Here is a 72,089-nt window from a genome sequence, read left to right on the forward strand (position 1 = left end):
TTTTAGATGAAATGTTCAAATTAAAACTATAAATTATTACACCCATATTATTACCCTACTAACCACACTCAAGCAGGTGTGGCTTCCACCAGACCCTGTATATTGTATATATATATTGCACATACACGTAAATGTGTAGCAAAATTTGGAAATAACAATAATAAAATAGGTTTATCTCATGTGTGTGTGTGTGTTTGTGTATATGTGTAATCATGCAGTACATACTCAGTGATTTGCTTTTGGCATTTAGTAAATCAAATTTTTTTCTTTGCTTTTGACGTCAAACAAAATATATTTCTGTATTAGTACCTATAAATGTCTCTAACTCTTTTAATAACTGCTTATGGAACTTGTCTCTCTTGATAGGACATTTAAGACTACCTTCAAATTTTCAGTGCTTCCAACAATGCCACATTATTCTGCAAATGTCTTTTGCACAGATGTGAGTATTCCTGTGGGACAGATTCCCCATTGCTAATAAAAGCAATGGTTACATGTTGTTTATTTTTTTTTAAGATTCTATTTATTTATTTTTAGAGGGAGGGGAAAAAAGGAGAAATGGAGGGAGAGAAACATAGATGTGAGAGAGAAACATGATTGGTTGCCTCTCGCACGCTCCCAACTGGGGACCAGCCTGCAACCCAGGCGTGTGCCCTGCCTGGGAATCAAACCAGCGACCTTTCAGTTCTCAGGCCAGTGCTCAGTCCACTGAGCCACAGCACCCAGGGCAGACAGAGATTGTTACATTTTATACAGAAAAACACTGTCTACTGTAGGAGGTATTTCAGCATCCTGTGAAAACCCAACTCAGGAAAATTATGGGTATGGGAGAAAATTGTTCTTTTTTTGTCTGGGATGGGGCTGTATTGCCACTTTTTAACAGAAGCAGAAGTCTTTTTTGTCACCTTAACGATGGAGAATAAATGTATGAAACTCAAGAACAGATTGTGAACATCTAAGGGATAGGATAAGAAAGGATGAGGAAAACATTTTTAAAAGCCATATACAAGAAAACAATATTTTCCTTATGTTCTCTCAGTGAAAACCATAAGCCTTCAGACACCTGAGTGAAAAGACAGGTCTTGTTTACTTCAAATAAAGTTTAATTAAAGAGCTGCTTCTAAAAATTTTAGTGATAAGAAAGAGTGTGTCCAAGTGATCAGCTTTTCAATAGGCAAGAATGAAAAATAAATTTAAATTGCCTGTGAACCTCAATCTTGATTTTTCCTTCAAATCAACAGAACTGTTTCAAGTTGAGGACAGTCATGTAAAGAAGCCAAACTCAAGGAGTTATTAGGAAATCAAAATTAATTTTGTTAAATTAATCGAGTGACTTCCTGCCTGCATCCCATGCCCTTCTTTGTAGGCAGGCCTCTTTTAGTCCTAATTTGCCTCCTGGCCTGATTTTATTTTTGCCCTCAGTTTAAGAGGTCCAGAAGCCACTTCATGAATAATAAATAAAAATCTAAAAATTATTTGTTCCCTAATAGTCTGTATGACTTAACATTGCATAAAATGCCACAAGGCCTTTTAAGGATCACAAGATTCTTAGTTGGGAGCTGAACTACCTTTTATTTAGTTTCTCTAGTGTATCTTTATAGCTCCTGGTTTAGCAATTAACATCACACATTTTTTGACAAAATTTCTGTGATTGTGTGGGGATAAGGGGGAGAAAGGGAGGGAGGGAGGGAGACAAGGAGGAAGAGAGAGAGATCACAAAAGGTTTAAGAAGCAGTTTTTAAGGAATAAGAAAAATATTTTTCCACTATGTCCATTAAGTGTAGATTATATTGCCAGTGTATCCATGAACATGTTACTATGGTATTTGTTGGGTAATTAAAGGCTACAAAGAAGCAGGTAATTTTTCTTCAATAGGGATGATCAAGTGAGGATATCAGAATCTAAAATTAGTCCCAAACTTAACTGCCCCACCAGAAACGGAGGGTCCTTATGACTTTCCTTAAATTTAGTTTTAAACCCTAGCTCTAGAAATCAATGAGAGAGAGAGAGAACACACTGAGACGCCCCTCAGAGTCTTAGACTTCCCCCAGATAACCAGCAACCCCCCGAGGCAGCAGAAGACAGTAGCCCGCACCTGACAACCAGGTGGTTCAGACCTCTGGCAGGCTAAAGATAACATCTTGACCTGTTACATTTCAGTTCCTAGGCCCTAAGGTAGACTGACCTCAGAGCTTTCCTCCAGACCTGAAGAAATGACTCATCACCCTTACCTCACCTCTAAACAATCAGCTTCCAGCACAACTCCCAACCCCCTACCCCAAGGTGTCTTGGGATTTTGCCCTAAATACTCTGTAACCTACATGCCATCTGCTTGGGCTTTTGAGCATTAGCTTCCCATTTTCCTGGGTGGCCCGATTCATGATAAAATAGCCAATCTTTATCCACTGCAATTCTCGGGCTTTAGTGTTTGGCTCTGCTAGTTCCAGGTGGGCAAACCCTTTCTGTTCTGTAACATACCCATACCCAGTATATTGTATCCCAGACATTACTGAGCTTGTATCTCAGCCAGGCCTGCCTTGCTCACAGCTGGGTCTTTCTGTACCTTTAAAACACCCCCATGCCCTTATCCCCCGCCCCCACCCCACTCACTAGATGTCACCCCTCAAAGAATAACGTCAAATTGATTTTCTAAGTGGCCTATTTACCTTTTCTAAGGAGAACTTGCTCTTTAACCACCCCTTGCCCCCGCACCCCCCAAATAAGCAGTGCCTTAATTCAAGGGAATGGAGATGAGGGCTTCAGCCAATATTGCCTGTTCTTGGGCAAGGTGGAATGATTCTCTCCAAGGCATGTTACATTTTGGTACTTAACATGGACATTCCTAATTCTCCTGTTTCCTTTGGTTTGACTTCCAATGCCTTTAGGAAAATAGATTGCCATTTTTATCGTATTGATGTTATTCAGGACTGTTTTGAGGAACTTGTGATCTTATTTTTGGCTGCCCTTCATGTATAATATATCAAACAAATTAAAATCCACCCATATTCCACATTAAATATAATTTATAATGCAATTACAAATGAGAGTTGCAGTTGACTAGTTGATGTAATGTTATTTTTTGTAGACATTTAATTATTTATTCATTTCCATTTTACAGCTTTCATTTTGTAGTTTGGAGCCAATACTTTTTTTTTCAGGTTTCTATCATTTTTGTAGACGTTTAAAAGTCTCAGAGCTCATTGGCACTGGGCTCTAATGTTAGACTAATGGATGAAATGTCCTTGATAATGCTAATTTAATAGAGGAGTGTATTTTAAAATTCTTTTTAAAAAATAGAGCCATTTAGAATGCTTGCCTTTTTAAAAAAAATGTGTGCTTTTTACAGCAAACTATGTTTCTGAATTTTCTGTATCCTTCCCAAGTCTCTAATTTTTTAAAAGAAGTGCTTTTCTTTTTTGTAGATGAGTCTCTTTATTTTCACATTTTGATATTTCAGACCTAAAGCGACAGTCCTTCCATTTTAAGGCAGTTTCTATAATTTGCTACTCATTGTCCATTCTCTGAAACATCGATGTCCAGAGCATCTGCTGGTTTGTCCCTTTCAAAAATTAGGCTGTGCCCCTGGTTTCTCCAGAGATACTTCTGATGACACCTACACCCGCCCAACTGCAGTAGCTTCTGGAGACTGCGTGTGCAAGCGTCCCCGTGGTGTTTCTCCAGACAGCAACTCTTAGACCTGATCTCAGTGCGTCATGCGGCCCTGCTTTGCAAAATGAGGTCCGAACGTAGCTGGGCGATGCTCTGAGAAGAAATCCAAAATCACGATGCACGCTGGCCCTTGAAAATGGGCACTCTCAGGTCACAGAGTTCGGAATTTCTCATGTCCTCCAAGATTGGGCAGCATTTTAGGAGAGTCTGCAAACTGTTCGTAGGTGAGCTGAGAAACTTCTTCCCTATGGACTCTTGGAAAACCTCCGTCTCTCACATTGTTTTATTTTTCAGCAGAGAGTGTGAGCCCCACACCAGGCTAGTTGTTCTGCAAGGAGACACATGGTGGAGTTACCAGCATCCACTGGTGGATTGTCAGTGCTTGTGCTTGGAAAACACATATTTACATTATCAAAGCCAACATTTATTTTCTGGTACAATGCCCTGTGGCCTGCCTAAATAATTGTCATTAGTTGTAGGATGGATCAAAATGACATGAAGAGGATATTAAATAAAACATTTTTTCTATTTCTGTTTTAGAGCCCTGAAGACAAACATGAATTGTACTTTTATTCCCATCTGCATTGCTGTTTTCAAAAAAAATTACACCTTCGATGGGCCTTAGTTTTGGGGTCTCCACAGAGTCAGGTTTTTCTTATAGGGAACCCTGAATGTCATATTGCAGGACAGAGCTCTGGTAATGCTGTCCACGCTCAGAGGAAGCCATGGAACTCACAGCGACGAAGAATGTTTTGGAATGCCGGCAAAAAGCAAAAACAGTGTGTCCTCTCCACACATTTAGAAAAATAAAGGTACGGAGGACATGGTGTACTTCTTATTAAAGGCTTTGAAAAACACCACCCTTCAGTAAACATTCCTCAGGAGCTGAGGAAACACTCTGGTCACTGGCTTACCTCAGCTCCCTCAATTCTGGTTTTAGTGAAGTGGACAATAGCACAGACCCAATGCCAGCCTCAGAGCAGCGAGGGCCAAGGACACACAGGCACTCTCTTGGAACAAGCCCAATATCCTGCTCCAGGAACTTTGTGCTGACTTGCCACCCCAAAGGGGTTTGCGATCTGCTGAACCCCCACCGCTAGGTCATCACGTCTTGACGCTTTCTTCTGCCCCTGAAGGAGACACTTAGCAACTTCCTCCTCTTGGCCCAGAGAGCTCCTGAATAGGGTCCCTTTGGAGCACCACATAGACCATCCCAAGTCCAGCTGCCCTGGCACCATGTTAATTTCCCTCTCTTCTCAGTGCCACCCTCTGTGACAGTAACCAGAGAGAACCAAGCATTCAGCTAACCGTCCCGGGATTGGGTATTGATATTCTCTTTTGCTTCCTAAATGTTTCATCTGAAGTAACCAGTGAGAGGAAAGGACCTGCAAAGAAGGTTCCCATGCAATTGCTTGATTTGCTCCACTTCAAGAAAAGCTTTATGCAACGGCTTTGTCAAAATTACTTATGAGTGACACGCAAAGAATAATTAAATAGGGAGGCCTCCACTCTCAGCCTTGGGCTTCAAAAATTGCGTTGTCCTCGGTTGCATCTTCCTCGCTGTAGCTTAGTTCCACCATCTTCCACGTTAAGTGTAAGCATGCAGCCTAGTGGATGTAGGCAGCTGTCACCCTCTGTAGGAGGGCACGATCAAGCAGGCAAAGAGAAGACTTTATCTGTGGTTATATGAAACGCCGTTTGAAGGTTTAGCAGCACTGGGGACTGCTGAAAAGCAATAACATCATGGACTGACTTTCAAAGTTATAATCCATGATGGGGTGCTAATCTGGAGGAAAGCTACCAGAGCCCCTCAAAGGATAACAGCAAAAAAACAAGAAGAAAAACCTCAATTTTTTAAAAAAAGAATTAAAATTAGCCAAACCAGGCTGAAATATGCAGTACTTTAGAATTCTGAGGCCTGTCCAGAAAAAGTCTAGCCATTGTTAATGTAATGGGAAGGCCTTGTGAGACATATACGGGGTCTGGCAGAAGTAAGACCTGCTTGAGTGTGCTTGGTAGGGTAATAGTATGTGTGTAATAAATTATAGTTTTAATTTGAACATTTTATCTAAAATGTCATAGGGTGTGCTTGAGTGTGATACTCTTATGTTACAGAATTACATGCTTATGATTTTGTAATAAAAGATTTTGCAATAAAAAGGGGCGTTATTTGTGCTGGACCCTCTATGTAACCTGGCAGCTAAGGAGAATGGACTGGAATGTGCATACATGAACAATGATGACTTCACTGTACTAGTCAGTGGGGGCAGTAGACACCATCGAGTTAGCATGTGTACTGTGTGGGTCGCATTCAAAATGACTGAGTGAGTAGAGCTATGAAGTTGCATCACATTTTGTGTTAAGCTTAAACATTCCTCCATGGAAACTATTAGGATGACTCAGAAAGCTGCAGCTATGGGCAACTGGTGATTGGCAGCTTCATCACAACAACACGCCTGCTCACATATCACATCTCATGCAGAGTTTTTTGTGAAACATCAAATCACTCACATGACTCAACCCCCCTACAGCCCAGATTTGGCGCCCTGAGACTTCTGGCTTTCCCAAAACTAAAATCGCCTTTGAAAGGGAAGAGATTTCAGACATTGATGAGATTCAGGAAAATTCGATGGGGCAATTGATGGCAATTGATAAAATTGTGTGAGGTCCTAAGGTACCTACTTTGAAGGGAAATGAGGCATCATTGTCCTATGTACAATGTTTCTTGTATCTTCTTCAATAACTATTCAATTTTCATATTACATGGTGGATACATTCTGGACAGACCATAACATAAGCTAACATATATTTAGTGTTTTGAAATAGATTGCAAATAATGAGGAAAAATCCTACATGTGAAAGTTTGAGTTTATTCTCAGCGTATTTCCCAAAGGTGGCTCTTTGAAGCTTAGAAATTTCCTTCAGAAAAAATGCCCTGAGCTGATACTCTGCCACTATGAATGATATTTATTAAAGTCCACTTGAGCCCAGCAATATGCTTTTGAATAGGTTAGATCCACCTTTATTTTCTGCTGGTTTTCTACTTCTTAGTTCTAACTCGTGGTTATATCCTTTATCAACTCACTTACAGGGTATATTCTGTATTTTTGTGTTTTAATATAATCACTGACATACCATATTAAGAACAAACCATAGCAAGAAGTATCGCCAGTACTCTTATACCCAATTTGATTCTCTCATTTACTTTACCTGCTTGACTCTTCTAGAAGCCTTTTAGCCTGTGTGTTGAAGTGATACAATGTACAGACTGGTGCACATATCCCAAGTGCACAGGCAAGTGACTTTCATCACCTGAATATACCTGTGTAACCACCATTCAGGTAAAAAGCAGATTGTTAGCATCCGTAAATTCTCCTCTCTGTATCACCTTCTAGTCATTATCTACCCCAAGGATAATTACTATCCTGATTTCTCACAACATATTTTATATTTTGGAGAATGAAACCACGTGGAATATACTGGAATATACTTTTATTGTAAAGCTTCATTCCTCTAACATTTGTGTTTGTGAAATTGTCCATATGCTTGAATGTAGTTGTGGAATATTCATTATCACGACTGTGTGGTATTCCGTTATGTGAATAAACCATAATTCATTTATCCATTCTACCGTTAGTGAGCATTTGAGCGTTTTTCAGCCTGGGACTGTTACAAAGAATGATACTCTAAACATTTATTTGGGTGAAAATATTATGCTTTTATGTTGAGAAAATGCATACCTAGAATGAAGTTATTAGGGCACAGAGTACACTTCTGTCCGGTGTGGGCGGTTGCTACCAGAGGGTCCTCCAAAGTGACTGCACCAATTTATATTCCTGCATCATCGTTTGAGAGCACCAGCAGCTCTGTGAGCTTGCCTGCACTTGGTGTGGTCCGTCCTTCTCAGTTTGCCTAGTCGCGAATGTCTAGTTCTCTCACTGTGGTTCATTTTCCATTTCCCTGATTACTGATGAAATATTCATATGTTTCTTGGGTGTTCAGATGTCTGTTCACATTACTAAATGTGTCTTTTTTCTGATTTGTAAGAGTTCTTTATATATTTTGAATGAACACTTTTGTGGGATGGAGAGATAATTGATATGGATACAGATTATACATAAGCATTTACACTCTCTGAATAGTCTTTTGATTAACAGAAGTTTCTAGTTTTTAATGTAATCCAATTTATCATTTCCTTTAAGATTAGTCCTTCATGAGTCCTGTTTAAATAAACTTTGCCTGCCCCCAAGTCATAAAAATATTTTTCTATGTTTTCTTCTAGAAGTTTCAATGTTTTACCTTTCATATTTAGGTCTGTAATACGCCTAGAACTGCTCTTTGTTTGTGATGTGAGGTGGGAGTCATTTTTCATATGCATGTCCAGATGATGCAGCATCATTTACTGAGAGATGGTGCGTTGGCAGTTCCGCCTTAATCAAAGCTGGAGAGCTTGTATATTAGTGTTTGTTTCTGGATCTTCTGGTCTATTCCACTGATCTATTTGTTTTTATTACTCTTGCTTTATAATGTCTTATTATCTGGTAAAGTAAGTCCTTCGACTTTATTCTTTTTCAAGAATATTCTGGCCATTGTAGGCCCATTATATCCATATAAACTGCTGTATCAATACTGGGATCCTCTGTGGATCTACTTGTATTGTCTATTTTTTTCCTGGTTTTCTGTCTAACTTATTCAATGGCTTATCATTACTCAGAGGAAAAAGTATAAGTTCTTTATCATAACATGAAAGTTTGCTTGCATTTCTATGACTACTAATGATGCAATCAAATATTCAAAATTATCTTGGTTATTCAGCTATTCAATTTTGTTATATGCTTCTTAAAATGTTTTGGCCACATTTAAAATTAGTCTTTTCTGATTTTCAAGAGAGTTCTTTTTTTCCAACGGTTTTTTTTTTTCAGTAAATAAAGATATTTGTCTTTTCGGAATTCTGTCTTCTACTTACCTACCCACCTTCATTCCTCAAGGTGCAGTCTGGTAATATCAAATTGCTTATGGTGAAACCATATGCATTATTCGGGTTATTCTTCTCCCTCTACCTGGAATACCCATCCCATTCTTTCTTGAAGTGACCAAAATTTAAACTGTGCAAAATCTAGTTTAGGCCAGATTTCCTTTCAGAATTTCTTTCCTGAGCTTCTGTACCACATTATGCTCACTGAACTTGCCTTGCAGTATCAAGGGTATCCTTTTGTGTGTCTACCCTCTTTTATGTGTCTTTGTCATATCTTTGCACCATCACCTTGCACAGCTTCTGACTCCTATTAAGTAGTCACGTCACTCAACACTGATAGCAATCTTTAATCGAGACAGTTCTTGCCCGAGAGCCCTTCCTGAACAACTTGAAGTCTTATTTGGGAATTTGTTGCAGCTGTTTTCATGTTTTACACTAATTTTTGCATCAGAAACAGTTGAGTGGGATGATATCCAATATCAAATGAAACTTGTGGGCTAAAGGCTTCTGATTTCCTAAAGAAGCTTGGGCTATAAATCCAAGTGGAGATGTTGCATCTCAAATCTCTTGACAGCTTCCTATTTCTGGCCTTCAGGGTTTCTGGTCAGACTCACTTCTTAGATCTGCATAGGCTAATCTAACCATTTCAGCTGTCTCTCTAAAGAAGCTTGGTTATGAGTTCAGGTGGAGACGCCTCACCTCGAGAGAATTAGAGCTTTGCTGCCTCAGAATATTATACCTGTTAAAGGGGTTGCCAAGCAAGAGAAATGCTCAGCCAACATCTAATTACTAATGGAAATGAAATGAATAACTTAACCTCCTACTCTTACTGCATTTGAACGACACCCAACATGTTTAAGTGCTGCTCTAAAAGCTCCTTTACACAAATAATTTATATAATCTTTCATCAGCCCCAGTGGACTGGGTTGAAATCTTACCTACGTAAGAACAAACTGTTTCTGATGACTTTGACATCTGTGAGATTCAATGTCATCCTTTCTCTGTGGTTACACTTCTCAGCCTAAGTGATATTTAGCCTGTGTGTATGCATTGCAGGGTGGGGTGGGGGGTATCAAGTAGGAATAGATTGTGCTGCCAACCAGAGCAGTTGTTTCTTGTAGTTGAACTGGATTTTCCCAAAGAAGTGTTCCATTGATATGTTTGCTTCAAAATGACTCTGTTCTGCTGCAGCGAGGAGAGACTTCCAGTTAAAACATTTAATTAGTTCCCAATTTAGATGGCCAGAATGATCAGACAGCCTGTGTTTTGGAACCTGAGTTTGTACATTCCTTGGGATTGGTGAGTCTTGCCCAGCGGATGTGGTCAGCTGTGAATAGTGAGTGTGCAATTCACATCACAGACCAATTTCTCTCCAGCCCTTTGAAAGACAGCTAGAAAGGGATTAGGAAAAAGGGGACGATCTAGAGATAATACTCCTCTGTCTTCTCCTTAGTCTCCTCACAGAAGCCTACAATAAGGGTGTCTCCAGTTTTAGATGTTGCAGAAGGTAGGATGTGTATATGGAACCGAAGCGAGCAGGGATCTGGTTTAAACTGGTTAGATTGTTTTCACTCACTTTCAGGGCAACCAGGACCTGGCTAGTGGCTTCAGACGCGCCTGTGTATTAAGTAAATATTTTTTAGCTAGTGCAAATAAGTTGCTATCTTGGAGTGTGTGTGTGAATATGTGTGTTGTATGCCTGTGAGAAATTCAGTTCTTCAGTCTTGCTAACCTTCCTATTCATTTCCCTGATATGTATCTAACCTCCTTTTTCTGTCTGTATCACATGGAAGATTACCCAGATTCTATACAATAGCTATGTTAGCCTAATGAGTTTATAATTCTTTGCTGAGAGAATGCCTTCAGGCTTTCTGAGTTCCTTTTTGTCAAGGGCTCCTTGAGAAATGGGTGCTATTTGGTAATTTTCAGCTCAGCTCTTTCCCCTTCACAGAACTCCAATGTCATTGGCCACTTCTCTAATCCTAGCATTTAATGTCCTGGAAATAGCAAGTAGCATAGATTCCTGCACTGTTCATGACATTTCACACTCTTCTGCTTTTGACTGTGACCTTTATTCACCCAGAATGCCCTTGCCTCTGTCTGCATCTGTGTATAAATAACAATTTAAATGTTATTTCACCCAGGAAATCACCTAGGAACCATCCAGGTGGGCTAAGGGCCTTTCCTCTGGGCTCCCTTCCCCCATCACGTTCACACAGGGCCAGGCATCGGGCGTCTCAATGTGAGTGAATGCGTAATACTCACATTCTGTGCTGAATTTTCCTCAGTGTGTTTCTGTTTACTAGTCTATGAGCCTCTTGAGATCAGAGACTCTATTTTATTTATATTATTTATATTTGTGTTCCTGGAGTCCTGCCAAAGCCTGGATAGGGTATGGAGGGTGATTAGTAGTTATTTGATAACAGATGGGAAACATTTTAACACCTTGAAAACAACTGGAACTGGGCCGCTTCCCGAGGACAACACAATTTGGGAATTATTTTCCCATGTCAGAATTTCCCAAGACACTGAAGCCAAGAGCTCACAGACAAACATGCTGCCTTGTGTCACGTACTCAAGTCCTCCTGCCTCAGGTTGTTCGGCTGGTGCAAGGAAAAGTGTCTGTGATTTGCAAAGGATTTTTGCAAGTAGATACAGCTTCTCAGAACTTCAGGAGACTAAGTGACGTGATCTGACAAAGCATAAATGTAAAGAAGAGTTTCATAAAGAATAATTTATAGAAGCAACTTTTGCTCATGTCAAAGATTTGTGGGGGAGAATCACAACGGGAATAAAAGGTAAACGAAGGGTACTCATCAGTGAATCATTTGGACAGAATCATGATGGTCCAACAGTTGAAACTCTGTTTTCTTTTTACATTTCATTGATTTTGATGCAGACAACTGAAAGCAGGGATGATAAAAAACACATGCGTAGGCTAAGTGGTTAAATAATACATAATTGCTTTGATACTGATGTTTCATTCATTCAGAGCTTATTTTATAAAATAAGTTTTGTGAGCTTGGTAGTTGGCAATGAGTGCTCAAGTTGGGTATAAAAGATAACATTCTTGGAAAGCTTTCTGAGATATTTTAGTCTCTGTTTCAGAAATTAATATGAATAAAAAATGAGAATGATTTATCTAAGGGAACCTTATACCACTGAAAGTATATATATTTAAATGATCAGGAAATTTGTTTCTTTGTTCTTAATCATTCTATGAAACAGTAAGTATTTTGTTTCTTTTGATTCTAAAATGTAATATTCTGCCTGCTGTGAAGTACCCAAAAGAACCCAGCACCCATAGGAAATCGTCATGGGAAAGGGTGTTCAAACCAAAAGCAAAAAAGTCTCAAACAAAACAAGTACAGGCCCTTTGAAAGAAAGGAAAACTCAGAGGCCAATGAGAGACTGCTAAGGCCACCCTGACACTGACGTGGGTGCCTGATGGGAGAGGACCACGTCACTGAACTCATCAGATTTTTGATATTTTGGTTTTCTGGGTTATTATAATGGGTTACCATTATTCTGAAGAAAGCAATCTTACTATTTTTTTAAAAAGTTTTTGCATGGGAAGCACAATTATTCACAAGCTAGTAATATCTTTGCAGAAGCTTGAAAGTAGATCTGTCAAATACTTGATAGGCTTAGAAAGAAGGATCTGTGAGTTTCAGTCAGTACAGGTTTTGGCAAGCCTGTTAATTCGCACAGTCACAACACAAATCTCAGGTTTTGACTTGTGCCTCAGTAAATTCACACTCGCATCATACCTGTTAATGTGCATCAGCGGAAAAACAAGGCATCCAAATAGAATACAAGTTGGCCTGATCTTCAGTGAACTTGAATTATTTTCTTAGGTTTATTTCAGATTGACTCAAACATTCTGCCCAGTGTTTAAATATATGACACTGAAGTGGTGATAGTAATATTGGCCATCTGGTTTGAGAAATTGTTCTCAAACTTTCTCCAAGAAATACTACTTATATACACAGTATAAGTAGAATGAAAATAAAAGGATCACCTTCACTCATTTTGGTAACTGTTGTAAATGGCACATTTAAAAATTTACTCCAGGCGGTTACAATTTAATGGTATAGAACACTACATAGTATCACTGCATTTGAAGAGTATATTTCACATCTCTGTGCTTTGAAACATTATCCCCTTGGATCATTTTCCCATTACACTCTTGGTACTGCAGCTTTGAAAAGAATACTTTTTGTGTCATTTCACATAGAGCTTCCACTTCCCCACCTTCCCAGTGGCACTGGCTAAATAAAAATTTTTTGCCTGTAAGAGAGATGTAAACAGAGCTGAAAGCTCTGGCACATTCTTTGACTTCAGGTGGAAGGTTGTTTATACATCTGTGGTCTCTGCACCTGGAAATGGTGCCATACTGATACCTTTCTGCACCTGAGGGGGTAGAAGGGGTACTGCCAGAAGGATGAGCAGATGGGGTATTTTCTACTGACTTTGCATAATTGTGAGGACTGTCCTTGATTTCTCAACAGTACCTCCTCAGGCTTCTACCTTTATGTTGCTCAAATTGATTCATTTTGTTCAAATTAAGCCATTCTACTGCATGCTGTCAGCCATGTTAGGTAGTTCATAAGTTTACTGCCTAAAGGCGGTAGTGGTTAAATTTTTGGCCTCAATATCTCTTTATAATCTTAAAAGTTATTGACAACTCCAGAGCGCTTTTGTTTATGTGGGTTATATCTATTGATATTATATCTGTTTAGATTAGACATTAAAACTAAGAAATGAAAAATATGTTTATTGAGTAATTTATTTAAAATAATCATAAATCTATTGCATACAAATAATATATCTCTATGAAAAATAACTATATTTTCCAAATGAAAATATTAGTGAAAAAGGTGTATTGTTTTACATTTTTGCAATCTTTTTACATTTATACGTATGTATTTATTTTTACAAATTGTGTAACTAATAACTTCTTGAATATAAAAAGGACTTTTGTATACTTTTGTTATTCATTTATATGCTTTACCTTTTTGTTTTTGTTGACCAGTATATTGTTATAACTAAAGTCACAGATATAAAATTCACAATTATTTGTTATTTTTATAGTTAATAATTCAGTGCACTAGCATGCTTTATCAGTTTCTGTGTTCATCATTTGATGTTGCCTCGAGCAGCCTCCTGGGTTCTCAGTCTAGTGACATCTGCTTGAATGCTGCTTTGGACACAGATTCAGTCTGACTTCCACATCCATTCTGGGGCCAGCCCTAAAGATAAATGGGTCCCCTGAGCCTAACTCCACTACTTCCCAGTTTATTTACTTCCCCACTGGTCTGCTTAACTAGACGGCCAGCCTGTGTTTTGGAACCTGACTTTGTACATTCCTTGGGATTGGTGAGTCTTGCCCAGCAGAGGTGGTCAACTGTGAATAGTCAGTATGCAATTCACATCACAGAACCGATTTCTCTCCAGCCTTTGAAAGATAGCTAGAAAGGGATTAGGAAAAAGGGAACAATCTAGAGAGAATACTCCTCTGTCTTCTGAACTCCACTAACTCTACGACTTCCCGATTTATTTAGTTGTCCCATTGGTCTGCTTCATTAGGCAATGTGTTAGAGAATCTACAAGTCATGTTTTTATTTCATCTTCATTATCATCATCTCCATCATTACATCTTTGTCAACTTTATAAGCAGTTAATGAGAAGAGCCCTCTGTGTATCTGAGCTGATTTTTCCTGGATCCCAAAATGTCCTGATAGATCTTTAAATATCTAAAAATCCCTCAGTATTGCTTATCAAAAATCTCATTCTATACTCTCCTTTCTGTTATTATATGTCACAGATGTTTGCGTAGAAAGATTGTCCTGACTCAAGTGTAGTCAAAGGGGAAGACTCGAGCCAGTGAGACCAGTTAGGAGGATCTTCAGGGACTCTCGGTTAGAGATCATAATGGCCAAGACTAAGGAAGGCGGTGACGTTGTTCACAGGTGGAAAGACTGAGAAAATACTTGAAGTAAAATCAGTAGGACTTGACTGACTGGATGTGTGGATTATAACATAGGCAACACCTTTCTCTCTGGTTTAGATTATTGATGAATAATTCTGTGGTTCCATTGGAAAATATAAGAAATGGAGACAATCAGGCTTTGGGGGATCAATGATAGGACCTGGACCTAGCTATCTGGGGGATATCCAAGAGCTGTTAGGTAATTGAAGGTTTGTACTTTGTGCTCGAGACAAAGAAACTAGAGTGGAAATACGTAGGTGAAGTCATAAGCGTATAGATCTTAACTGAAGCATGTGGAAGTATAAGATTGTCCAGAGAGATAATATACAGTAATCTCCCCTATAGTTGTGGGGGGTACATTCCAAGAGCTCCAGTGGATGACTGAAGCCACAGATAGTACTAAACCCTATGTTCTGTGTTTTTCCCTGTAATAAGGGTGCAATAAGGAGTGAAATAAGGATGATGTGAACACAAGCACTACCAAGACAGTCGATCCGATAACCGAGAGGACTCCTAAGTAACTACTGGGTGGGGGCGTGTCTACAGCAAGTTAACACTGCGTTAACTCGATTTATCACTTAAATATTAAGACATGCACCTTACAAAGGAATCACCAAATCAATATTCTTATAATGGCAATTTCAGTTTACATTTCTTTTGTATTAGAAAGCTGTTCAGGCTACTAATGAGGGGATTAGTGCCTAGGAGAAAAAAAAATGATTTCTCTTTTGACTTATTGCATAAATTTGTCAAACTCAGTGAAGTACACAAGAATTATTTGTACTATGTTTAAACGACATAGATTTCTATTTACAAAAAAATATTATCAAGAGCTATAATCCTTATGGCTCTGTATTGGATTCCTTTATATACAATTTTTTAAGTTAAAAAAACCCCCAAACAACTGTGTCACATAACCAAAGTAACCAAGAGCACATGTGACTGGGCTGCATTAAATCTATGAGATGATCTCTGTTTCCTTGAGTTCTTCTGTTTTCCTCCATTGAGTTCTCCTGATGTCTTTCCCAGGCCAGGCCTCATGATTCATCTGAGAGCCTAACCCAGCCTCCTTCAGATATCTGAAAGAAAGGACAGAATAAAATTAGCTTGCCCTCTGGACTGGGGGCAGTACACGCTCCTCGAGACTACAGAGTTGATGGATCTCTCTCATAAACAAAGAATCATGTGTGAGACCAGTTTCCTCTTGTTCTCTATGTTATCTTAGGCTCTTTTGTTGGCTGTTTTTCACTATTCGCCTGAATAATATTGATGCTCTCAAATCTTCTTATTCTCCCAAGCAATATCCTCCATATCCATGTCTTCAAGGACCATACACTAATGACCCCCAAATCCCTATGACATTTCACATCTTCAGGCCACAGGCTGCCTGGTGAACATTCCACTGGCGGATCTTTAAGTAACTCAAACTCAGCATGTGCCCAAGTGAACTCATCACTGTCTCTTCATATTTTCATACTTGTCCTTTCCTCCCTCATTTCAGCTAAGGACTATCAAAGTAACCTACTCATGAGGACTGTATCTGTTACAATGCCTTTGGTTGCAAGTAATGGGAAACCCTAACTCAATTGGCTCTAACCATAAATGTATCATCTCACAAAATAAGTCTAAAGTTATGGAATTTCATGGCTAATCAATCCACCATCTCGACATCATCATGAAGACTCCAGGCACGTTCATCTTTCCGTGTGGCCATCCCTGTTTTATGTACCTCTTCTGCAGACCAGTCGTGAGTTGAGTTCAGCAGTTCCAGACTTCACCTCCTCAAGACAATACCCAGGGACAGAAAAAGAGTGTTCCTCTTTGTTGTGGCTATTAAGACGAAGGCAGATGTTTGTTTTCTCCTGGGGCTGAGCACCTACTCCCTGCTTCCAGCATGGAAAGTGAAGTCTAGAAAAAGAGGAAATGCACTTGTTTGTATCTCAGCTTTAATCTTATTAAGCTGTAACTTATGCTTGAGTACCTGGTAGCAGTCTTAACTTCCTTCCCTAAACACGTATAAAACTGAATAAAACAGGTGACATTGGCAACAGGAACTGAGCAACAGGCAACCAGAACTATGATGTCTGAGACAAGAGAAACAAATGAAGTGAGCCCAGGGAACGTCCTTATTTCCTGCCCGAAGGTGCTTCCCTGACTATGATCCATGCGGCGGGCACCCAAACAGGCCACTTCAGTCTTACTGCATTGAGCAGGTAGAGGCTGGAGTTCAGGGAGGCAGAGACAGCCAGAGTCATCAGGGCAGCCTGCCAGTGAGAAGAATGCTGTGCAGAGGAAGACCTCTGCGTTTCTGATTAGGGTCCCTAGAGTCCATTGCTAAATATTAAACTGGGCATGCATAAGACAAAACTCCATAAAATTGGACAGTATGAAGGGAGATCTGTTAGCTGAACAGCCCCTAGAGGTTGCATACAATTTAGGAATGGGGTAAAATATCACCCTATCTTGACTTCTCTGAAGCAGGCAAAGCAAGTTGGTCTAATCAGGCCATCGAGTCACATGCTGCATAACCACAGGGCATCAGTTCTAAGGGCTGAATACTGTCTGGTAAGCTTTTGAAAATGACAAACGCTCGCTGTATTTGTGTTTCTCTGGCCACCAGACCCGATCCTTCCTCTCCCATTTGAGCATAAATGGAGAAAAGCAAAGATGACAAGCTGAGTTGAGTTTCATGGTTAACTCTGAACTGCCTTAAAGGATTTGAGCAAAGTGCAAGTTGACGCAGCTCTGTTCGTACCTAAATCTACACGACCACCTTTTCAAGGTTCCCTACTTCTCTCCCATGCCGAGAGCCACATGCAAGACCATCCAGCTGGTGAGAATAAACAACCATTCAGGGCTTTTGGCTTTCTGTGTGTGTGAGTCACGGAGGGATGCCTGTTGGAGTGTTATGAAAGATAAACACAGGGCAGCTCTCTAAAGCCTGTGTCGGGAAAACTAACAGGAGGGAACAGATAGCCATTGTTTGGAGTCTGCAGTGTTATGCGACTGGAGCAGGAAATGCAGGCTTGGGGAAGACCAAACTTTTGATGGATCAGAAATTGAAAATGCTTGTAATTAAACTGAAATTAAGTTAGTGGTGACAGGGGGATTTTGGGGTGCAAAGATAGAGGGGCATGAGACCAAGAAAACAGGGGTTACACTTAAGGTATTGCTGAGTTCAGTTGGAGCAGGCATTCTCATAAGAAAACAAAACTCTGGAGAAAACTGGATTTCTCTTGGAATAGACCTGATCATGTCCATGAAAAAGAAAAAAAATTTTTCTTTTGAAGCCCTTTTGCTAGAAGCAAATCTACAACTAACTGTCTTCCTATATGCCAATGGCCGGCCGCTTTGGTAATACCATGTAATACATAGGATTACAAAACCCTAGTCTTCCAAGGAACCCCCAAATAACATCTTTCTGTGGAAAGCTTGTTCATGCCTTAAGCATTTTTAGATCTTGCACATCTGTGAAAGCACTTGAGAAGTAACCTAAATCTAGTATTGCCTTTACATGAAATTAAAGGGCCCTTGCCCGAGGCTCGCAGTGCAAGCCCTGCACGTCACGAACACACGATAATGAAATTTAGTAAAGAAACAAGGGTGCCCTTACCATGGATCCAGTACTCAGCACTGACACGGCACAGCCCAGAACCCTGAACATCCTTGTCGTGGTTAACATCGTTCAGGCTCCACTTCTCTTGTGCCCTGCTTCCTAGAAAAGGTGCTGCGTCTGAGTGGCTGCTGCTGTTGGAGAGAAGAACTGCTTTGGAGTGGAGGCAGGATTGGAACAGCGGAAGCTCTCAGGTGAGAGAAAATGTATTAAGTAATTTATCAAACTCCTCCTCTCAGATAAGGTGAGTGCATATTCATTCTTTCATAAGAGAGTGTTTCCCAGTAGTGCTTAGCAACCATTTTTCTTGCTCTTCTTCATGTTCTAATTTGTGGTTTCAGAGACACATACAAACTGGTGTGGTTTTCCAAAGAGTTGCATATAGTAACTGTTGAACATTTTGCAACATTAAAAAATTCATATTACTCTTAAAGTTCTATACCTGTTTTATTAGTCATCCAAATATCATTGGAGCATCAGCAGAACACTCAGACATGCTCAATAAAAATTAATTACTTCTGCCCTGGTCGGTATGGCTCAGTCGGTTGGAGTGTCATCCCAAAACCAAAATGTTGTGGGTTGGATTCCTGGTCAGGGTAAATATCTAGGTTGCAGGTTCAATCCCTACTCTGGCACCTGTGATCCCCAGTCTGGGCACATATGGGAGGCAACCAATCAATGTTTCTCTCTCACATCAGTGTTTCTCTCTCTCTCTTCCTTTCTCTCTAGAAACAATGAAAGAATGTCCTCAGGTGAGGATTTAAAAAAAACCCAAAAACCTGCCTTTGATAATTTGCTGACTTTCAGCCATATGAAAACCCTAGATCTATAGATATTTCCAATTTTGCCATTATGACAATTATATATGTCAATGTAAGAGAACAAAACTTATTTTTACACTGGGTTATAACTTAAATATTAAGATGTACGGTATATTGGCCTCTTAGCTTGAGCCTTGAAATCCTCACTCCCATGTCTCTCTGAAGACACTGGACCCAGCACTATCCAAGTGACCAGAGCTAAATGGCCTGGGCTCCTGGCACTGACATTTCAACAAAGAAAAGGGATAATGTCCTTTTAATCTGAAAATATCTTACTATTCATTCATAAAATATCGTTACATGTCTTGGGCTCTGGTGATATAGTTTTCCTTCTAAAGATTTTCTTTTCTTGGAAAAATCAGTTATTCTAATTTTCTGCCTCTTACAAAGCTTTGTTACTGAAATCTCCAGGCTGTGAGCTACAATACAGACCATGTGTAGAACAAGTTCTCATCCTGGGTAAAGAAAGATCTAGGGAAATCGCACTTTTTAAAAGTCACTCCTCACCATCCACACCACTTTGTAATTAACTCCACTCTTCATTTAACTGGACTCTAGAAGTATTGTGTTATAAATTGTGTGTAACAATAACAGAATAGGATGTGGAGTTAGTGTTTGATATGTGTGCATACCCCTTCACAAATATATGTGTGTGTGTATAATCTATATGTGTATAATGAATTTACCTCTGTAAATAAACTAAGATCATGAGAGAGGAGGGAAGTAACAAAAAATGTTAAATCTAGATTAGGAAATTTTTTTTCTATAATAGTGAGTAAAAGCCATCTCTTAGGGCAACTTCCAGAATAGAGAGAATATAGTGGTTTGACCTCAAGGACAAATGACAAAGATAGGAACCCACCCTAAGGGACAGTCCAAAAGCTAAAATGGATAGTCCATACCTCCTGCTCCTCTTTTTCATTTTACAAATGAGAGGATCAAATCTTTGAAGAAGCCATCCAACGAGATACATCTCCAGTAGCAAGAGACTTACCTGAGATTCCAGGTTCCTGGATAAATGCCTCTAATCTTCCTTTCTCTTCCTACAAGTCCAGAACTATATGGACCTCTCCTGATGCTTGATTTTGTACTCAGTTACTTCTTAATTAGTCTTTAAATACAGATTTAATGACTTTTCCTCCAAAAAAAGTTAAGGAATCTTGAATAGCACTTTGAAACCAAGCTCAACAAATCTTGCCCTTAAAACCAGAACCCTGGAATTATCACTGCTAAAGAGTCTGTGTTTATTCCCAACAGGTTTTGGAAATTAGGATAAGCCACTCATATATCTAAACTTTAAGAGAAAATACAACATTTGCCTTTAAAAATATGTCTAGTTTTTCCTAAAAGTGTCGTGTGCAACACAGTATGTCAATGAAGTAACGGAGCCTGGTTTCTGATGGACTTAGTAGCATTAAATTGACTTATAACGCCCAAAATTTTCTAAAAGTGGTTTAAAATTAATTGAATTTTGAGAAAAAATATTGGCAGAAGTTTACATCATGGGTAAATAATTACAGCCACCCTCCCTTTAAGTGACTAGAAACCAGATGACTAATTTTCATGATGCCATCCATCATCTGTGCGATAGACAATGTCATCAGCTCTGCTTCACTGATGTTTTTTTTTTTTAATTTCTTTTATTTGTCTTTTTTATAAAGCCCTTTGGATTCAAAACTCCATTGTAGAATTTTCGAAGTGAAAATGCTCTTTAAACAAGATACTTATTGCTGGGGTTGTTTTCTGACTAAAGTTAGGATCATACATAATAATAAAAATCAGTATGTATTCACATTATCTCCCCCTCTTCAGGTTTTCAATACTAAGCCTCCTATTTTCCTTGTGTCTTGTCTCCTTTTGTTTTAAGCCATTTTATACATTTATTGCTTTTGACTCTGAAGTATATGTCTTTCTTGAGCATTAATTTTTCTGTCCCACGCTATTTCATAGGCATTTAAATTTATTTTTATTCAACTTGGCTTAGGTCTTACCTCTAATGTTTTCCTATAAGAATTCTCTCCTTTCTAATATCTATTGGTTAATGAAAATCTATGCGGCTTTTATGTATTTGATTACTGGGTCCTTCTGCCAATTCTTTCCCCTCCATTCATTGCCTCTTCACTCCTGTCAAAGTATTTTTACTCAGGACTTGACTGTGGCCTTCAAAGCTTAATAAATCTGGTGAAGCATTTGATTACTCGTAGTCTCTAGCTTGTTTTTTCCCTGTTATCTACCCCAAACCAGGCCAGAGTTGGCAACTGGGGGCTCCCAACCAAGGGCAAATGTGCTTCTATATTTCCCCAGCTAAAACTCTTTAGAAAGAAAATACTTTAGATTTTTAAATAACTGCATGTCTAGATTGACCTCACCAGTCTTTAGATTTTGTCTTCTCTTGTCTCCCCCCTGCCACAATATTTGCCTTCTCCAGGTCATTCCCTCCAGGAACTCCTTTTGGCTTTTGAAAATGCATCGTGTGGACGTCTCGTTCCTCTTTAATCCACTCACACATTGTTCCAGCCAACAAATTCACGCTAAATTTTAATTAAGGTTGTCCTCCTTCACCTTGGAAATGAAATTAGGAGGAAAGAAGCTGTCCTGTGCCACCTTTTTACTTGGAAAATTTATTTCTTTTCTTAAAGTGTGACCTTATCTCTTTAGTAAAAGGCAAAAGATTTGAACAATCTAAAGAGAAATCAGCGTATATGACCTTATCTCAATTCAGTGGTATTCCCCCACCCCTTTCCCCTTTTAGATCACGTGTCAAGGTCTCAGCCAGACCAAGACCACCCCTTGGCTAAGGTTTTCAAAACTCCAACTACCACCAGTGAAGAGTTTCAAGTGCCACAAATACTGTAACTTCTCTCCTGTTAGATCTCAGGACAGCTCTGTAGATGTGGGTATATACTTGTCTTCTCTCTCCAGTTAAGTTGTAAATCTCTTTAAGGGCAAGAACTGTGTCTGTGCCTTTGATTTGTTACCAAACACGGCACCCAGTCAATGATAAAGTTAATTTAGACAGCTGTGACTGGCACTAAAAATAAATAAAATATAAGTGAAGTGAAAATATCCCAGGGAATTACTTATAGAAGAAGCAGGAATTGTTTTGGGAAATGTTTTCACATGTACACGCTGAGTCGCAACCAAATTTTGAGAACCCCTTCACTGCAATGTAAGGACACAATAGATACTTGGTATTTGGTCATTTAAGTTGTTAAAAGAAGAGTTGAAGGGAGATTCGGAAGAACCCTGTCTATGAAATTATAAGGGGCTTCTGGTGCCTCTTGCTCTTCGGACCTTCAGTTTAAGCAGTCTCCAAGGTTGTCTCAGGAGCCTGGTGGAGCACCTCCCTCCCTATTCAAAATGTTTGCATGAGCCATGAACTCCCCGAGGGAATTTGCATGCTCACGGAAGCCTCCGGTGAACACAATCCATGAACCCTACTCTGGGTTTTCCGTCCCCCAAATGGGATGTTAATTATTATTGATGTAAACTGTTAAATTTCACAACCGTGCAATTATTTTAGAGAATGTTCTTGGAGCGCTTCCTCCTCTGTGCCACGATCGTGTGGACTGAAGATACGCTGTTGAGTCTGACACAGGTTATACCTTAGAAGAGCCTATGATTTAGTGAGGAGTTGATAAAGTACAGTGTACAGCCCACAGCCCAGATCTGGCTCAGTCTGTTTGGATAAATAAAGCTTTATTGGAACTCAGCCAGGCTCGTTCATCTGTATTGTCTGCAGCTGCTTTTGTGAAGCCACAGAGTTGAGTTGTGGCAGTGGAGACCATGTGGTCCGCAAAGGCTAAATATTTACTGACAGTTATCCGTGAAAAAGCATGCCAAGCTCTGATTCAGAAAAACATCAAAATTTGTTTAAAATAACACATATTTTTCATATCCAAAAGTGACAGGCACATAAAGAGCAATGTAATATTTTCCTTATTTTTATTATAAAACCTAGATGGGGCAGCTTTAAAAGGATTCAAGAACTGGCCCCTTTTAAAAAGTTGGTAAGAAAAATATTATGATCTTAATGAAATGACATATCATATTTTTCTGTCTTACACATACATCATCACCCTGCCCAGGGCTTTGACGTCTGACCGCAAAATGCTGATATTGTCACAAGCAATTACAGAGCTAAATCAGCTGAATATTAGATCAGAGATCCTCAAGGGCCTGCCCATTAGCTGGCTGTAGCCCATCATCATCATGTACTTGGTTTCAAAACTTTGGAGCAACATTAATTTGATAAATTAGATTAATTTCACACTAAAATATAGCTCTCCTGATTCTCTTGGACAATCACCTTTGGCAGTGCTGGGCCTCCATTCCTGCATGGTGACAGCCCCCTGGAGCTGGGAAGCCGCTTCCGTCTTTGAACAAGAGGTCTGTCCGGAAAAAGCCCAGCCATCCTTAATATAACGAGAATGGTTTGCGTGACATTGCAGTAACCTGGCAGCCAAGGAGACTGGACTGGAATGTCCATGTGTGAACAGTGACTACTTCACTGTACTAGTCAGTGGGGTGGTAGACCGAGGAGTGAGCAAGTGTACTGTGTGGCCATCACATTCAAAATGACTGAGTGAGTAGAGCAATGAATCTGCATCAAATTTTGCGTTAAGCTTGAACCTCCCCTCCCCTCCATGGAAAGTATTCAGATGATTCAGAAGGTTTTGGGGATGATGCAATAAGTGCAGCACAGATAAAAGTGTGGCACAAATGCTTCAAAGATGGTTGACAATCTCTTGAAAGTGCTCCACATTCTGGAAGTTCCTGCGACAAGCAGAACACCTGAGAATATTGAACATGTACAGGCTGCAATCCACAAAGATCAGCGACTGACAGTGCGAGAGCTAGAAGCTGATCTGGGGATTCCAAAAACTACTGTGTCCAAGATTTTGATGCAGGATCTCGGCATGAAACATGTGGCAAAATTCGTTCAGTGGCTGCTGCTACCAGAGCAGAAGGAACATCGTGCTGCAGTTGCTAATGACTTGATTCAGACTGCTACCAATGAACCAGATTTGGTGCCCTGTGATTTCTGGCTTTTCCCAAAACTAAAATCACCTTTGAAAAGGAAGAGTTCCGTGAGATTCAGGAAAATACTCATGTGACAGACAGCTGACAATGATTCCAACACAAGATTTTGCACAGTGTTTTAACAATGGAAGAGATGTTGGGAGAACTGTGTGAGGTCTCAAGCTGCCTACTTGGAAGGGGACTGAGGCATCATTGTTCTTTATACAATATTTCTTACATCTTCTTCAATAAATGTCTCTATTTTTCATAGTGCGCAGCTGGATACTTTCTGGACACATCTGCTCCAGATTACCCCAATCTCCACCACTCGCTGACCTGATTATCAGTTGCCATTTACAATGAGTTTAAGAAGTTACACTGCTGTTTTCCCCTATGAAGAAATTTCTCTGTAACTATTCTCTTTTAAAACATTGACCAAGATGATACGTTTTTGTTTTTGTTTTCTTTATTTTTATGGTTGACACTATTACAGTTATCCCCATTTTCCTCCCCTTTGCCTGCCTCCCCCCAGCCCCCGCCCTCTCATCTCTCTGGCCATCACCACACTGCTGTCTGTGTCTACGGGCTATACATACATGTTCTTTGGCTCATCCTGCCGCCTTCTTCCTCATCCAGGCCCTCCTACCCCTCCCCTCTGACAGCTGTCAGTCTGTCCCATGTATGCACGCCTCTGTTTCTATTTTATTCATCAGCTTATTTCATACATACATGTCTCATATGCAAACAAAGGATATGCAGTCTACAGCCACGTCACTGACTTACGGGTTTTTAGCCCCCGTAGAAATGGTTGTTTGACACTAACGTCTTATAAACGTGAAGAAAAGCAGAGCTGAAATGCGCCTTCGAGCAGGGGCCTTCAAAGGGGTGTGAGCCCCAGGGAGTGTTCTATGTAAACGGTCGAGGTTTGGAGAGAAAATATTAGAATTTACAGTTTTACATTCCTCTTTAATTTGTGTTTTATGTACTTTTAAATTCATAATAAGATGTAAAGCAGACATACCTGTATGTGTACATCCATGAACATCCACATACATATCTAGACATATTCAAATTTATTTTAGTGACGGAAGCATGTGATCAAAAAACTTAGAGACTCGAGTCTTGGGAACCCAGAAAGGATCTGGGAGCTCATCACATCCACACCTTCATTTTTTTTGTTTATTGATTTGAGAGAGAGACACACATACAATTTGTTTTGCCACTTGTTTTTGCATTCATTATTTTCTTGTATGTGCCCTGACCAGGGATCAAACCCACACCCTTGGTGAATTGAGAGGACACTCTAAGCAACTGAACTACCTGGCCAGGGCCAAACCTTCATTTGACAAAGTGTAAAGAATCTGAAGCTCCAGGAGGTTCCATGACCTGGTCAAAGGCACAGGCATATTAGTGACAGAGGCCAGCTAGCTCCTAATTCCTGTCCCAGTCCTCTTTCCGCTATGCCACACTGCCTGCTTTCTTAAGGCTTCCCTGAGAAAATGAGACCGATTCCCCTAAAACAGCTGGGCAACTTGTAGCAAACTGCCAGACTTCTTCCTCAGCGTAGCACAAATTTTAACAGGTGGTTCAGAGAATAGTTTCTTTTTGTGTGTGAAAAATGGCATCCAATCAATCTCCCCACTGCCAGTAGGGGCCGCCTGCTGTTGCTGCCTCCCATTGGCCAGTGTCTGCCTTCTTTTCCTGTGGAAATCAAATATAAGGGCAGGAGAAAGGACATATTTGGTAATGTTACGCTCTTCAGCTTCCTGGTCAGGGCTGTCTCAGCTGCAAAATGTCAAGGGAAAAAATATCCCTCCAACTTGGAATGAATTCCAGACAGACCCTGATGCCTGCAAATTTGTCAGAGGGAGCCAAGTCCAGGAAAGCAGAACATGAAGAAGGTTCATTATTCGACTTCAAGAGACGCTCAAATAATCAGACACTCTGGTATTTATGATTTTCCCCATTTCAGATGGTCTGTAGTTCACAACATTCCCCTCCCTTTACCGCTGATTCTGAGCTTCCTTTTAAATTAAACCTCAACAGTTATAAAAAGACTTTCACATTACTTGGAACCACAACCACTACTGGGAGACACTGTTCATACAGGGCTGTTTGGGGCTGGAGAAGGGCCGTTCTTTTGGATTATTAGTCTGGGGAGGGCAGGCCAGGAAGTCAGACTCACTTCACCTTGACCGCTCCGCAGTCCTCATCTAGTTAGGACATCTGTGCCAGGGCCTCCTGACACTCGCAGTGTTTGATACGATGATCTTTACTAAAACAGTGGCCTTTTTGTTCCATTGGCTTTCTTTTTATTTTTTTATTTTTTAATTTTTTTATTTTAGCTTTGATTTTCTTGGGGAGGGGAACGTGGAATAACCAGAAAGTTTATCCTTACACACCCGGCGTGTGAATATACCAGAACTGTTTGTAAGGCTGAGTTTTGGGGGATCTTAGTATTTTCCTGGCATATAGCACGTATTCTTTCTCTTGTAAAACCATTGCCACATGCTGGCAAAAAGGTAAGGAAACAGAACTTGTAATCCAAACCTCATTAAATTGCTACATAGACATTTTCCCTGCTACATTTTGCTCTTCATTTCTAAATGCCACGCTATTTGTTTGTACTTGGTCTCCCTGAATCCTTATTTGGGTTCTCTAATAGGCACGAAGTCATCCCAATCTCAGTTTTAGCAGCCAGTGGAAGTGTGCACAGGAGGAATGGGATGTTCGGTCTTAACCTGTGGTCTCGATGAATAAGGGTCTCCTTTTTTCTTCTCTTTTTTTTTAACTGTCCAGAATCTCTACTCCGGTTTTGCTCCTCAACAGTTGGAGGTCTGTGCAGCTTCCATGGTGATCAACTGTTAGGTCATAAACATTAGATTGTGGCATCACTGAATGAGTCAGTTGGGAGGAAGCTGTGCTGCAAATACAGCTGAAGGCCTCTGTTGACAGATGGTTGCTGTCTTAATCATGGCCTCGGGGGTACCCCACCCCACCCCCACCGCTTGTCTGGGCATTGATTCACAAACCTGGACTGCTCTGGAGGAGGCTGGGGAAGCCCATCCTGAGGGAATACCACTCCTTCCTCCTCCAGGCCTCTCCCAGGACACCCACACAACTAAGAGGGAAAGGAAAGTGAGCAAGAGAGCTCCTTCTGGTGACTTGGTGAGTGCCAGCAAAGTAAACCAGCTCTCATTTTCTTTTCAAAATCCTACACGGTTCCTTCTTAAACAGTGTAAATTGTTAGCATTGTCTGTTTCTCAGTACATTCATTATAGAAAAGGATACTGTTCCATTTTATCTTCCTTGTCTATAAAATGGGCATCGTAAGAGCCCACCCTTGAGAAAGAAGGAGGTGGGTCTAGACAACATCCTTACGCTCCCTTCCGTCAACTTTTTGTGTCTCTGTTAAGCACTGGTACTTCTGGAAAGATTTCCCTTCTACCATATTTTTGAGCACAATTCCCTGAGCCCATATTTCACTTTGGACAAATTTGTTGAAGATTTCAAAATTTGCAGTTTCACAGAGCACTATGTCAAGAGCTGCTGTACGCTAGGCTGCTAGGAGACTGGTCATCGAAAGAAACAATGCCCTTCCCTGTGTCCACTATCAAGAGCTGCTCAGTATTTCTGCCAGCCTGTTAGCCTTTATCTTCCAGTCATTTTAGACCTGAAAGAGCACATTCCATCAGGAGGTCAGCCTCTATCATTTCACTGGAATGCACTGTAAGGCCACAGTAACTCCAGGACAAACAAATTTACTGTGGCTCAGATTCTTAAGAGATAGCACTTGAATGGTCTGTGCCTGTTGTATTCTCTCTCTGCTCAGGATAGAATACATGAAAATCAGCTGAAAATCCAACTGGGAGACTCAGGCCAGACGTAAGGAAGATCTTCTGGCATTAAGGCTACAGAAGAAGTTGCGAAGTTGGCCCCTTGGGGAGAATCTTTAAGATTAGCCTGGAAGAGCATATTTGAATGATTAAGATGTGGTTCCGACTGGAGAGGAGGGACAAGGTTATATGGTTTCCAAGGCTTTCATCAAGACATAAGATTCTCCCAGTTGTTGAAAAGTGACTCCATGCATTACTCATGGCTGTTAAGATTGTTATTTATGATCAGGCTACTTTTACATAACAAAGTCAGATACTCCTGGTTGGAAGATAACTGAGGAGTTTTTCATTCCTTTGCTCTTATTTCACTGCCGAGAAAACCTCGGCACAGAGAGGGTCCTTGAGAGCCAGTGGAAGAGCTGGGCCTACGACACAGACCTCCCCAGCTCCCTGTACTGTGGACTTGACTACACCCTATTTTTACTAATCATAGAAATATAGTTAAGACGTAGCTCAATTTTATAAGAATTTTGTTTATTTCATGAGCAGTGCTGAGGCAGAAACATGAGAGTCCCTGGGAAATGGTGTGGCTACATAGTACAGTTTAGGAGGATAGTTCAGGCAAAGCACAAAGGAGGAAATGCTGTTTAGATGAGCTCATTTCTACTTACAAAAAAAATTTAAAAATTAAATTCAAGATCCAACAACTTTTTCCTTCACTTAGCCCAACACCAGAGGCTTACACAGAAACTCTCCAAACAAATCTGTTTCGTATATTTCTTCTCCTCAAACTCAGGAATTTCTTTGATATCTAATCTTGAGTTTCTTAACTTCCCTTAGAAAAAGTTCTCCTTCACCTCTACAAATGCAAAATTGTACCTAATTTTACTTCTCTCTCTTTTTATAATGCTGCCTGATCTTAGAAGACATTCAACAACTTTTAATTTCTAAATTATAATTAATTTCTTTCTCTTTCTTTCTCTTCTTTTCTTTCATTTCTTTATTTTCTCTTCTCTTCTCCTCCCTTTTTTCCTACCTTCTTTCCTTTCTTCCTTCCTTTCTTCCTTCCCTCCTTTCTTTCTTCTCTTCTTTCCTTTCATTTCCTCTCCCCTCTTTCCCTGAATCCCTCCCTCCCTTCCTTTTTTGTCTTGGAGAGTAATCTGTCCATTTCACATAGAAATCCAGTTGTCCTTCCTGTTTTCTTCATGGAAGTTGCATTAGAAGGGCTTCCTCAATCCTGCTCTAGATCATTAGTGGTCACGCCTCACAGATTCATTTCCTTATGAATGAGCTGAAGAGCCTGCACTTTTAATACATGGGAAGTAAAATAATTGTATTAAGTAACAAAATTCTTACCTAAAGCTGATATTAATATTACATCTCTTCTCTTACCTATTTTACTGTTTTTCAGATTTTTTTCTTGGGCATCTAACATTATCATACTTCTAGTGGACTCCCAGGCAGTCTGAGTAGGCAGTTTCTTCATTGGTTTGCTTTAAGGGGCCATTTGAACCCCAAAAGCCATTTGAACCCCAAATATTCTTTTTACTGATCAGTCAACAACTGGAACTCCAAGTAATGGAATCCATTGTTCAGGTTAAGGCATCGTTCCCAGAAAACTGGGCCTCTGGCAATGTCAAAAGTATTAACCCATGAGTATATTTGCTTTACAGCCTTGATCTCAGCTTGAGAAAAAGAAGAACTACATTTTGATAGTAAATATAAATGGTCTAGATTGATTATGCTGAGGAAAAAAGTGCAGCTGGGACAATAGCTATGGAAGATTAAGATGAGAACAAGTGAGGGAGCCAAAGACACCATTAGTGAACTTGGCTTTCTCTCAGCCTGTTTTCGGGGACTTTATTTATAGCACTTGTACCTCAACATCCTTAATACATTTATTTACTTATTTCTCAAAAGTCTTCACTACCACTAATTGATTTGATTGTTCATACTGAGTCAGAGTATGAGTTAAATGGTATGAAATGAAAGTTTTCTGGATCCAGAAGGTTCTTCTAGGAAGAACCTTTTATTGTAAATAAAATTTTTACAGGGCAAAATAAGAGAGTTCCTAGTAAAACTTTGTAGTGGCTATGTGTCAAAGGAGACAAGCAAGGGGTAGAATGTAAAAGGAGAGGAAACTTAGGTCATTTTTTAGGTTAAAAAATAGTTGGGGCAATGAGAGGACTGCAAATACCAGTACACAACTAAACACACATTTTAATTCCAGAGATGGCTTCTTAGTAAACAAGACTCACTTCAGGCCGGTTTAGAAACCACTGTGGCCTTACTTTCATTGCTGTTCTTTTCAGATAAAGCAAGGAAATGCATTTCCATATATAAGCACTTTTAACTTCGTGTGTGTGTGTGTGTGTGTGTGTGTGTGTGTTGAAGTTGACTTTGGAAGACACAAATAAACCCTGAGCTACACGTTATATTTCAAATGTTCTTTTGGATCATTGTCAGCTATGATTGGCTATTTATATCAAGCATATCAAAGAAATTCTAGTGATATACAACCACTGTTTCCCAGAAAATGGAGGTTTGGGGAGGGAAAGGCTTCTTTCTGGGAACAAAACCCAGGTTGGATTTTAGAGGGTGATTAAACCTGCGCAATTTCACTGTGGAATGGTGTTGGAAACATAGTGGTGGGTTGGTGGACTTTTAAGTAAAACTGTCATTACTCTCCTATCCCAATATAGAAAGCTAGATGTCACCAGCACAGGTCATCAAGAAAATAGAGGCAAGAGTCTGAACAGTTAAATTTTACTTCCAAATTGTGGAGTTTGTGCCAAAGAGCTTTAATGATTATTTTGACGTCAAAGTTTGAACGCCTGCAAAACACAGTCATTGCAGAAACACTTATATTGCTCACGAATTAGTGGTTCATTCACTCAGCAAATGCTGCTTGTAACTACTTTGTATCTACTAAATTGTAGTAGTCGGTGTTCTCAGAGAAACAGAACCAACAGGGTGTGTGTGTGTGTGTGAGGGAGGGAGAGAGAGAAAGAGAGATTCTAAGAAACTGATTCACATCATATGATTATAGAAGCACGGCAAGTCCGAAATCTACAGGCTAGGGTGGCAGGCTGGACACCCATGGGAGAAATGCAGTTTGAGCTGCAAGGTGGTCTGCTGGCAGCATTCCTGTCTTTTAAGTAAAGATCAGTCTTTTTCTACTAAGTCTTTCAGTTGGTTGGATGAGGCCTACCTATATCATGGATGGTAATTTGCTTTATTCAAAGCCTGCTGATTTAAATGTTAATCTCATTTTTAAAATGCCTTGACACAAACATCTAGAATAATGTTTGACCAAATATCTGGGTACCATGGCCTAGCCGAATTGACAGATAAAACTAACCATCACGTAAGTTCTAAGCACTATGAGAACAACCATCATCTCAGAACTTGCAGGCTAGTGGCATTGAGAAGCTTGAGACACGTTGCCACTGACTTTTCAAAAAAATACCTAAAGTTAAATCAATTGGTGGCATTCTTGCTTTTATCCAATAATGATGAGGAGGAGGAGAAGGAGGAATAAGAAGCATCTTCTGGGATTACCAAGGCTGAGAAACCTAATGCAAACTAGTAATTATAAAGAGAGATGACTGAGTGATGGCAATTCTGGAGTCATAAGAATCTTTCTGAAGAATGAAGCATCCTTTTCTTTATCCCGCGAAGACTGAGGAGTAGAGACTATGAGGAGAAGACACTTTTCCTGACATTTAGAAAATTACGCAGCACACCTCTTAGAACCAGACGGTCGGGTTCATGATAAAACAGCAGATTGGCTGCAATACCGGAGACATACAAGAGAGTTTCATGGCTTGCTGTTCGTTTACCTGCAAGGGAAATACCTGAAAGCCTGAAGTATAGGTCACACATACTTGGGCTGCACTTAGAGGAAAATCTCGGATTGCCCTGAAGCTTCTAACTTTTACCAAAGGACATTTTGTGCACTTCCCATGTCCATCTGTGAAGCGCAGAAAGTTTCTATTATTGTCACTATAAGTGCTAAGTGAAGTCACTCCTCCTTGGGGGGAAATGACAGACAAGAAATGGCAGTCATGGAATTTCCTCTGGACGTGAGAGCAGAAATACCTCTCAAAATAAACTGTGGCCACACACAGGTAGCTTCTTCAGAGGTGCCTTGGTGACTTCACAAGATAGGCCCTACTCCACCCACTTGGGATGAGCACGATGGGCTGCCATCTTCTTCTGGGGCCTCGAGTTATAGTGCAGAGATGAAGGTGCATCTATGAAAGCAAACTCTGTCCAGTGGTCTCAAATACACACTCTGACTTTTTCAAGTTGCCTCCACTGGGAGAGTAAATAATAGAAAAAATCATACACTGTCTCTAGAGAAATACGTAGAAGACCTGGTAACATTGTTTCTTCTGGGGTGGGGAGCTGGAACTCTGGACAAATCAGGGCAGAAGCTTATTTCTCAACGTACCCTCCTTTGCACTATTGAAAATTAGCAAACTTACCATGTGCATATATTGTCTCCTTAAAATTAGCCACCCACCCAGCTGCTTAACTAAGTAAATTAATAAGATACAGTTTTTTAAAAGCCAAATAACTGGAAACACTTGTATCCTCTCTTCCCATTTAGCCAACTTTGATTGAACTCTTAAATCGGATATTCTTTTTTTTTTTCTCCCCCAGAGAAATTCTGTGCCGAACAACCTCCTGCTCTTCCTAGAATATTCCAGGCCCATTCCTGACTCAGGTTCTTGGCAAAAGCAATGTCCAACACCTAGAAAAATCTCATCTTCATTATCTGTATGGCTCATTCCTTTCCCTCTTTAAATCTTTACTCAAATATTACATTCTAAAGAGGACTTACCTTGACAATCCTGTTTAAAATTGCAAGCTTATACCCTAAAATTCCCTTTTTCAGAGCTCCATGAAAGTTGGGATTTGTCTGTTTCATTCACTGCCTTTCTTCAGCATCTACATACTGCCTGGCAATCGTCAGTTGTCAAGAAATAACTGCTAAGTAAAGTCAGAGACAGAATAAAGGAGCTTTAGTTTCCAGATGGGTTATGCTTGATTGATATTAATAAGTGATTTGAGACTGGCACATCTAGTGTTTAATTCTATGAATGGTTTTGAAGTTTTTTGGAAACATTCTTTGATGTACATTTTGAAGATAAACTCAAGAATAACCTTTCATTATTGCAAGGTAAAGTGTACTTTTCCTTTGTTACTTCACAAATCTTTTGCCTAGCTAACATCCTCAACTTTGTTAACAGTATTTTACAACCTTGATTATTAAGATATTTATTTTTTGTTTATAGACTTTTAAGTTCTGAGAATACTTTGGACAAATCATTCTCTTTGAACAAATATACTATATACATTTAGATGTATTTATGTTTACAAGCTTTTAACACTCATCACCTGAAACAGTCAGGTTTCATCAACTACAGCAGTCAACTTAGTACTTCAACCAGGCGAAGGTTTAGAATAGGGAAGTAAGTGCTGAAAAAAATCCACTGGAGAAGTGAGGGCCAGGGCAAACTTCTGTGACCTTTGGGGAACTCAGGACGTTGCCAGAGTCACAAGAAACCATCCCATTGCTCCCTGCCCCAGCCTCAGCTTCAGCCTCAGTCTCGGCCTCAGCCGGCGGCACTGACTCTAGCTATTTGCAGACAGTTTCCCAGAAGCTGTTGTGAAATCTGCTGTCTGCTGTCTGTTCCAGTTGCCACGTCACCCACCTGTTCTAGAAAGACAATAATGACTTCTACGTCTCCTCTTTCTGTGGAATTAATTTTTCCCAATGAGCTCAGAGATTCAAATAGACAAAGGATTACCGTTATCAACACCCCTCCCATGAGGTCCATTGATAGGTAGATTTCTATAAGCCTCAAACCTAAATTAAATAGAAGAGGAAAAGATCAGTGAATTTCTCATCAGAATTTCATCCAGATATTACCTAATCCCATTTTAATTTTTTTTTTTTTTGCTTTTGAGCCAAGAGTGTTTGCTAGTTTATTATGGAGGTCATTCCTTCTAAGTTCTACTCATATGCACATTCTATAGGTAAACCCCAGTGATGAGCACACTACATTCTTCTCCCTGGTCCTTAAGCCATGACGTAATGGTTGAGATTGTCTGTAACCACTCCCAAGACAGGATATAAATCCCCCAGGATTTCCAGGGGGGAAATCCCAAAGCTACCTTACACAGTCCACCTAGTATTCCTATAGAATAGTTTCAGTAGTTTAAGAAAATTAGCAACTACTGTTATTTTAAATGAATAACTTCCTATTATTTGTTTATTATTCCTTTCCCCTAACAATGTTATCTAGTCTGTAAGATGAGAATATAGTAGCACTCATTTGACAGCATTGTTGTGAGGATTTAATGAGATTATGTACACACATATGTGTGTGTGTGTGTGTGTGTACAGAGAGAGAGAGAGAAAGTTTGGAATAATGTAATTTCTGGGCTACTGTAAACTTATAATAAAAGATAGCTGCTATTATTATCAGTATCATATCATCATTATCATTGCTCTTTTCCAGAAAAACTTACAGGTTCATGTGGTAGATTGGTTTGTTGGACCTCATTCTTTATCTGTCCCTACATCTATACCTTTGCCATGGTCTCTTCATGGACAGAGGGTGGTTCCTCCCTCCTTCCATTTGGTCTTGGCCACATGACTTGTTTGAGTCAAGAGCATATGAGCAGAAGTAACAACTTGCCCGTTCTGTTGCAAGTCTTGGCATGAAAAGCCCTGCATTTCCACTTGCACCCTTGTGCTTCTGCCATCACTTCCTTCCAGGTTGCTCCTGCCCCTTCTGCCTGGGCCTCAGAATGAATGAACACACATAGGCCAGGGTTTCCTTGGTCAACCCGCAAAACTGCAGTGAGAAACAGAGCCATCCAGCCAAGCCCAGCCTAGATCATCTGAACCCAACCCTGCCCACGTAAGTGTAAGCAATAATAAATGATTGCTGTTTAAATACCCTGAGTGTGGGGTGGTTTGTTATGCAGCACTGGTGAACTAATATGCTTCATTTTTGGTGTACCTGCTCAGAAGACCTACCAGTGACAGAGTCGAGTAATGACACCTGGTCTCTGGCTGAATTATATTACATTGTCTGCAAATGCCAGCCGTGGCAGTCTGTGAACCCTGCCTGGGGTAGTGCTGCCGGCACTGAGTGAGTGTGGGCAGAGGGAAGGATTGGTGCCAGTTTCTTCCTTGTTTTCTGCTCTTTCCAAAGCTGCCAGCTGGTGCAGCTGCACCTTTTGGACAAAGATATGATGTCCTGGGTATTAGCCTAAGTGGTACCACACGTGCAAAGAGCCACAGCTGCTATTTGTTGTGCTCCTTGCTGTTCTTGGCTCTGTTGCAATGCCTAGGGGTGGCACAGATTTCTACCCATGCAGTGTGGCTTTCCAAGATTCATAGATAGAAGTTTGATCAATGCAGCCACTAATGATGATGACTGTGTGTTTGGAAAATAGGTCATATTCATTTTGAATAGTTTGGGGTTTTAAGAATTGTACTAATAAATTAATCCTATAAGATTTTAACATAACATCATATAGTTCGCCCTTCCAGGAAAGCATTAAAACCTCACCCATATTTTAAATATACTTTACAATTTCTAAAAGGAGGGAACATTTATTCTTTGCTTTATACTAATATTTATATTGGCATGTATGTAGATAAATCCCATGAATTAATCACTCACATCAAATTTATAATTAGTTTCCATTTCTAAGTAAGAGGGTGGTTTGTTCTGCATGTGTTGTCTGGAATAATTAAAAATCATTACTAATTAGCACATGCAGTTAGTGAGTGTGATCCCTTTCTAATATTTCTGAGCTTGGCTTGAAACTTAAAAATAAGAAAATATGAATAAGTATAAGTCCAATGTATAGTCCATAGGATAAAGGTCATATTTCTGGTCTATTTAAAACTTAATCAAAAATGTTCTTTTAAATTGATGACATTTGCCAGTGCTATGAGGAGGGGAGAAGAAATAAAGAGAGGAAAAAAATTAATATATATGGTCCAGCCAGAGTTCATAATTTAATAGAATGGAACGTGGCCATCCTTCAGAACAATCTCAATGAAAATATAGACAAATAAATATACAGCATGTTGTTTTCAGCCCTAGTTGCAAATTAAACACTTGGGGAGTTTTTCAAAAGTATCAATGCCAAGCCCCACCCAAAGCTTTCTAATTCAGTTGGGCCTCAGGGAGAATCAAGGCCTGCATACTCTATTAGAGGTAGACCCACTAGTATATGGTATTTTGAAATTTTAATTTGAAAAGGATGATAAAACGGGTACAGTGACTCATTTCAGACCTCTTTAGAGCAGGTTCATTGAGGATTTGAGCTTAACATAAGGTTTTAAAGGAAAGAAGTGTGGATTGACATAGAATAGTGTGTTTCTTTTAAAATCAGTTCTTTGATTTGGGTTTTCTCAAGTTTTACCATTTCATTCAGAAAAAGTTAGATTAATTAATTTGTGAGATGATGATATGTGCTACTAATTTCTTCTCTCGGTATTTCCAGTGGATGTCAATCTAGATTGCATTTTCATATATGTCTTTTTTTTGTAAAACTGTGACTTCAGTCAGCAGTGTCCTGGAGCAGCTCCCAGTGACTCGTAAGAGTTGATTGTGCATGTCCCTTCCCAACTCTGTATTCAGGGAGGTCAAGCTGGTAGATTGGAATTAGCTAGGATAACAGTGTTTACGTGTTTACACCACGGAAATTGGCCAGTGTTAAGAATCAGATACTCTCTCACCTGAGAGATGATAATTAAAAACATTTAATGGTACACAACTGACTTCAGTGTCAGAGAATTATGTCCCATTAAGTTGATATTTTAGTTCTTCATCTCAGATATCTTAAAACTATATCTCAATTTTTAAGTACCTATTAATCTGGTGAAAATTACATCTACATTTTACAAGAGTGCCTCTTCTGTATTTTTTTTATTTCCTCTTGAATTCCTTTCCTGATTTTACCCTTTCTACCCCAAACCAGAAACTCCCACGTAGTCTATGCTGACAGGAGGTTTACTTATGTTAGTTTACAAATGGCTGTTTTCCCACGCCGGCCTTCATACCACCCTGTATCACAGTTTGCAGTTTTTTAAGATCCACAGCAGCCTTTTTTTAGTTTGATGAGGAAAGATAACCAAGAAAATAAATTAGGAGTCTTATGATTGACCCTATTTTTTGTTATTCAAGGAAACCCAAAATGAAGCAAAATAACCAATGTTTGCCAAGGAAAACATTTTCAACCATTTCAATTACTGTTTTAATTGGCGGGGTCCGGCTGCCAGATTATCCTCTAATCTCTACAAGAATGCTGTTTGGGAAGAGCTGAAATATGCCCTGCGTGGATGCCACATTCATCCCTTCATCACATTCTAGTTGGAAAAACTTTCTCAGCATACTGGAATCTTATTAGAGTGAAATTGGCAGTTCCTGGAAGAACATAATCCATAGATCATATAAAAACCTAATTCACTTTCAGCATATTATTGAAAAAATCTGAAAAGTATTGTGTGCCTGAACTCAAAATAAAGAAAAATGCTGATGATGAGACACTTGTGCAACGAATACCTGCAGACAATTTGCAAGGAATGTGTATGTGTGCATGGCTGTGCGTGTGTAAGTAACACAACAACAGAAGGAAGAAAGTGCAGTTATTTGGATGATTTCATGAAAGCGTGCTGGGACATGGGTTGCATTTTATGAAGATGACTACTGAGAAATAGCCCCAGCTGCTTAGCTGCTTATCAGACTCATGGGTTTAGAGACCGGAGAAGGCCCTTCTTTATTGCTTATTTTAAATGAGTCTTGAAAAGATTGATATGAATACTAGCTTATTCTACCTTCAGATTGCTCTTTTCAATGCACTCTCATTCAAGTGGAATGAGAACTACTGTGTACAATTAAAAAAAAAAAGGTTTTTGTAATCAGATTACACAAACAGACTCCAGAAAATGCACAAAAAAATGTGTGGCTGCAACAATTAGTTGGGTTTTTACCCTAGACTAGTCTCTGCAATACATTTGGGTTGTTGGCACTATGTTTAATTATAAAATTTAACATAAAAGGTTCTTTAACCTCTGTCTCATATGCTGGGACAAGGTCACCACGAAGGAGCGTGCCATTAAAAATCCACGAAAATGTGTTCCAGGGATGACCTCTGCAGTGCATACCACCCATCCTCTGGAGCCTGCTACTCAAAGTATGGGCCCTTGAGCAGCAGCAGCAGCAGCACCTGAGAACTTGCCAGAAATGCAGGCTCTTAGGCCCATTCAGACAAACTGGATCAAAGTCTGCATTTTAACAAGATTGCCTGATGAGTCATTTGAGCATTAAGTTTGATAAACATGGCTTTAGGTTATCTTACTTGTCTAAGAGTGAAAGCAAGTGGGTGAATTTATTCAGTGTCTATATCAAGAATGCTATGGATACTACAATATTTGCTGAGTACTGACCAGTAGGTCTAAGGGCTCTAAGTGTAAGGTAAAACCAGGACTCCATTTGTGGTGCTTCAGCAAATACTAAAAATATCGTCCATTGCCAAGATTATTAAACCCACGGTATATGTACTTCAAGATGCCAGTGATTGTGCGGTTGTAGCCAGCGGTTTTGTTGTGGCTGCCCAGAGTGAATACTTCTCTGAGGACCTACTCTGTGTTGTCGCCAAGGATGTGCAAAAGTTTCTGCGTACTTAACATGACTGAGTGATGGGAACTCTGCATTTATATATTTGGATCATGTATACTGATCCAGTGCATTTATATTTTTGGATCAGCTTCTCCACAAGAGTCTGCAGCAGAGAGAGAAGTAGCTCGAAAGGTCTGGTCTCCATCATTTAATTCCACAATGGTACTAATACATCAAAAATCACAAGTGCAATGAATCTTTAGATCTGAAGTCATTGAGAGAGAGAAATGGGGAGATGGGGAGAGAGAGAAAAGGGTATAGAGTTCTCATACTCTGAGAATAAAACAGGGAGAGGGAGGGAGGGGGACAGAGAGAGAGAAGGAAGTAAAATCCTCCACCTGAAAATTGTCTTCAGGGTTGCTCCTACTTGGACTTCATCAGTTGTGCTGTTCCTACAAGCCAAGCCAATTGCAGTCTGAGTACGAATGAACACATCTATGTTTACCAAAGCCGTTCTAAGTACCTGAAAAATGAGAATGATCAATTAAAGCAAGAATTCTCAAAGTATGAGAGCTCTGTAGCCTCCTGTTCCCACATTACAACACTTTGGTTCCCAAGAGCCATGGCACATGTAGAGTCAAATATAGGTCTTATTTTCTACACAGTCCTCTCCTGAATCTCTGTCTCCTTATCTTAGTGATGTTTCAGGAACCTCTGGAAGGAAATGAGAAGAACCACCAACCACCGTCTTTTCTCCCCCTCCCCAAATAAAGCAGCTTGGAGGCAGTTCCCAGATTTCCTGCCTCTGGATCTCTCTCCTGAGCTCTCCAGAGCCTAGGGGTCCTGCTTACACAAAAGCTCCCCCTCACTCACTGACACCCTCTCCACCTTCAGAGAAGATCCTCCCAAAGGCCCAGGAACCCGAGCTCCATAGATCTAGCCATTAGGAACGCAGAACCCCAGCAGCAGACAATCCCATGTTTGTGTTCCAGCTTAGGAGCATGGCAGCTCCGGGCAAGATAGTTCTGAGTTTCCAAATCTCTAAGAAAACACCTACGTCAGAAGATGTCATGAATATTCAACACAAGAGCACAATTCACGTGCTTGGGAAATGGTTACAAGAATAGTAACTCTTTTTCTCCCACCCTACCTCCAAGTTCCTTTTCTCTCTTCTCTCTCTCTCTTTCAGTCTGCTCCTCTGTCTCTCTCTTTCCCCGCACTCCTTTCCCTCTTCCTCCCACCTTTGCCATTCTGCATGCTCAAGCCATAAAAACTCACAAGCAGATATCACAAGCCAAAATTATATCCAAGCCAAAAGAATCTCAGAAGCCCCAAAGCCATTATGTCCACAGGAACTGTCAACCTGAGACCTGAGTGGAATTTTATTGTATCTCCTGCACTTCCTGACTTCTTCTCCATTCCACACAGAGGTTTTTCCTGTAGATAGAAGGCATGGATTCATGAAACTTTCACAACAGTTCCCAGACCTCTTAGCAGCCAGAATTCCAGCTGCAAGCCCTATACAGTCCCTAGAGTTCTCATGCCGCCCAAGAACAGGTCGGTGTCCTCTTGGACGGGAGCACTTTACAGCTTCCTGTCCTGGCACTGACTTATTTGAATCAACTGCCACTACAGAGTTTGGTTCAAAAAGCCTTAGAATACTGAGCTGGTGAATGAGTTAATTTTTATAATGTCAATTAGAGTGCTTTAAAATTTCTCTTCATGGTCATTTCTCCCACTGGCTTGCACCTGATGGGCTTTGTAGAAGAGAACAGAGTTTCGGCAAGCTGCTCAGAAATTGTACAGCACCAGCAGCCTCTGACAACTGGATGGGAGTCACGGCTGCTGATGGACCATTGGCAACTGTGAAGATTCTAAATCATCGAAGCACCTGACAAAAGAGACTTTGTAGATGACCTGAAAATTCACATAGGCCCATGAGAGGATGTTGGGCACATCCATGCTGTTCATGTGTCAGTGAGAAGTTTATGAGCTACTCTTTTGGAGTAAGGAATAGTACAGAAGTGGGTTATGAAGCCTCTGCCCTCGAAAATGTAGACAGCTCCACGTTTTACTCTGACCTAGGTGTGTAATGGAAGATGCACCAAATTCCTTCATTGAAAATAAATTCTAACGAATCTTTAGGCAGAATGTGAAAGTATCAATAGACATTTTACCATAGTTAATGTAAATTTCTTGACAAGATAAGTATTTGTCTTGAGCCATCGAGACTGCTGAAGCAGAAACCTCTGCCATACACGCTGCATGCCATTTGATTGTTGAGTAAGGAGGAAGAGGGGAGGTCTTCAGGAAGGATGGGGAGACTTCGAGGTGAGCACCAAGTGCTTATTGTTGCTTGGAGTGGAACCTTTGTTGCCTTCCCTTATGTGCTCAGTGAAGTAGGATGTGGTTAGTCATATGGTTTTAGCCAAATTAAATTGTCCATGGGAATCAGCTTCTTTGGCTTATAACTGAGACCTTAAATACCATTTTATAAACACTGAAAAATAAGTCTCTCTCTAGATAAATGTTAGGAATTTGAGGATTCTAATTAATGCCTTACATTGATATAGATCTTACAGACCTCATGCTTTGAAAAAATACTATTTCATAACCTGACAACGGCAGCCAATACGGGAAAGTCAAAGAAAGATTCACATGCAGTGAGTAGTGTTCCCACAGCAGGAAATAATTATGGTCAGCAATGTGGGAGTAGAATCATCCCAAAGTTAGCTGACTACAGTGGATTAAGTTCACATCTGGCTAATAGACACTGTCCAAAAATGATTCTGGGAGCGCAGGGAGACGTTTGACAGCGCTGTGATTTTAGTCTGCCTTTGTGAGCGTCGGCTGACAGTGCTGCACTGATGCCTTCGTTGTGACATCATTTTATGGACAAACAATTTGTGGACCAAGAGATCTGAGAATCCCTGGGGTGAAGGGAAGTGCCACAGACATTCATGGTCTTGGATGCTCAGTGAGTAAACTCTGGTTTTTAAGGGCCTGAGAAATAGTTGGTCATGACCCAGGCCTCCAGCCTCCAGCCTGAGCTTTCTCTGGGCAGAGTTGGAGAAGTCTGCTAATCCCATCTGGCCCCACAGGTCCCTAATATGGCAGCAGATGCTCTTGAACTGCACTCTTCAGTGAAGAATGTGTGAGGAGCCTGGAGGCAGAGGTACTGATGCCCCATTTCAATGGTTCCAATTAATGTCCTGACATGGCATTGGCATGCATGAGGCATATGCATAACCTTGCTCTGGACAAGAGAAATAAAGTCAGAAAATTCTTATGCCTACATGTATAACCCTTCATGATTATATTTTAAGCATTGTATGGAAAGATACACTTTCAGCTCAGTAGATGCAGATATAGTTATAGATTTAGATATACATTAAATATACGCATATACCTATAATACACACACATAATGCTCATAAATAAATATATATAAAATTGTCCATCATGGACATCCAACCTACGTTCTCTGTATTAATTCTCATAACTCTCTCAGGATTCTGGATGTTATCTAAACTGGGTTTATTACCTCCTATTATGCCTTTATTTTGAATTTCCACTAACGCTCAGCCCAGTGTCACTACCTCTCTGTACTTCTTTAACACTATTGAAAAAATATGGCTAAGTTTCTCTGAAAGATCTGCCTTGACAATGACTCCCTCCTCTGCTAGTTTTCAGGACTTTTTTTTCTACCTCTCTTGTTTTGCATTCCATCCCATAAATTTAATTTACATTTCAGTGTGTATGGGGTGTGCGCTTAAATGTAAGTTAAATTTTGAAAGTGATCTTTGAGCTTTTATTACAGGCAACTTTGCCTGTGAAAGACAAAATGGATCTGTATTTTTCACTCAGTTAAGCTGGCCTTTCTTTTTGAGACTCAGTACAACAAAGCGAAATAGTTTATGCATATATGTAGAGTCAGGTAATAAATACGAGGGCTATGTACAGAAATGGCTGTATTTGCAAATTGATCTCCAGTGCCACAAGGCCTCCCTTTGGCAGTAATACCTCTTGAGCTCAAAATAAAAAAGATTGGTATCTTCTGTATAGAGGGCTCATAAGGCTGATGCTGTTTTGGCCTGCCAAAATTATTCTAACTAAATTCATTTCACTTTGGAGCTACCTGATGTCCAGCTATGCTGGACATAAAGAAATGAATGGTAGTCCATTGATGTATGACACACCCTTAGTTCTAAGTAGACCTGTGGGGGAGAGACTGTGCCCTGACGTGACAGTTAGACTGAAGGCAGAACAGCAATTTATTCCCCTAGATTCCCCTCCGACAGTCATTGTCCCAACTCTCCCCAGTGCCCCACAGCATGCTGTCTGGTTTGTGCTGGTTCCTGGAACACACACTCGTCCTGCCCCTGGCAAGCATAATCGTCAGGCAAACATGATAGGCATTTCCCCTTATCTGGGTTGGGTCACACCCCAGTACCTCTATCCATCTTGCCCTGTCCTGTATAATAACCCCTGTCAGCTGCCCCGTTGCACGGAGGATACCCATGCCATCCTGCTGCTGCCTGGGGCACACTTCATGTGTAAATTCTCTTAATAAACACTTAATGTAATGATAAGAGTTGTTAGCCTTTCCTCTCATCTCCCGGCCCTGGGAAATTCTATGTAGCAGAACCATTTCAACATCAAACACATTTAACTTGAACATAAGCAACATATGGTTTCTTTTGGCAGCTGCTAATTTGTACATCTGCCCATTCACAACATGTATATTACTCCCTTAGGACTCAGTCCCACATGAATAATGTGAACATTACTGAAACCTAATAAAAAGTATTAAAGTATTAAATAAAAATGAGGGAAAAAGCAGTTAATACTTACATTGCTAGTCAAAGCAATTCTATGCTGTTATAAAATACCAGACTTAATATATATTTACTCAAAATTGGAAACATATTCCAGTACCAGGCAATGTACCATCTTATAATAAGCATGAACTTTGGCATCAGACAGATCCAGATTCAAACTATGGTTTTGCCACTTAATAGCTGTGTACCACTGGCTGACATATTTAAAACACACCTCAGGTTCTTTCTAGCAAGAGAAACCATCAAAAAAATGAAAAGGGAACCCACTGTATGGGAGAACATATTTGCCAATGATACATCTGATACAGGGTTAATTCCAAAATATATAAAAAACATATACAACTCAACATCAGGAAGACAATCCAATTTTAAAAAATGGGCAAAGGACTTAGACACTTCTCCAAAGAGGACATACAAAGGGCCAAAAGACATATGAAAAAATGCTCAACATCATTAATCATCAGCTGCAAATTAAAACCACAATAAGATATCACTTCACATCCACCAGAAGAGTTATCATTACAAAACACAAGTGCTGGCGAAGATGTGCTGAAAAGAAAACCCTTGTGCACTGCTGGTGAGAATGCAGACTGGTGCAGCCACTGTGGAAAACAGTATGGACTTTCCTCAAAAAATTAGAAGTGCATCTGCCTTTTGACCCAGTGATTCCATTTCCAGGAATATATCCTGAGAATCCCGAAAAACCAATTCAAAAGAATATATGCACCTCTATGTTCATAGCAGCATTACTGGCAGTAGCCAACATCCAGAAACAACTCAAGTGCTCATCAGTAGATGAGTGGATAAAAAAGCTGTGGCACATTTACACCATGGAATACCACATGATGTCAAAAAGAGGGAAATTTTACCTTTTGCACCAGCGGGGATGGACCTGGAGATTATTATGCTGAATGAAATAAGCCAGTCAGGGAAAGACAAATACCATATGATCTCACTTATATGTGGAATCTAATAAGCAAAATAAACTGATGCACAAAGTAGAAACAGAGGTATGAACACACATGGAACAGACAGACAGCTGTCAGAAGGAAGGGGGAGGGGCAACTGGATGAAAGAAGGAGAAGGGATTAGCCAAATAACAGGTAGGCATGACCCACAGACATAGATTACAGTGTGATGATGGCCAGAGGGAAGGGAGGGCAGGGGCGGGATGGAGGAGGGCAAAACATCTGTAATAGTGTCAACCATTAAAAATAAAGAAAAAAGGAATAATGATAGTTTTATTAAAAGCTGTAGTGACATGTTTGCTACAGCACTATTTGTAATGGCAAAATGAAAACAATTTCAAGGCCCAATTCCAGTTGTATTTATCAGCTGTTGTCACAAGAATACATGTAAAAAAAAAAATCTCCAAACACAGTGATTTGCAACAGCAAACATTTATTCTGGTGTGCCTGTGTCTGCATATCAATCGAGACTGGCTAATTTAGAGTACACTCCACTGGTATTTGATGGGATTAGGCTCCATGGTCCAGTATAGGTTCAAATTTGTCCCAAGTGTGCTTATTTTGGGGCCCAAGCTGAAAGGAGAGCAGCTAGTTATGGTGAGTCATCAAAGCATTAGAGCCAAAATAATTTGGGCAAGCGAAATCAACATCTGTTTGCATAAAATTCATTAATGTCTATTGACCAGAATATGGTCCATGGTCAAGCTCAACATCGTTAGAGTTAAAAAGTTATCTGCAGTAGAAGGAGGGAGGTACATATTTGCTGTATAACCACAGCAGCTGAATAGTACGCGATTTAATGATTAAACCACATTCACATGATGAAAAGCTATCTATACTTTTAAAAAGTTGTAACAGGAAAAAATGATTCTTCTCAAATGATAGTTTTACTAAGAATAAAATTCTAGGTTGACATTTATTTTCTTTCAGAGCTTTGAAAATAATTATTTTGACTTCCAGTGTTGTTATTGAGAAGTCTGCTTCAGTTTAATTTTTATTTGTTTGAAGTTATTTTATCTCGTCTCTCTTGCACGATCTTTTTGTCTTTGATGTTAGGCTGTTTCATTGCAATGTGTCTAGGTGTTTTTTTTTCTTTTTCTTTTTACCTTGCTTGATATCTATGGTACTTACTGAAGATAAAATTTGTATTTATCAATAATAATATTAGAAAATCCTAAATTATTACTCTTGAATATTTCCTTGTTCTCATTCCTCTCTCCTCTCTCTCTCTCTGCTTCTGAAACTTCAGTTACCTTCCCTATGTTCTGTTTTGCTTAGCTATTTTTCATATGTTTGATTTCTTTGTCCCTCTACTATATTCTGAGTCATGCATTTATTTCCAGATTCATCATTTCTTTTTCAAAAATGCCTGGTGATTTTTAAAAAATCTCCTGTCCATCTTCATAATCTTGTTATCCTTTTGCTTTTCTTGAAAAATGTGGCTTTTTTTTATTAGTCTGTATGTGTCTTTTCAAAATCTGCAATCTTTTGAATTTTATATTTTCATGACTCTCATCCCATAGTTGCTTGTATGGCTTAAATCTCCTTGGGAGAATGTTCTTTCCTAGTTCATCTACTGAGATGCCATCTTTTGGAAGCTTTTGGTTTAGAGTAGTCTCTTTGCTCTCATATCACTTATCTCCCCCTTTGCTCTCATATCTCATATCTCCCCCTTTAAACAGATTCCAGGCTTTTTCTCTGCTCTGCCCACGTAGCTGTGGCCCACAGGTAATGGCCCTCAGGGAAAACAATGACTTTGAAACTTGACTACTTTTCTGTATTCACACTCTTTCACCATCTCTCCATTAAGATTTTTTGACTTTCTTATCAGTTCAACAAGTAATACAAAAATATATTATTTATTTAGTGTTTGTAGGTATTATTTTTATGGAAGAATTTTTCTGGACAATTATCCCAGCATAGTTTTGAAAATAAAGTGCTTAATCCTCTTCTAAATTATCTGTTTACCTCAAGACCAATGAAAGCTCTTCAGAGATACGTGCTATATTATGCCTGCAGAAGTCCCTAAAACCTAAGGCAATGCTTGACACCTACAAGGCAATGAACGAATAAAGAAGAAATGAATGGAGCTGACCACATAATCTTATAGCATAAGGCCTTTGAAAACTATAGACCATTCAAGAGATTTAGGACATCACTAGTTCCCCAAGAGGTTTAGAATTCATACTAAGTTTCTCATTTTACTATAAAGCTATCTAAAAGAGATTGCATAGATCAGTGAAAATGTTAATTATGTGAGAAAATTAAAAAGTGAAAATATTACTAAAATCTATAATTCTGTGTAACTAGATATCTTTAACATTTTATGCCAACCAACAGAAAGAATACAATTTAACATTGGACCACTATGCTTTAATGGCCCAGCTTTGAGTTAATTTTTGCATCCAAGAGAAGGACAACTCAATAGGTGTCTTTATCCTTTTATTTGGGATATTTTCTGTCCTCTACACAAATAAGCCAGTTTGGTAGAGGGAGGAAAACACAATTCATGCTAGAAACTCCTGTATTTTAGAGAAATATTTTGGGACTGGATCCTAGAAGAAGATTTGAAGCAGAGTAATTTATTCTCAACTCTAATTGGCTATGTATGCCCTATCATTAAAAACTTACTTCCATGGGTTTTATTTTTTTATGTTTTTAAGGGATTTTTTTGTTTTATTTAGAATATTCACAATATTTGTAAAGCCAAACATTTAAACATAAAAAGAGACATAAAATTTTTATATACTTTTACTAGGATGTTAATGAGCTTTTTAAAAAATCTACTTTAATGAAAATTCATAGGAAATGGGCAGATCTGTGTCACTTTTTGTGTGTGTGTGTCTGCACACACTTGTGTGTGTTGTGTCTACGTGTTATTTACACTCGTTCGTGGTTCACATATTTTGTGGTTGAGTAATCCAAAATTTGTTCTCTCCATTCCAATGAAGACTTGCATTCCGACTTCACTGCCATGTGCAGTTCTTCTGAGCGGTTTGCTTTTTCTTGCATCTGAAAATAATTTGGGAGAAACAGAAACATAAAATTTGATTTGGCCTGGAAAATCTTTCTTCCATTTCTTTTTAAAATGTGACCAGTGCAGCCATTTCTGTATCAGGATAAAGTGTCAAAGACAGGCCAACCCAGGAGAAAATGTGAACCTTAAGACTTCCTCAGATTTGATATTTGGACAAACCAATCTCAAAATATCCAAGACTTATTCCTTGGCTCTGATAATTGCAACGTGATAGGAATAGTTCTTTCCCATTATTGGCCGTTTTTTGCTTGTTCACACTTTGCTATTGAGGTTTTCTTCTCAAGATTCTTGAGAAAACCCGAGTTTAACAAGAATGAGCACTGCCTCCTAAAGCCACAAGAGATACAAGTCAAAGTGATTTTATTTTCAGGCGTCAGTGCAAAATACTTAAGCTTGGAGGACTTCACTGCAAAATTAGACAAAAATAGAAACCACTTTCTCAACTATGGAACATCCAAATCAGTGAAACCCCACCCAGATGTATTTACAGAAGTTTGAAAGTGCTATGTGTTTATTACAAAATTAAATAGAAAAGTAGTATCCAAAATTATATGATGCTAGTAATGTATAACATTAGTACAAGAATGATTTCTTTTAAAGCTAAAATAGAAAATAATTCAAGTAAAATACACCATCGAATTGTTGAAAGTCATTATATTTTCTGTTTAGAGACTACAGGATTAAAAAAGACTTTGCCACTTTTCTAAACATAATGAATATGGGTATTTTCTGATTTTATTTATCTATTACTAATTTATAGATTTAGATTCGAAGGGACATAATATTAAAGCAGAACAAGTTTCCAGGGACCTGAGTTATAACATGTTCTTTACCATTTATTAATGAAGGCTTTGTACTAGAATCTTTATGATCCAAAAAAATACTATTATCTGGGGATTATATTTCATTTCATGCCTTATTCTAGTGATTCATAAAAAATGTATTGTTTTCTCTTTCCTTTATAGAGGGATCTGGATAGCTATTTAGAAATGTATTTGTATTTATAGATGTCACAAGTCACATATTTCACTTTGAAGTGACATTTCAGATGAAAATGTTTGCCTTGATGACTCTGCTTGACATGGAGAATAAACACCAATGTGTGGTACTGGCAGAACAATGGAAGCAAAGGTGAGTCAGGAACCATTGGTTTTCTGGGTTTGTGTGTGTTAAGTTCTCTCACGCAAAGCACAGTATCTATTGGGGATTGCTTTAAATCCTCAGGTTGTGGTGGGCATTGTTTTATAACAGCAAATACCTTATGTGAAATCATTTACAAAAAAACTGAGCATATTTTCTCTCAGCTCAACTTTTTTACCACAATGTTCCATCAACTTACTTCAAAACAAAACCATGAAAATTTCCAGAATTTTTAACTCTAAGGTGTACTCTGGTTCTAATTTTCAACTGCTGTAATCCAATTTTCAATATGAACTGTGTCATTAAAAATTGTGTATTTTTCTATTTCTTACTCTCCTTCAGCAGAAATATTTTTTCCCTCTAATCAAAGGCTGATGCATTCTGGTACCTTCAAGTAGTACCTTCTGTGGATATGATTTCTTAGAAGTTTTTTGAAAAAATGTTATAAAGTAGTCTACAGGAGACCGCAAACCTTCCCTTACAACATAGTGCAAATCACATACAAGTCTCATGAACAGCCTACCTGTTTAAATTATCCAGTGAGAGTTCTGACAGTGGTGTGTCTATGGAGCTCCAGCCTGTGCCATTGGCGGAAGACCAGTTGCCTTAGCTGTTTTAAGCAGACATTTGTCTTGACCCCTCTGAAGTTTTTCAAGGATAAAGTAATTTTAAGCAATATCCTCAAGGATATCGGAAGCTATATGGAATGGAAATAATAGTTGCCATATGGAAACCTGGACATCTTCAAGTGGATGCTAATGGAGAGACTGAAAGGCCATGGGCATCCCACCATAGGTCCATAAGTGTTTATTCAAGATGATTATAGAGTTTATATTTTAGTTTCATGAGGCTAATGAATACAATTTTAGGTGGAAAAATATTGTTGCATTATTGTATCTTACTAAAGTTTTAAATATCTCTATCACATATAGGTAGCGGATGGACCCAGCTTAGATAATGGGCTCAGTGCTTGATCCATTAGGAAATATACATCTTCAAAGTAAAACTGGGGTGCTGTTCCAGATGAGTGGGGATGAGGGCTGAGAATAAAAGAAACAATTGTCCAGTCTTTTCATTTTGCTGTTCTTAAGTCAGAGTCAATGAGATACATGTGTGAAAAAATAGTGGCCTTTCCCTGAAACTGCTGATTATCTGAAATATTTGACCCCTTCCCTTTCCTTCCCTTCCCTCTGCCTTTCTACCATTTTCCCTTTTCCCCCTCCTTTCTCACTCCCTACTTCTCCTCTTCTCTCTCTTCTGTGAGGGCCACACTGTCATGCCAAAAGACGATATTGAACTCACAAGCCCAGTTCCAGTTAACAATTAAGACTCAAAATCATATCAATCAAACATTTATTTATCATAGTTTTGTTTATTTTTATAGCTTGCTATGAAGTTATTTAGACATCTTGATCAAGCTATTCTTACCATAAAATAGTAATTTCTCTTTCAAATTTTAAAATCAAATAGAATTTTTTCAATATCAAATATTCCTCCAGATATATTTTTTCAAACTCTTTACTCTGTTATAATAAAGCAACTATAGAATTGAGAAATGGTTTGTTTGTTGTTGTGCTCAGGGTCGCTTTTTGATATTGCATGAGGATATATTCCTGCTATTACAATTGGTCCAAATTTATATAATGACACTAAATATGTGTATTTAAAATGTCTCAAAAACCCCCCAGACATTTGTGTTCTCCAGGTGACAAGCTGGTGAACTTCTGTGAAGTGGTGCAAAGCTTTTTCCAAAGACTGCTGTTAAGATTGGTGTCAAGAGATGGGGTTTTCCTCACCCACCATTCACTTCCTTAAAAATTTCACAAATGAAATGTTGTTTTTCTTTTATTTTATCCTAAAAATCATTGCCTAAAAGGTTAGATGATAATATCATCTTGTATATTGGCTGAATTGACCATATTATTATGCTATATATGCAAGGCAGTGGGGTCTTGTGTAGGAGTAAGCATCACTGATCTACTAGAGTCCTTCCGAAGACAACAGATAATCTTGATTGCGGTTAACACAACTTACATCACTTACATCAAAGCACACATATTTGTGTATGTGTGTGTGTGTGTACCCACACATAATATATATGGATTATAATATATATATGGATCATAATATATATATATGAATCCATAATATATATGGATTATATTATACCCATAATGTGAAGTCATTGGTGCTGATTTCAAAGTATCTCTTTAAAATAAAAACGACTATAGAAAGAGGTAAAAGCTCAATCAAAATGATCAATAAGAGGAGAACTTCCACTTCAGCGAAGAACAAGTAGACATACTTTTCCTTATTCTTCCTGTTCTGGACAACTAAAATCTTGCTATTACATACAAAACAAGAGAAGACTCTGGAACATGAGAGAAGAAGGTAGACTGATTAGGGACCTCAGGACCCAAGAAATAACACAGTGGTGAGTTCCTGTAGTTTCTTTTTGTCTCATACGTCTCAGATTTGGAGCTAAAGAAACTGTCAATCCAGAAACACAAATGGGTACAGACCAAAACAGCCCCAACAAAATCCTGTTTTTCTTAGCTAAAGGACCAAGAACAGGGTAGTTTAGCACGGCAGAAAATTTTTAGACAGCAACTGCTCCACTTTAGCCAAATACCACAGGAAAATTGTGGCCCCACTCTCAGCTATACCAGCAAAGCCTGAAAGGAGAGTCCAGACTTCCACCCTCTCCAGGCCACGAGGAGTGTCCTCTAACACTGGGGTGTTGTCAGAGGAAGTCCAGTGGGGTGTGGGGACTTTGAATACCCAGCAGCAGTAATGAGTCAGTCCCTCACCCTGTGATGCTCTGTAGGGGAACAGTATGATGCACTCCTATCTCCCCCAGTTGCAGTGGTGTCACAGAATGACTACTGGGACTCTGAGTTTTTACCCATACCAAGCAGTAATGAGGAGCCCCATCTCTCTTCACAAGGCCACAGAGGCTGGGAGGGTAACCAGAAACCCTCATCTAGCAGCAATGGGGTGGTGCCCACATTTCACCTGCCAGAGTGATATCAGAGGGAGCTAAAACTGAAGCAAATAAAATTACCAGGGACATTACATACTGTTAAATGGCCAACCCACCAAGAAGACATGGCGATCCTACATGTATACGCACCAAAACCTAGAGCAGCAAAATACGTGAAGCAAAAATGGGTAGAACTGAAAAGAGAAGTAAATAAGTCTACAGTTATAGTTGAAGATTTCAACACCCCTCTCTCACTAATTGGTCGAACCACTAGACAGGAAATCAGCAAGGATATAGAGAACTCAACAATACCATCAACTCACAGGCTTGAAGACATTTATAGAACACATTCCACTAGCACTAGCAGAATACCCATTTTTCTCAAGAACCTGTAGAATGCATATCAAAATAGACTATATTCTGGGCAATAACACAAACTACAAGTTTAAAATAATTGAAATTACACAAAATGTGGTCGTTGACCACAGGAATAAAATTAGATACCAATAACAAAAAGATAACAGGAAAACCTGCAACCACTTGGAAACTAAATAACACATTTGAAATCATGTTTGAGGAATCTAAAGGGAAATAAAACATGCATTGACTTGGATGGAAATTAAAATACAATATATCAAAATTATTAGCATATAGTTAATGCATTTCTGGGGAGGGGATTTATAACACTAGATGCATGTATTAGAAAGGAGGAAATGACCCAAATTCATAATTTACACACTTAAGTTTGATAACAGAATTAATAGCCCATATCTTTAAAAAGCATAGGCTACCATAGCTCAGCCAGAATGAAATAGATAATTAGAATAATTGGAGTATCACTAAAACTATTTTAAAATGGAATTTATAATTTTAAAAGTAATTATACAGATATTTAAAGAACAATGAACACCAATTACAGTATTTTCCAAAAAATAGAATAGGAAAAAACATTTCACAGTCTAATGAAGCTAATATTACCCTGATACTAAAACAAGACAAAAATAATACCAAAATAAAAAGTACAGACTAATAACCCTCATGAACACAGAAGTAAAAATTCTTAACCAAATCTAAGTAAATAGAATTCAGCAACATATAAAATGAATTATACATCACGACAAAGCAGGTTCATTTCAGGGATGTAAAGCTAATTCACTATTTAAAAATCACTAATGTAACACACCATATTAACAGGCTAAAGAATAAAAATCACATGATTGTACTGACGGATGCAGAAAACGCACTTGACAAAAATTCAATCTCCATTTGTGATAAAAACTCAGAAATTTAAGAATAGAGGAGAGGCTCTTCAACTTGTTAAAGAACATTTCACAAAAACAAAAAAAAAATATCTAAGCAAAGATGGGCTAATGATAAAAAACTGAATGCTTCTATCTCAGATCAAGGATAAGCGAAGGATTTCTGCCATCACTGTCTTACCCAAATATTGTCAGATAGTGCTGCAAGTGAACCCACCAAGGAATACGTCAAAAAGAAAAGAGAGGAAAGAAAGAAAGAAAGAAAGAAAGAAAGAAAGAAAGAAAGAAAGAAAGAAAGAAAGAAAGAAAGAAAGAAAGAAAGAAAGAAGAAAGGAAGGAAGGAAGGAAGGAAGGAAGGAAGGAAGGAAGGAAGGAAGGAAGGAAGGAAGAAAGAAAGAAAAAGAAAGAAAGAAAGAAAGAAAAGAAAACCCATACAGATCATAACACCCCCAAAAGTGAAATAGGTATGAACCTAACAAATTATGTGTAAGAGCCACATGAAGAAAACTACAAAACTCTGATGAATGAAATAAAGAACTAAATAAATGGAGAGATAGGCCATGTGCACAGATAGGAAGACTCAATATTGTCAAGATATCAATTCTTCCTAATTTGATCTATAGATTCAATGAAATCCTAATTAAAATCTCAGCAAATTATTTGGTGGATATCAACAAAGTGATTCTAAGGTTCATGTGGAGAGGCAAAAGATCCAGAAAAAGCAGCACTGTGTTGAAGGAGAACATGTCAGGGACTAACACTGTTGACTTCATTTACTATAAAGATACGGTGAAGGAGACAGTGTGGTACTGGCACAAGAAGAGACAAATCGATCCATAGAAAGAATAGAGTGCTCAGAAAAAGACCAACATAAACAAGTCAGCTGGTCTTTGACAAAGGAACAAAGGTGATACAATGGAACAAAGATGGTCTTTTCAACAAATGTGTTGAAAAAATGTAAATTACATTTAAAAAATGAATCTAACACAGACCTTCCCACCCTTCACAAAAATTGACTCAAAGTAGATCATAAACTTAAATGTAAAACACAAAGCTATAAAGCCCCTAACAAAGGAGGGGGCCCCAGGTGTCCTTTAATGGATGAATGGTGAAACACACTGTGGTGTATTTACAGGGTAGACTACAGCTCTGCATCGTGAGGAATGGACTACTGATAAACCCAACAACTTGGGTGAATCTCCAAAGAATTAGGCTGCATTTAAGAAATGTCAATCCAAAGGGTTATATACTATATAGTTCTATTTTTATAATAGTTTCAAACTGGCAAAATTAGAAGTGGAGAACAGGTTACTAGTTGCTAGGAGTGAAGAATGCATGGGAAAGAAGGGAGGAAGGCCAGGTAGCTGTAAAAGGGCAACATGCCAGAGCTCTGCCGTGATGGAAATGTGCTGTATCTTTAAAGTGTCTGTATCTGCGGTGCATTTACACAATGGAACACTACGGAGCAGAAAGAAAGAGGGAGCGCCTACCCTTTGCCAAAGCATGGATGGAACTGGGGAGCATTATGCTAAGTGAAATAAGCCAGGCAGTGAAAGACAAATACCATATGATCTCACCTGTAAGTGGAACCTAATCAACAAAACAAACAATCAAGCGAAATATAACCAGAGACATTGAAATTAAGAACAAACGGACAGTAACCAGAGGGGAGGTGGGAGGGGATAATGTGGGTGGGGTAGTGAGGAGAAGGGTTTACGGGAACAATTATAAAGAACACATGGACAAAACCAAGAGGGGGATGGAATCAGGGAAGGGAGGTGGGGATGGCTGGGGTGGGGGGAAAAGGCAGACAACTGTACTTGACCAACAATAAAATTTTAAAAAATAAAGTGAATATAAAGTTAAAAGAATAAATAACTAAATAAAAATGAAGTGTCTGTATCAGCATCCTGGTTCTGGCACTGTAGTATAGTTTTGCAAGGTGTTACCATTGGGGGTGGGAAACTGGGCAAAGGGTACATGGTACCTCTATGTTATTTCTTACAACTACATGTGAATGCATTATCCCAAATTAAAGGCTAATTTTCTTTAAAAATTACTTATTTTTAAATTTTGGAGTGAAAACCATGCTACCTGGAGGTATTTGGGGTTAAGATAATTTCCACTTAATGTCATGTAATCTCTTGCTGCTGGTTACTTCTGCCATCTTGTATTAGAGAGAATCTTTCATGGCCATTTGTAAAAGTCCTTAACAGTCTGAGACGATGCAGTGATAGATTCTGGATTTGTATTCAGTCATTATGTAATCATAGTGATTTATGATTATATTAATCATTATATAAATGATTTCAATGATAATTATGTATATGATTGTCATATTTTTTCATAAAACACACTTATTACTATTGTATTGATAATAACTATATTTTAATATATTTGAAAATATTTGCAGTGTTGCTATATTTCTATAAAATGAAGCTCTATTAAGTAATGTAAAAAGAATCATAACAAGTAATATCTAGTAGTTTCTTAAAGAAGCTATCTGTAATGTGCTGAGCTTTTTAGAAAAAAAAGAAATTATTAAAATAAACCTACTATTATCTTGGCATTGGGAGATTTTAAATTCACTACTTGACTCTTATGGAATAAGCCAGAAAATTTAATTCTGCAGTCATATTACAAAAAAGCAATTTTAAGGACAGACATATAGATCCTGCTTACTAGGAAGTATGAGTTTTTGCAGGTGTTGACTGATAAAATGGGATGAATACATACTGATCCTACACAGAAATAAAGTATCATGGATGATAAAAGAGCATGAAAGAATGATTACAATTAAATTCTTAAAAATTTGGGCTTGTGAAAATAATTACTGTTGCATTGTGGAGTCTTATAACATTAAAATTTTTCCAATTGGAAGTGATGTTTTATATTATATTATAACTATGTTAAAAGATGTATAATTTCCAGCAGAGTAAGGAAAGGAGCATTCATACATAGTTGGTAGGAGTATTACTACAGACTATTTGGCAAGAAATTTGATAATAAATAAGAAAATGTAAAATTTTCATATCCTTTGACTCAGCTGTGGCCCTTGTTGAAATCCAATCTGAAGCAACAGTTATGTAAATGCACAAGGGTAAATGTGTTCAGTGTAGCATCATTTATGATAATGAATACTTAGAAATAGTCAGTAGTGGAATACTTAGATTATGTTATAATCGCACTATGACATGCGATACAGTCATTTTAAGGAATAAATTATGTCTGAATGTATAGACATGGATGAATGTTCACGATGTCTTATTGACAAGGAAAAGCAGGTTACAATGTAGTGTGTATATGCGGTTCCAGGACTGTACAAGAAAACAGTGTGTAGCTATACGGTGCATACAGAGCATAAAAGGCAGTATGAAAGGAGAGGCAGATCAATATGAATTCCTGATTTTAAGGGCAAGAGCGTTGCTGTTTTCTCTTTTTGCTTCATATGCTCCTCTGTTATTTGAATATAGTTTCAAAAACCACATACAACTTCTCTAATTATTTAATGTAAATTAAAAGGCATATCTGTGAGTATATCATGTTCACTGAAACAGAACTAGCACTGTAAAAATTGTGGGAAGAACCACCTATTTTTGTGGAAAATAAACATAACAAAATAAATTTTACAATAATTTTCCAGTTACTAATATTTGCTAGCAGCACAATTATGAGGGCAATTATGTACGGGTAAAACTTAGATACCACTCAGCTTAAGGCTTCAAAGTTTTAGGTAGATCTAAAAGTGTAAGTACATTTTGTTGCTTGTGGCTTTTTTCTTTAATTAATCAATTATTAAAGACAAGTAAAAAATGGCCTAAATTTTGATCATTTTCTAAATGTCTGACAAAAAGTACTGTTACCAGAAAAAGGTGAACACGACTAATTAATTAGTTGGCACTGGAATGAAACTTTGAACAGTTTATATATTTAATGCACACCTTATATTAGCAATGGTATTGTAAGTTCCCAACATATTAATTTATAATAACTAAATTAAATAAGGACAACATGATTTATTTTTATCTTGTTTATTTGAATAAACCTTTAGAGAAAAAAATCAATATTACAAAGATTAACATTAAAATCTCCACCATATCACAGATTTCTCAGGACCTTGGTTTTCTACCTTAAAAAAAGTGAGGGAATATACTGAATCAGTGGTGAGAAAACTCTATTGCACAAGGTCAAATACAAAAAAAAAGTACCCATAGGCCACATTTTTAGCAATAGAAATATCTTCTAAAAATGGGGAAATGCAGTAACTGTCACTGTGTTTAAACAGTCCTTCATTAATTTGTTGTCACTTGAGGGTTTCAATATGTTAGCCAACCTTCCAAAAATTGCCTAAATGATACATACTGCAGTATCCAGCTATAACATTGTGACTTGCACAAAATGTGATTTTGAAAACACTTCCGAAGCTAATTTACTTTATAATCTGTGTTATAGTTATTTTTATGTGTCAATTTGGCTGGGCCATCGTGCCTATTTTATGTGATCAAACATTTTTCTGGATGTTTTCCAAAAGGAGATATTTAGATGAGATTAACATAAATCAATGAACTTCGAATAAAGCAGATTGCCCTCCATAACGTGGGTGGACCTCATCCAATCAGCTGAAGGCTTGAAGAGAACCAAAGACTGAATTCCTCTGAGCAAGAGGGCTTTCTGCAGCAGATGGTCCTTGGATGGCCCTTGGACTTCAACTGCAACACTGGCTCTGGGTCTACAGCCTGCAGGCCCACCCTACGGATTTTGGACTTCACAGCCTCCATAATCACATGAGCCAATTCCTTACAGTAAATCTCTTTATACATACCCACACAATTGGCTCTGTTTCTTCAGAGATCCCTGAGTAATACAATCTGCTTGATTACAATATTAGTGCATTTAATTAACTTTAAAATCGTTTTCCCATTGCAAATAAGTTAGCAACAATCCGCATGTCTCACAGTCTCCCATCTCAAAATATCTGTGACTTAGTCAATTGGCTCTCACTGAGCGTTTAGTGAATCCATTCTCGAGTGTTCTCCTTTCTTGCAAGCCTGACTAAAGTGCACCAAATTATTCAAGACTACAAGGGTCCCAAGAAGGGCGCACGTACCTGAGTTTCCCACTGACAAATTAGGCTAGGTGTGGCTAGTGAGCTCAGGTAGTTCATTTCTGAGGTTTCTCTAACGGAAATCTTGTATTCTATAATTCCAAATTTAACATTTACTATAAATTCAGTGTATAGATGATTGTGCAAGCTGGTACAAGAAACGGAGTGGTGAACACTTGAAACAATGTTGCCCTTGTGGGCACAAGGGATTTTTATTGGCTCTGGAATCATTGCTTTCTCACAGTTATGATGGTTTAATTGGTCAGGATGGTCATAAAAAGGGCATTTGTGGTTTTCATAGGTAAGACCATGTAATGGACCCATGGTCATAAAACAAAGGTATTACAGCTGCCAACATCTATTATCATTCAAAATGCAAAATTATGCTTCCTCTCATAAAATTCTAGAATTAGAAGGGAAGAGGTTATTTCATTCAACCTCTCACTGTAGAGATGAATAAAAATAGAGTCCAAGAGGTCAAATTATATACTTTATCAGACCCACAAAGTCTTAAGTCGAAAGTGGTACATCCAGGATTAGGCACAAGTGGCCCCAGGAGCCCAAGTAAGCCGCCCAGTCCGGAGGCCCAAACTTCCGTCTCACCTGCCACAGTTACACCAAGCAAGGCCCCTCATCAGCATTTACATATGGTGCATAAGGGATGCCTTATAGCAGCTGTTAGGGGAGGGCAAGAGCAGAGCTGATTTATAAACTGTCAGCTCAGTGTGTGTGCGTGAGCTAAAAAACGACTGGGATTTCACTACCGCTGCTCCCCATGGTGGCCTGGAACACAGTGGTGGCGAAAATCTTCCCAATAGGCTGAGCTCCAGGTGGCACAACTGACCATCTCTTTTGGTGGAAAGAGAATGGCCAAGATTTCAATCTATGCAAATTCATGGGTGGTAAACAGCCAGGAAGAAAGAAGACAGGGAGGTCAGGGACAAGAAGGTCTGTTGTCATAGTACGTGGATGGACTAATGGGATTAAGCACAAAATGTGAAGATCTCTGTATTGCATATGAACAAACATTCACCAGATATCTTCCACCCTGGACCAGGCATTAAACAACCAAGTAATCACAGACAACATATCAGCCAGTGTGCCAGCTATCTCTCTGTCATCACATACCCCAGGGCTTGAACACTGGGCACAATGAACAGAGTAATCATGGTTTCAGGGATGGAGGCTATGCATGTGCCCAACCACATGAGCTCCCACTTACTGAGGCTAGTACAGTTTGTGCTGAATGACCAACAGCCAGCAAGAGAGACCAACCCTAACCCTCAGATACAGCACTATCCCTCCAAGAGGCCAACCAGCCACCTGGTGGCAGGTTGAACACATTGGACTCCTTCCATCCTGGAAGAATCAGCGATTCATTTTGAATGAACAGTTTTTGAAACTATACCTATTGTAGGCAGGAATTTGTCTTTCCTGCCCGAAGAAGTAAGACAGCACCATTATCCATGGGATTACAGAAAGTTTAATCCACCCTCACAGAATCCCATATAACATTGCATCAGAGTAATGGAGACTTTCTTAACCATGGGTAGTTTCTCGTCTCCCTCCACGCTGTCCAGGGGACTTTTGCAAGTCGGTAGACAAATTCAGTTGTCACAAATGGGAGGATGCTACTGACATCTAGTGGCTAGAAGCCAGGGCCGCTGTGAAGCGTCCTGCAGTATCCTAGACAGCTCCCCATACCAAAGAATCGTCTTGCCTCAATGTCAACACACCACTGTTCAGAAACCCTGGACTAAGAGACTCACTGTACAGCAAAAGAAATATAGCATAGACCCACAGTCAGGAGGCCCACTAGTCCCATCACATACCACAGCATCCAAGAAGCAGCTGACATTGGAAAGCAATAGAATAGCTTATGGATGGGGCACAGATAAGGCACAGCTTGAAAATGACAGCATTGAAGCATAAGGACTCATGTTCCAGGAAGCAGTCTATACTCAGATCAATGGCCAATGTATGGCACAGCGTATCCCTTAGATAGGATACCTGGTGCCAGAAACCAAGGGATGAAAGTAAAATGACCCGCAGGGGTTTCTGCTTTCTTTTTCTGAAATGTCGAGTCTGTGTGTTAAGTGGCCTTAGTTCCTAATGTAGGAAACATTCACCAGGAAAATATAAGCTGTCACTTATGCCTTTGTACTTTACACTTTTCAGGCCAAGAGCCAGCAGGCAAGGCAAGGAATACAGTACTGATAGAGGCAATTGACTTGACCCTCAAGAGGAAGGTGGTTATGTCTCATCGGGGACAGAGAGGAACGTGTTTGGTACTTGGTTATCTCTTAGCACTTCTCTGCCCAATTTTGATGGTACAGGGACAAATACAAGAGCCACAGTCTGAGAAGAGCTTGATGACCAGGGATTTAGACAATCAGAGATAGGACTTTGGATCACCCACCAGCTAAGCCACCAAGACCAGCACAGAAGCTAACTGTGGGAGAAGAGAATCGGGGATAGACTGTGGCGGAAGGAATCGATGACATGACAGGTCTTGCCTCATGCCCGCCTGCATCAATGGAAGTTATAGTGTTCCCCATGAACTTTTCTCTAGGAGACAGGTCCACCAGAGCCCAGGAAGAGTGACTTTTAGAGCTTAGATGGAGCAAGAGAACCAAGTCACACGAGAGTGGGCAGTCATGGATGCTGTGCTACACTGCCCAGGCTTCCCTTCCAGGACAGACTTGTTCCTCAATTGCTGAGCTGGGTTGGTGGCTGAGAGCTCTCAGCCATTGGTCATCTCTGACATTTGCTGTCCCCCTGAAGAGAGCCACAGTGCGCAAGATCACTCCTCCTCCAAAAGACAAGATGCATCCCAAGACTGGTTATATTTAAAGGGCCATTCCAGCCTCGGGGCTCCCCTTGGGCTTGCCTTAGTTCTTTTTACTGCACTGCAGCTCAACTTCTCCTTCGCCTAATTCTGCTTCCCTCCCATTCCACACAGGTGTTGATCCTGACAACAATTCCCCAGATCTTTCTGTATACTAAGTTCCAACTCGGAGTCAACTTTCTGGGGAACCTGACTTGCAACGTTAATACATACTCGTACACGGCAGTCCACACGCTTAAAGATTTAGTCCAAGTACGCTGCAAATGCCTACCAGAACTTCCTTCTTCTTTGAATATCCAAATATCGATTCACAGATACATGCTATTCATTCTCTTCCTCACTGTTGCCTATTCTCCTTCATATTTGGGAAAGTTTTCTGCTAAAAGCCGGAATAGCAATTGTTGGAACTAGAAAGAAAAGTGTGTTAAAAGTTCTTTCTTCTTTTCTTTTCTTTTTTTTTTTTTTTTTTACCTGCAACAAGGATCCTGTGATCAAAAGTTTGAAAGGAATTACAATTAGTTTTTGTTCACCAAATATTTGGCTTGAAGCATTTGTTTACGAAACGCAAAACTCACCTTGATCTAGGATCAAATTTACCAATGCCCCTTTTCTTTCTTCTATAAAACACCAACCTTATTTATAGCGATGTTGATATTATCATCTTTACGAAGACTGTAACTTTGATTTCTTTGCCCAATAGCAGTGCCAGGTTTTTATGTTTTTCATTTCTATTGTACATCAATCAGCCTATAGTGGAGGAGAAACTGGCTGAAGTGAAGGATTGATTTAAATGTTAACAACAAATGAATAAAGTCAATAGTTCTATAGCCCAATTGAAATTATAGTCAAATTCTTTATTGGCCAGACCTAAGATCTCAGTATCTCCATTCAACAAATAAACTCAGAATATTCCCTTAAATACACATTTCTATTGAAAACAAATCAAAAGAGAGTAAGTATGATTGGTACAATTCTTCTTTAAATTCTTGATAAAAGTCACAAATGAAACAATCTGAGCACAACATTTCCTTGAGGGAAGGTATTTTTTAAATTAAGATATAATTGACATATAATATTATATTAATTTTGGGTATACAACATAATGATTGCAAAATGATTACCACAATAAGTCTAGTTAACATCTATCACCATGATTGGTTAAAAAAAATTTGTGATGAGAATTTGTAAGATCTACTCTCTTAGCAACTTACAGATATACAATACAGTATCAACTATAGTCACCATGCTGTACATTATGTCCCCAGGATTTATTTACTTTAAAATTGGAAGCTTATACCTTTTGACTACCTTTTTAATTATGAACTCTATTTAATTAATGGGACTATTTCACTTTTGTCATTTTGGTTTGTTGTTTTTCCTCAAAAATATATTCCTTTTATCTAACTTATTTTTATAAAATTTATCACAATATTAAATCTTTCATTCTTATCAAATTTTCAACTGGTATAGTTTTCCTTTAGTCAGAAAAACTTCCTCCAGCATTTCTTATAGGGCATATGTACTTATCAGTGTTTTTTTAAAAAATTGTTTTAATATGTTTATTGGTTTGAGAGAGAGAGGAAGGGGGAAAATGAGAGAGAGAAGCATCGATGTGGGAGAGAAAGGTGGATTAGTTGCCTCTGGTACCCACCCCGACCAGGGATAGAACCCACAGCCTAGGTATGTGCCCTGACCAGGAGTCCCAACTTTCTGGTGCATGGGACGTTGCTCCAACCAACTGAGCCACACTGGCCAAAGCTTATCAATGCTTTTATAGGTGGACGGGTTTTATATTTTCCTTAAATAAGGTTAAAGATACTGTCTCATTGTCTTCTGATTTTCATTGTTTCTGATGAGCAGTCTCCTTATTGTTGATCCATGTATTTAATGTTTATTTTTCCTTTCGCTCTTTTCAGGTTTTGTTTAACTTTGGCTTTCAGCAATTTAATGTAATGTGCCAGGGTATTCCCCATCCCACCTCCCACCCCACCCCCCTACTTGGTGTTTGCTTAGATTCTTGTAATTATGAATGAATTTTTAAATTATGTTTTGAAATTTTCCAACCAATATTTCTCAAATGATTTTTCTGTTTTGTACTCTCTCCTCTTCTAAGACTTCAGTTAGAGAAAGGTTAGTTCATTTCCTATTATCCCATAGGCTACTAATGTTCTGCTTTTGATTTAAAAATTTTTATGGTAAATTGTCTCATAATTATTTCTATACCTCTGATAGAAAATTGAAAACGATAAAAAGGTAAGCAGTATCAACAATTCATATCATATCTTTAGAAATGGCAGTTTTTTTCCTTCTCTTCCAAACCTTAAACCTCATTTAAGTAAAAAGTCTTATTGTGTTGGCCAGGACTTGCAGTTCATATTGATTAATAGCATTAAGAATAAGCATGTTTGTCTTTAATCTTAAGGGGAAAATACCTAAAATTTCACCAGATGGAAGCTGTTTCCTAAGGTTAATGAAAGATACCATCAATCAAACTTAGGGAGTGTCTGTATTTTAAGTATTTTGCTGACTTCAGGTAAATTTTTAAATTATTGCTTTTGTTTTTCCCCAACTCCGGGGAAAACATAGGGCAATAGTCACTAGTGTTATTCTTCAAAAATTTCAAAATATCTATATTTCTGAATGCCTGCAAGGTTGTACTTCTCTGTTCCCTGGAAGTCAGGTTGGCCATGTGACTTGTTTTGACTTACGTTGTATAAGCAGAAGAGGAAATGATGTATATCACTTCTGGATAGAAATTTTCAAAGCTGGTGTGGTGTGGTTCACCAGGTCCCCCTTTTTTGACTTTGATTGTGTAAACATGTGTAGAGAAGGAACTTATATTGGCCTGATCCCTCGGTGGCTATGATGAACAGAACCTCTTTGTCAATATTCACTGTATGGGTAACATGATATAAGTTCAATTATTATCACGATAAACTACTAAGATATTGGAGTTGTTTATTTATGCAGAATAACTTAATCTAGCCTTTATTTTTCATTTTATGCTAAACCATTCTTTCATTTAAGGTACTTGCACTATGTTACTTATTAAGGTTTTAAATTCCATAGCTTCCTTTTGTAGATATTATCATACTTGGTGTACCTAATAGGCAAAAACAGGTAAGCAATGCAATTAGAGAATCTTTTCTTTAAAAAACATTTCTTCCCAAGTGTGAAATGAGTAAAAGGAAAATAATTAAATAGGTAGTCCCTGTGTTCAGGAAAAATAGTCAGAGAGTTTACTAAAAGAAATTAAGTTCCCAATGACAATTATGCATGTGCCATGTTGAGTTTAGGAATAAAAAAGAAGAAAAAAGAAATCTTTTCTAGATGGAATGATTCTGGAAGGCTTTCTGGAAAAAGTGACATTTAAAATGAGCTTGAAGAATAAACAAAGTAATGATAGGAAAATTTCTAGGCAGGGTCTATTAACAAAATGTACTATAAGGACAGTATCAGTGAGATATATTAATGGAACAGCCAGTTAAAACAGTTTGGCTTATTATAGCAGAATTAAACTGTAGGAGTATGAATCTGATGCAATAGACATCAAAGATTTTGAACAGTGGAGAAATTTTGTTATTATTTTAGGAAGATGATTAGTATTGCCATATTTAGGATGAATTAATTACAAGAGGTAGATATTAGAAGTCATAAAAGGGTGGGAGGGGCAAGAATTTTTAATTATTGAGAGGGGACAGTGAAGGCCTGGAAAAGAGGGTGGAAAAGAAGGAATGGCTTTGCGTTTTGTTGAGCTACATGGTTTATAGATGTATTTGTCTGTGACTTGGCGCTTGGAAACCTACCATCTTTTATTTTTGTATATTGCAGGCCATATAAATAAAGCCCATAAGTAAATACACCTTATTGGAAAACCACCCCACATGTAGTATTTTACTGTTGGACACTGACTCAGTTATGCTGAAGTTCAACACTAAAACCAAAAGTGAAAAAACACAGGTGCCTAGGGAAGAAAAGTTGGCTGCGCATACTTCTGAAAATTAGGTAGGGTTTTTCGTTTGTTTTTGCCATTTGCTGCACAATGGGCAATTGTGATTCAGGTATATTTGTTTATTCTGTAGAAAAATAATCCTGCCACTAAACAAAAGTACCATTATGAGGAGCTAGACGTAATCAACAACACTTTACTTTGCCACGTCTTGCGTGACCGTAAGGGGTCACATTCGAGGACTGTGATCAGACTTCTTTGTCTCCTTTTTTAAAAAGGCATTTTGAGAATTGTAATACTTCTCCGTGTGCAGAAGCATCATTTGTCCAAGGGAAAGGGGTTGAGTGTCAAGCATAGGCCAGCTAGGACTCTAGGGGTTTCTAAAGTGGTCACTTCAAGAGTTACTTCGTCATGTATTTGTCGGCCTGTCTTTCTTCCCAGTCCTAGTTTTGTTACCTTCTCTCTGTTTTCAGTGTAAACAGAGGTACAAAGGGAGCTATCTTCCTGCTGCTCCAAATAACTACTTAGTTGGATAAAATTTATAACGTTGGATTCTTCTTTTAGCCAGGAAATGCAAACAAAGCATGGAGGCTGCTTGTTCCCTGACTCCAAATTCATTCCATGTTGCTATAGCATCACCCCTGAGAAAATGGGCCCGCCTGTTTTCCACCCCATAGACGCACTCAATGGGCTTTTGTCAGCCCTTGAATTATAGCATTAAAATTTAAACACTAGGGATTTAATGGAGGATTATTATGACACCCCCGGGCATTCTTTCTGTTGCTACTAGCAACAGGCCAAGGATGAAATAAAATAATTGTTTTAGAGGTGTTGTTTTTCTAAAGGATGAAGGACCTACCTTACATCTTTGGAATTTTATAAACTGGCTTGTGTGGGTTACTATTAACTTGAGAAGAGTATCGGTAGTATATACCAGTGCAACGACTGAAGGCATTTTTCCTTTTAGTTCACCAATGTACAAAGGCAGAAGATATTTTCACAGGCCCCAGAAGATGAACTTCAAGCTGCTGCTCCCAAACACATTCTCCACCGTCTGGAGGATGTGCAAAGGCAACTGCGCAGTGTTCTCCATCCGAAACCCTTCACAGTGCTGTGGGAATAAAAGAATCCCCGCCAAAAGCCCCAGAGAGATCTCTATTGAAACCTAATGAGTGGAACTGAGAATTCCGTGTTACAGTACTGCTTGTTTCTTTGAGTGGTCATACCCTTGTCTCTGAGAGGACATCATAACACATAATAAAAGCAAGACTTTATTGGGTTGGTCCTTGAGAAATTTTCTGATGGGTAATTTTGCATCTAGATTTGTTTTCTCTTCTAGACATTTGCCTTCCTAGTTGTGCATCATTTTCACCGTTTCCCTATTCTAATATTAACGTCCAGGATTATATTCAGAATTGTGTTTTCCTTTTCAGCAACAGAGATTATGACAATTTTTGTTGCTCTACCAGCTACCAAAATACAAATATAGCCTTTCTTCTCTTGTATTTTTGCTGGATAATGCTTTTCAAATATTTTAAATTTTTCTGTCTTTGGAATAAATTCAAGTTCTTGTAGAAATAACACAACATGAGTAACAGGCAGTAAATAAATAGTCCTTTGGATTTTCACCACCCAGAGATAATACATCTTAACCTAAGTGTGATTCTTTATATATAGCAAGGAAAATAAGATTTATTTTCACCAGACTTTCAAGGTTCCCCTGCCCTATTCTCAGAGGCAACCCTATTACCAGTGTCTTGGGGTTTTCTTTCATAGGTAGTGTGTGCAAACATCTTTATATGAAGGAGGACCCCAAAATAACCAGAATTATCTTCTGGAGGGTGGGCCCCTTGTACTACAGGCTTCCCCTGCTAGGTGGGTATTCAAGGAACCCATCTGTATCAGTGTGCCAGCTGGCATTGATGTGAGAGGCTGCATTCGGCTTCAGTGAATTTTTTTGAAGACTGTTTCAATGTATTTGCCCATTTCATGATGGGTGATTTATGAGCACCTGCCCACACCACGCTGAGTGTTCAGCCATTTTCGAGCAAAAATGGATTGACCTCCATGTCCCACCCTCCCTATTCACTGGATCTCACCTCAGCGACTATTTTTTTTGTTTCCCTGGATGAAAAATGTCCTCAAAGGGAAACGTTTTGCTGATGTGGAAGAGGTAAAACAAACAAACAATAACAAAAACAGCAGAAACACTTGTCATCAAAATCGACAAGTTCAAAAACTGTTTTGAGCAGTGGAAAAAACACCTCAGTAGATGTACCAGATGGAGAGAACTTTGAAGGTGACTGAAGTTTAAACATGTAAGAATAGTTACACAATTTTTTATATATAAATTCCAATTGTTGGATCCCCCCTCACACATGCTATTTTTACATGAAAATGATAAATTTTACATGTTTCAGCTCCTTGAGCTTGCACATAATAATACATCTTGAAGCAAGAATTTGTATGGGAAAACATAGGAGTAGAATTTTTGTGGGACTAGGGGGTTGGGGATTTGAGGAAGGAGACTAAGCGTTTTGCCTTAAAGTGGCCTTTGCCAAGCGAGCACACTGGTGTTTGTTAGGGTGTATGCAGCCAGTCAGAAAGTGGAAAAGACAACAAAACATGCCTTTATTCACACTTTATGCAACACTGAGAATATTCACTGTCCATACAAACAAAAAATTGTTACCATTATTTTTATTTTTCATGTTTTGGGGTAATTTGCTATGCTTTGTGTGGAACAACTAATTTCTCTGTCCAGTCCCTAAATGAGAGGTTTTTAGTAGCTCCTTGTCATTTGCTGTCCAAAATAAACATCTTTACAAATACGACTTTATGCACACATATCAATATACCGTATTTTGCTGTGTATTAGGCACACTGTTTTGCCCAAATTTTTAAGGGAAAAATGAGGATGAGCATTATACATGGGTAGTACTAATTCCTAGGTATAATGTGAATTATACTATGAATTATACCCAGGAATTAGCATTAAAATGTGGGTGCTCATTATACACAGCAAAATACGTACTTATACTCTAAATTGATGGAAGTTGAATTACTTACAAGATACATAGATGTTCACCATCAGTGAACCAGACCAGCATTTAGGAGAACCTCTCTGAGTGGTGGGCTCCCAACTGAACCAATCAATGGTGTCTGTTGCTCCAGGAAACAGATGGGAGATGAAATATCCCCAGAGGGAAGCTGCCACTTTTCATGTCAAGGTGAGATGCTACTGGAACCAGGCTGGCTGTGCTCTTGAATACATCATTTTCACCTGATAAGTGGGCTTTTGCCACCTTGGAAATCACATAATCCCAGTTGACCCACCACAAAAATGGGATTATCAAGCCAGAGGGTCACAAAGCTTCCACAGGTCAGGTGTTTAGCTTTTCCAAAAGTTCAGTAGCAAGCCATTAGCTGATTTCAAAAAAGTTGTACCTGTAACATACCAAAGGCCATGAGTCTGAAACCCCAAAGGAGTTAGGGGAAAGGCTGCCTCCCATGGTCAGAGATCCCAACTGACTAGAACTTGTCACCCAAACTTGAGCTCGGAGGTGTCAGATTTCAGGAAACTAACTTCTAAGGTATGTTCTTCAGCAAAAAGAAAATTACTACCAACAAAAAGACCAAAGTTGCATAAAAGCAAAGAAACTGAAAAAAAATATGTACAAAATAGGTAAATTACTGGTGAATTGTTAAAAAAAAGTAAAAAAAAAAGAGATAGAGCCAAATAAATAACATGAGTAATGGAAAAGAGAACATAACTAAAGAGACCAGAAATTTAAAAGATAACATCAGAATACTATGAATATTTAGATTTGGATGGAGGAAAAATTGGATCTCCTGGAAATAAATACAATAAAAGAGTACTCTTTAAATAATAAGATTAATTTTATAAGATTAAAAATAATCTGATGGGATTCAAGACACACTACTCCAAAGTATGGTATCTTGGCATATTGAATATTTTAAGCTAAAGGAGTTTGAGATAACAGGAAAGAAGGAAGGTTGTTCTGACCTTGCCCTTGACCTTTTCCTCTGAAAGAGGACATCAAACCCTCATACGGATTGTGCCCTCCTTATACCTGGAGGAAGGCAGCATCTTTATCTCCAAAGATGAACGGACACCAAGAAGAATTCTAACAAACAGGACTTGTTCAATGTCTCCCAGTTTACTACACTTACTACTCTTTGACCTATCATACTTTACATGACTGTCTGCTCATAACCAAACCTAGCATAGAACTACTCAAGTTTAACTGTTTCTTCAAATCTTTATCTCCCTTATAAGGCTCTTGCGTCATGTAAATCTTATATTAAATGCTTTGTTTTGGTTTTATATCTTTGTCAGTTTAACTTTCAGATCTAGCCAAGAACACTAAGAAGGTCAAGGAAAACTTTTTTCCCCTTCAAATCTTATAACAATTTAAAATTAAATCAATATTTAAAAAAATACTTTGTAGAGCCAGTAGTATGCCCAAAAAATTTTAAAGAAAATGTTTCATTAAAAATTTTTGTTTATAAAATGGACATAAAAGGAAAGGAATCCCATTTCATTTTCTAAGCCAAGTATGATCTTAATAACAAAACCAGATATATTAATTTTCTATTGCTGCTGTAACAAACTATCACAAACTTTGTTGCTTAAAACAACATACATTTACTACCTTCTAGGCCTAGAGACCAGAAGCCTGACACAGCTCTCACCAAGTAAGACTAAGGTATGGGCAGAGCTATGTTCCTTTCCGGGTTTTAAAGACTTGGTTTCTAGGAGCTGTACAATCTCCCTCTTTCTCTTTTTTTCCTAACTCTCTCTCATTCTCCAAAGCTGGGAAGTGTTCTCTGCATTTAAAAACTAATATGATTAGATTGGGTCCAACTGGATAATCTGGGACAACATTCCCATGTAAAAATTCTTAACGTTAATCACATTGGCAAAATTTCTTTTCCCAAATAATGTTGAATGTTCACAGGTTACAGATATTATAACTTGTCCATGTTTGAGGGTTGGAGGCATCATTTTGTCTACCACACCCAACAAGCAAATATGATAAGGAAAATTTAAGGTCATGAGTATATATGCAAACATTCTAAGCAATATTTTGGCAAAAGAATACTTTGGGAATCTTAATCCATGATCATATTATGCTCAAGAAATTCAACATTGTTAAATACCTAAGAAAAAGCTATAATGTAACTTACTATATTAACAGGAAAAGAGGGAGAAAGGGAGACATTTAGCTATCTCAGAGAAAAATTGCTAAAATTCAACAAGTAAAAGTTTCAAGACTGCAAAAACTTGTAGTAAACTAGGAATAAAGGGGAATTTTTATAATCTGATCAAAGAGAGCAACAGAAAACCTATAACAGATATCAACTTTTAAGGCAAAATATTAAAAGTGCCTTTAAAAAACCCAGAAACTAAAAGACTACATTGCATTGTTATGTTCTTGCATTGTTGACTATGGTGAATACTCTTGTACCTAGTCCTTTGCACATACAACCTGATTATTCCCTTAGTGTAAATTTCTAGAATTAGAATTGCTGAATCAAAGTATACAGGATTTAGGAGGTAAAATTAACCTTTACTCTAGACTGCACCCATAAGTATGAGTCATAACTTTCTTTCTCCCACATACTGTGGTATTAAATACCACAATGTAGATTCTGGGAAGAAGAGTAAACCTAGTCAGCGGAAAAGTCATCACGCCATTTCCTTATCTTCCTCGCCCCTTCCCTTCTCTCTTCTATTCATATACATAAACAAACCGCTGGGGATCATCAAGCATTGGGAGAAAACAAACAAGAATAAAGAAGGAAACCACCGATGCCTTAGGAAAGAGAAAATTCTCATGAAAGCAAAATTTAAAACAATCATCCTCCACAAGTTTCCAGAGAATACTGTATCAATAAAAAGAAATTGCTGCTGTGGAAAAAGACAGAAAACCAAAAGTTTACTTGGAATCTAAAACTATGCTTACAGAAATAAAAATATTTTAAGGCCCTGGTTGTGGAAATAAAATTATTAATTAAGGGGCTGAATAAAAGAATATTTCTGGTCAAAAACTTGGTCACATCAAGGAAAATCAGAATGAGAAGCAACAAAGCAAAGAGATAAACATTAAAGGATGGATGTGAAAATGCTTCAGATACTAAACTACTACACATATGTTATATTAGGTAGCATTCGTGATAGGTAATGGAATGGAATGTAAAATGGAACAAGTATAAATATTTGGGCAGAAAATTGGGATAAATATATTTACCTAATATATAAATACATGAGTTTATTCATTTGTGTGTTTCTGATAGAACAGTTGCATAATTTGACTACATTGTTTTCTGCTTTGGAAGACACGTTCTATGTAGAAATATTTCTCAGCCTTGTAGAAAACACATAGGTTCCTACAACTTACAAGATGCCATTTCGTGCAGGCTGGACATGTTTTGATACCTCTGTGATCACAGAAAAGCAATGCTTGGATGGACAGACACCAGGGACAAACAATAGACATTTGAAAAAATGGGTCAGTTTTCCCAACTTCTTCAAGGGTTGACTTGAGTTTGGAATTATACCAAGGATTCTTCATAGCTTTTATTTTATCTCAAACCAGTTTTCCTTTTCAGTGTCTTTGAAACTAAATTGCACAGAGAATTTCACCTGCACGGCCAAGCTCCCTATGTTGGATTTAGGTTTTTGTTACTATGTTATTTTAAGTGTCTGCACATGGATTTTTCGTAATGACTTGTGCTTCCTGCAATATATAAATGCTCAACTGGACGGCCCAGAACTCCTAAAATAGGACCTCAAACATCACTGAAACCTGACAGTAATGCCAAGAAGTCCACTAACACCGATGTTTGCAAACCACAGAGACATGCTCTCCAGAGAAAAAAAGCACCGTTAGCCTAGTCTTACTTCTAGCAACAAGAAGTTAGGTTGGTAGCACACCATTCTTGACAGATGAGAATAACTAAACCACTGACTAAAGTTGTTAACCCCCAAAAGAGGGATTAAGTTATGGAGAAAAAAAATTCAATGAAGTGGCCCTGATAAATATTGACTTTCTGGCAAATTTGGATCTCTTCATGCTAAATAAAAATATGAGGTTTCTTACTGACACTTGACCTATGAAGTCACCACCAATAATGTTATAATACATTGCGCAAGAAATGCAAAATAAATGAATGCTCTAACTGAGCCAAATTATTACAACAGTTTTTGACTAATTCTCTCCATATTATGCTTTCCTTTTGCCAATTACCACCTACTTCCTCAGTATGGTTTTCCTAGTTTGTTGAAATTTCAGGTTGTTGCTGTCATAAACGTACAGAATAATAATAATCAAGAGAGAAACTATAAAT

General features: G+C 38.6%; 1 long non-coding RNA gene across 1 annotated transcript; it reads left to right on the forward strand.

The window, feature by feature from the left end:
* Nucleotides 1-16,852: 16,852 nt before the first annotated feature.
* LOC123478839 (uncharacterized) lies at nt 16,853-37,565 on the forward strand. The gene is made up of 4 exons (XR_006654207.3): nt 16,853-17,469; nt 18,356-18,443; nt 34,722-34,866; nt 37,153-37,565. It is a non-coding gene; the product is annotated as an uncharacterized lncRNA (long non-coding RNA).
* Nucleotides 37,566-72,089: the final 34,524 nt, after the last annotated feature.

Source organism: Desmodus rotundus, chromosome 11 (genome assembly GCF_022682495.2).
Source record: "Desmodus rotundus isolate HL8 chromosome 11, HLdesRot8A.1, whole genome shotgun sequence".
Classification (NCBI taxonomy): Eukaryota; Metazoa; Chordata; class Mammalia; order Chiroptera; family Phyllostomidae; genus Desmodus; species Desmodus rotundus.